We start from the raw sequence: 72,089 nt of genomic DNA on the forward strand, positions 1-72,089 counted from the left end.
TACATGAATGAAATCGCCAAAATTAAATCTAGGCTATATGTTATGTGCGAATGGATATCCCGGACAGTTTTTTGATAAGGTTTTACAACGTTTCAATTCAGGCTCTTCACCGAATACTGACGTCATAAATTTCCAGAACTCTATATCCATACCTTTCCTAGGAAAGGAATCTCTCGTATACGCTAAAAAACTAGGGACAGTAGAATATCGGGACGACTCACTTTGCTGATTTTTCTTGCGACATGGACAGCTGGAGGGTTACTTAGAAGTTCAAAAATTAGAAGAACTGCAAAGCGTTTTCTTTGCTTTTAGGTAAATTCATTCTCATAAAATGAATTGCTCTATTTGGTTAAAAGTTTTGGATGCTAGAAAATCTGCAAAACCATACTGCAGCAGTGTGAGGCTACTTACCGTTACCGGTGTTGCATGAAGTCTACCCCTGCATTATCATAACTTGAATACTATTAAATAAACATGATATCACACATTTGTTTTGTTGATACACACTTTGTACACACTTGGGCAGGTCATATCTGTTCCAGACAATTGTTCACCTAATCAAACGTCATAAAAAAACCGTTCAAGTCTACTGAATATTATGTCATGGAAATTCCTAAAACATGAGCCAAAATTGCACCATCGTTCGTAAGACCTGTGTCAAACCTGTTTAAACCTGTTTCAGTTGAAACCTGTTTAAACATGAAATGTTGCGTCGCGCTAACTGCTGGCGTGCCTTTGAGTTATCACAAATTTTTCTGATTCATTCTCGAAGTTGTTTGTTGGAAGTCGGTCGCACATTTAACTGGTTTATTTGGTGCTTGCTAGCTGGACAAATTCTCCGTCTTTTATCCAAGTAATCTGTATCGTAGTGACAGTTTTAGAGGTGTACGGCTTTGCATCTCGATTTTGATAGCCGCGGGCTAATTTTACAGGAATACACTTATTGAATAGACGTTTCAAGGAGTGTTTATTTTTCGGTCACTACATGCAGACAAACGGATCCGGGAACTTTATGTTACAATTTTCCCACGAAGAGATTATGGTTTACCGCTGTGACCATAAAAAATAAGCGATTTTTGTTAGCTGGTAGGCCAAGAAGCACTTGAAGGTATAAAAATAAACGACGTGTTTGTTGTCAGCTAGTACAGAAGAACTACTTAGAAGTACAAGAAATAATAAAAGAAGATTTGTTGGTTGGTAGTCTACACTCTTACAGAAGCAAAGAAAAGTAAAGACATTTCTTCTCAGTTTGGTACTGAAGAAAAATAACTTTGACATTCATTGGCAAGAAAGAAGATTAAAGACAATCCATCTGTGCTTGTAGATTCAAGTGGAAGAATCCAAGCAAGTTTGTGGACTTTAGGACTTCATACCCGTACAGCTACGGTATCGTGCATTTAAATTCTTTTTTGTATTTTTTCGGTCTTTGCAGTTAAGTTTTTTATAACTACTGTAGCCTAATAATTTTGTGTGTTTGTGTAACTTAATTTTTTTAATTGTTAATTTAGCCCCAACATTTAATATGTCTACACTCGGTGGCGACAAGGACTCGACCGCCGTAGACTCGACTGAGTTTAAGCCTGATGATGTTCTTTGCGGTCGGGCAGGCCATTCTGGGGAGGGACCCAGTAACGATGAGGCTAAGTCAGTTCGAGAGGCCCGGCATCTTAGACGGGATATTTTGACTCAAATTGGGAAACTTTCTGTAGCCCTAAGTTCTTTGAGTGATAAGCAGGAACTGTTAATTTTTAGATCTAAGTTATCTACTTTAGAAGAGGAATTGCGGCATTTCCATGCTCTTTTGACTAAAATCTTTAACTCTGCAATCTTGGCAGAACTTCGTGATAGGGTAGATCCCGAATTTAACTCGTTAAAAAATAACTTTGAACAAAAAGAAAGTGAGTTCTCAGATATGTTGGATGCTGACATACATCCTGAGGATAGCGCCTCAAATGTAAGCACTAGGATGTCTAGGACTTCGTCTCGAATAGTGGCACAAATTAACCTACAGCTAAGACGAGAGAAGCTCCAGATACAAGCTGAGGACAAAGCGAGAGCTGCTGAGGCTGAAGCGAGAGCTGAGGCCATACGAACTGAGGCTGCCGCGAAAGCTGAGGCCGAAGCGAGAGCAGCTGAGGCCGCCGCGAGAGCTGCTGAGTTCGCACTCAAAGACGCCCAGTTGAGGGCTGAACAACGTAAAGAGGTAGTTTTAGCTGAATATCGATCAGAGGTGGGCTCTCGGCGTAGCTCTAAGAAGGGCTCTTCTAGGCATTCCAGAAATGAACATCAATCGCAGTTTAATTTACATAACCTTTTCCAAACGCCCGTTCAACCTGTGAGTGGACCAGGGCAATCCACACGTTTTCCAGCTGTTTCAGGAGGTCTCGGGGCCGCGGCTAAGGGTCTTCCGAATGCTGTAGAGCCAAGGTCTGCGAATTACAACCGAACTCTTCCCCCAGAGCGTACAGGTCACGGGGCCGCCATTAGTAGTAATGCTTTGCCCCCTTCACAGTTTTCTGCGCCGCTAGGTTTTGATCGCCCAGCTACACGTAATTTGGGTGGTTGTGAGAGGCGTATCGCGTCTCCTGATTTTAACGTGTGTGAGGATCGTGATCGGGCTGTGCATGTGACTGAGCCCACTCAGCCCCTTAAGGGATATAGCTTGTCTTCTCCCGCTAAATCGAGTTCTCAACAGCAGGATTGCTTTTTTGAATACCAAAATAGTAGGACGTTTTTCGATAAGGCGGCCTTGATTGGTTACGATGGTAATAATATGCCATTTATCTTCTTTAAAAATCGTGTTACGGCCTTAATGGCAGCTTCGCTCTTTAAGGGGACTTGTTTGACTTTGTTACAAGCAGCTTGTGTTAGAACAGCTGCGCAGACGATTGCTAATTTGGTTTCTGACACCCCTGGCTTGTCAGAAGAAGACAGGATAGAAATGTCGTTAGCTCGCTTGTCCCAGCGTTTTGGGGTTCGTGGAGGTCTTTTTGCAGAACCGGAAATTAGAAAGTATCGCTATGGTAGCAAATTGACTTCGACCTCTTCCAGTGATCTGAAAGAGTTTAAAGATGAATTATCGCAGTGTTTGCTTTACGCGCAAGCTTATGGTCAGCGTGACAAATTGGAAGGACGTTTTGTTTTGGATTTGGCTAAGCGACTCCCGTTTGACGCTAAGCAGCGTTATCTTGACTTTTTAGGTGATCAGTATGGTGGCACTGATGAGCCTACTTTTCAGAGTTTGTTTGAATTTGTAGTACCGGAGGAAACGCGTAAGTCGACTGATTTTAGCATTATGCTAATGGGCGATTCTGGTGAGTCGCAGCAATTTAAAAAGTTTGGCAAAGGAAAATTGCCTTCATGTCCGGTTAGGCAGACGTCCGTAAAACCCCATGATGATGTGATGTCAGGGAGTTCGCAGTACTCGACTGTTGTTGGCGCACCGCGCGGTGGTGAAGCCAGACGTAAAAACCTACCGGCATGCATTTGTTGTTCGTCACGTGGTCAAGTTGAATATCATTTTTTGTCTAATTGTAAAGAATTTTTGCGCTTGACACCTAAAGATCGGAGAGATGTCATTGTGAAAGCTGGCAAATGCTTGAATTGTTTGCGCCAGCATATGGTTAGGGATTGCTTTCATACAAATAACTGTCGTAAGTGTGGGCCTAACAACGATAGGAAACACTATTTTCTTCTGCATGATTTTTATGTGACGTCACGTGATTCTCTGGATTTGGTTGGGAAAGATGATGCTCGTGCCAGAGTTCCTGTGCGTAATGTTAAGATTGGAAATGTTAAAGCAGCTTTTAACCGCGTTACTGCTGCTCGTGTTTTGAATCCAATGACTGGCAAATCGAAGTTGGTGTATTGTCAGCATGATCCTGGTTCGCAGTTGACGTTTGTTTCGAGTGATTTGGTGTGTGAACTTGATCTTAAACCGTACGATAAAGCGTCGTTTAAAATGGATACCCTGGCTGGTCAGAAACCTACTTGTGCTGACCTTGTCAAACTCAACATCCAGTCGTTAGAGACAGATGAACTGTTTTGTAATATAACTTCGGTGGTTAACCTAGGTTGGGCTGACGATGTTAAAACTTTACCGCATAAACAAGATTTGAATGGTTTCCGTCATTTTCATGACGTGAATATGTTTCATTTGAATGATTGTAGTACTGTAGATGTACTGATTGGCAACGACAACGCTTATTTGATGTGTGCAAAAAAAGAGCGTGTTGGTGAAAATCGTAGTGAACCACATGCTTTGCTCACTCCTCTCGGCTGGTTGGCTTGTGGTGGTAAGTCACCCTTAGATGAAAGCGTTGCTAACGTGTGCAGAGTGCAGACGTCTTCAGAGTCGGATGTCATCTCTGGCTTTCAGCGTAAAATTGAGTCTCGTGATATGGAAATAGCAGACCTGAATAAAGTCATTCAGGATTTGACATTGCAAAATGAAACCTGTGAATTGTCTCGCAATGACATTTTGGCTAGAGAACTTGTTGAACCGAATATTGAGTTGAAAGATGGTCGATTTGAGATACCTGTTCCGTTGAAGGAAGATATTGATCTACCTAACAATTTTGTGTTGGCGTCAGATAGAGCTGCTGCTTTAAGGAAGAAGGCTTTAAAACAACCTGAACTTCGTGATTTCCTTACTGACACCACGAAAGATCTTAAATCAAATGGCTATATTGAGCGTACTGGTAAAGCAGGAAATGTCAAGGGATTTGAATGGTATTTACCATACTTTGTTACGTCACAATTAAAAAAGCGCATTGTTTACGATGGCAAGTCTGAACTTCGAGGAACTTGTGTTAATGATGTAATGTTTTCGTGTCCTGACTTGTTAAACCCTCTGGTAGATGTCTTGGCTAGATTTCGGCTTGGTAGATTTGGTCTCATGGCTGATGTGACTAAATGCTTCTTTCAAATAAAGTTACCCGAGTTGATAGAATCAGCTGACTTTCACAACGCCCTGAGACAGAGAGAGATAAACTGGGAATTAATACCTCCGGATGCTCCGGCGCAAGGTGGCGCCTGAGAGGCAATGGTTAAACAATTTAAAATTGCATTTTTTCACATTTTGGACTCTTCAATTCGTAAGCCCAATTTTATTGAACTGCTTACGTACACAGGCAGTGCCGTTCGGATCGTGAACGAACGCCCTTTGGTACCTTTGAGTGACGACCCTAGGGATTTTACTGTCATCACCCCTGCCTCACTTTTGACCCCATACTTAGACCCATACTGTGCTGTTGGGCAACCACATGATCGTGACCAATTAAGAAGGGATTATCGGTTCAAATTGTCACTTTCTCAGCAGTTTTGGAGTAAATGGATCGATTTTTACTTGCCAGGTCTTCAGGGCCGGAAAAAATGGCTAAAAATGGCCGAGAATTTGGAGCCTGGTCAACTTGTAGTGGTAGGTTCTCTCCAGGACATTGGTAAACGTGGGAAGTATCAACTTGGGAGGGTGCATGAGGTAGTTCCACAAATTAGGAAAGGGAAGCCTGTGGTTCGTAGAGCTAAAGTTGCCGTCTGCAACTATGATGAGAGTACGGGGAAAGTGAAAGTAGACTATGTGTTGAGGGATATTTCGTGCCTCGCCCCCGTAAAGAACACCTAAGTGTTAGGGTTTGAGCCTGGTTTTGTCTGCGGTGGCCGACACTTGTCTGAGCCCAGAACAGTCGGTTATTATCGCAACCATTGTATATAGCGTCATTTTTTTTGCGTGTACCTACTACCTATGGTACCAATTTCATGTATCGTCGTGTTTATTCTTATTGCTGTTCATTCTTTGCATGCCCTTTGTATTTACGTATTAACTTAAACGTGAGTGATTCAAACAATTTGTGTATCATGTGTTTTTATTCATTGGCTCACAATTGTCGTCAATTCTTTTTTAGTTATGTCATGTCAGACTGTCATAACTAGGGGCCGCTATGTTCCAGACAATTGTTCACCTAATCAAACGTCATAAAAAAACCGTTCAAGTCTACTGAATATTACGTCATGGAAATTCCTAAAACATGAGCCAAAATTGCACCATCGTTCGTAAGACCTGTGTCAAACCTGTTTAAACCTGTTTCAGTTGAAACCTGTTTAAACATGAAATGTTGCGTCGCGCTAACTGCTGGCGTGCCTTTGAGTTATCACAAATTTTTCTGATTCATTCTCGAAGTTGTTTGTTGGAAGTCGTTCGCACATTTAACTGGTTTATTTGGTGCTTGCTAGCTGGACAAATTCTCCGTCTTTTATCCAAGTAATCTGTATCGTAGTGACAGTTTTAGAGGTGTACGGCTTTGCATCTCGATTTCGATAGCCGCGGGCTAATTTTACAGGAATACACTTATTGAATAGACGTTTCAAGGAGTGTTTATTTTTCGGTCACTACATGCAGACAAATGGATCCGGGAACTTTATGTTACAATTTTCCTACGAAGAGATTATGGTTTACCGCTGTGACCAATATCAACTGCACCTGAGTATGCGACATATGGAAGTAGACCTCAAGCTGCAGTTGCATCAAATTTGGTCATAACATTGTGACCCTCCAGTTGTCCACCTTACTTTTGAGTGAGCAATCCCCTACTTCTACCATCCCTATAAAAAACTATCTAAACTCTTTAAGTGTAAATTTGATATCGATATTGTTCCTCTGTACAAAACCTTTAAAATCAGTAGATATTTTTCGCTGAAATCTCCCGTTCCGCAGTCTCTTCGTTCCAACATTGTCTACAAATTCACTTGTTCGTGCGACACGAACATGACATACATAGGTATGTCCACAAGACACTTGGTAACAAGAGCAACGGAACACCTAAATTTAACAGACATCAATAAACACAGTGCAATCAAAGACTACATTTATGACTGCAGTATTTGTTCCAAGATCAAATTTACATTAGGTTCATTCAAGATTGATTGACTGACTGATTGACTGAATTTTTTATCCTCGGACTGGGAAAGCTTCTTGCAGAGCTTAATCCTGGCAGTTTCGCATACTTGTAGAGGCTTTGAATCACTGACGCAGGCCCGGTCACCGAGATTGACAGAGTGAAGTTTCCGATTGTTGAAGTCTTGTTGCCGGGGAACTATTCCATCCATTAGATGCCGCTGAATGGAGAGCAGTCCTTAACGTGCGTTGCTCAAGCGCACACCCCGAGAGTCGAACCAGCGCCGCTTGATCTTGAAGCCGTTCCAGAAGTGACGCGCTAACCAATTGAGCTATCGGGGCGGACGGTATTGCAAGATAATTCGCAACTGTCAATCAGAGTTTGAAACTAAAATTCATGAGGCACTTCAAATAAAGCAGCACAACCCCAGGCTCAACAAACAATTATTCGCTGGAGGGGCATCTTTTTTGTTGAATTTGTATTAGCTTACGTTTATTTTATGTTATTTTATCCGCTCACTATCTTGTCTCATGACCACACTCCCGCATAATTATGACAGATTGCTACCACCTTTTGTGTTTGTTTGTCAGTTGTTGCTTGTACGCAAGTCAGTGCAGTTTTATTGAATTTCGGTCATTTAATATTAACATTTCACGAATAATCGTTTTGTTTAGATGAATTAAGATATTTTCCTGAAGAGGGCAGAAAGTTTTGCCGAAAACGTTTGAAATTATGTATCTATTTCATTTCTGTATTAATTTTGAATTATGCAATTCAATGTTATTAAGTTGTTATCGATTGTCTGTCTATGATTTTTAAAAAGTACCTCTTTACCAAATCAATCAATCAAGTTTATTTCGGCATAGCTCCACATTCATTTTCAATCTACACATCAGGAGATATAACAGTCGACTTTATAAATATGGAAACTACACCATGGAGGCACCGAAAAAACCATGCGGTTATCTAAGTCAAGGTGCCCCCACTTGGGATGTTTTACTGGGTAGAATATATAATTGGATTAACAGTACGGAGAAAAAAAAGAAAAAAAAAAAACACACAAAGAAAAACAACAACAAAAAAGGTTATCAAACGCACTAAAGCAACAATATAATGAAAGAATGGCATTTAAATGGGTCAGTAAGTGGTAGTCTATATCAGTTCAGAATGTAAACAATGTCAAAAATCAGCTTTAGTAATTCGAGATGAGTTGTTTTTTATACTCCTTTTTAAATGAAGAAAACGACAACGTTGTGGTTTGCTTTGGGATTTTATTCCACAAAGTTGCTCCAGCATATTTGATGCATTTTTTCCCGGAATTGGAGTTTATTTGCTGAATATATATAGACTCTTTCTTAGCACTTCTAGTTGAGTACTTGTGAATGTCTTTAGATTTTGTGAACATGTTTTCAAAATGATTTGGTAATATATTATGGTGAATTTTAAACATAAATTTTCCTAGTTCTAGTTGATGAATATCCTCTATCTTGAGTATGTCAAACTGTTTATATTTGGGGGAAAGTTTTGTATAGTAGTCGCAGTTGGCTAGACATCTCAGTGCATTGTTTTGCAAGGTGTTTAGAATTTTAAGATTGGAAGAGTCAGCTGTGCCCCAGCTTGTGATGCCATATTGGAGATGAGTATATATAAGAGCATAGTATAACATCACCAGTGTTTTTTCATCTACATAATGCTTAATCTTGTACATTAAACCGATAGATTTTCGCAATTGTTTTGTCAGTTTTTCTATGTGATGTGTCCATTTCATTTTGTCGTCAAGTATAACACCTAAGTATTTTACATTATCTGTGCGATCGATTTTGGTTCCATTGATAGATATTGCAAAGTTTTCATTTATATTATTTCCTCCTTTCTTGATTAGCATATACGTAGTTTTACAATAATTTAGAGAAAGCTTGTTGTATCGAAGCCAATTATCAACTTGTAGTAATTCTTTGTTGACATTACTTTGGAGATCACTTAGTGTGTTTGCTGACATGGATAATAAGGTGTCATCTGCAAAGAGGGTGGTTTGAAAAGAAGAAGCCAATGGCATGTCGTTTACGTACAGTAAGAATAGTAAAGGTCCAAGTATTGAGCCTTGTGGGACTCCGCATAATATATCTTCAGGGTTAGTTATAGTATTGTTTATGCATGTATATTGTGAACGGTTATTTAGATAACTACTCAACAAGCATAGAGGAACCCCTCTGATACCATAACAGTTTTCAATTTTTTTTAACAGTAGGGCATGATCAACGGTATCGAAGGCTTTTGACAAATCCAAGAATACACTACATGTGTGAAGTCCCTTATCCTTATTGGATAATATATTACTACAGACATCGGAAACAGCAAGAGATGTAGAGAGGCCATTTCGGAAACCATATTGACACTCTGATAGTAAGTTATATTTTTCTACATATTCATTGATACGTGATGAAATAATTTTTTCAACAACTTTTGATATAGGAGGGAGAAGTGAGATGGGACGGTAATTGCTACAATCAGTCTTTGAACCTTTTTTATAAATTGGTACTACTTGAGCAACTTTTAGGCAGTGTGGAAAAATCCCTTGATTCATGCACTTGTTTATCATTTGGCTTAATATGGGGGAAATTACGCACCTTGCCAACTTGAGGAATTTTATTGGAATATCATCTTTTCTCACAGATTTGTTTGGATTTAATTCACTGATGTATTGTTGGACCTCATTTGGATTTGTTTCCTTTAAGTAGAAGGAATGAAGAGGACTTTTCATTTGCTCAGGTGGTGACATGTTTGGTGGATTGATTTTGGATGCCATGATAGGTCCAACAGTGCTAAAGAACTTGTTAAACATGTGTCCTATTTCATTGTTATCAGTGATAATCTGTTTCTGTTCGTTTTCTAATGAATAATTTGAAATATTGTCTTTCTGTTTCGTTTGTAATATTGTGTTTATAGTCTTCCATAGTTTTGCTGGATTATTTTTGTATGTTTTTACACGGTCTTGATAGTGTTTTTGTTTAGATATTTCAATAAGATGATTTAATTTATTTCTATATTTTTTGTACTTCAAGAAAGAATTTTCAAGTCTGTTCTTAATCCACACTCTGTAAAGTTTATTTTTATTCTTAATGGATTTTAAGATGCCTTTTGAAATCCATGGTTTTTGAATTAACTTTCTGTGTTTTCTTGATATGGTTTTTAAAGGTGCGTGTTTATCTAAAACTGATTTAAATTTGTGCATAAAGATATTGAAATCATGATCAACTGTGTTGTTGTATGTTTCCCAGTCAAGAAATGAGTCATGCAGTTCAGTGAGAAATTGTTCAGAATCAAAATTACTCATATTTCTAGTAGTTATTTTAGTGCCTGAGTTACACTTTACTGAAATTTTTGTTTCTACCATTACAAAGATTGGCAAGTGGTCACTAATGTCATTCATTAAAATTCCAGGTGTTACATTGTCTTTGAAATTATTTGAATACATATGATCAATTAATGTAGCACTGTGGTCAGTGATTCGAGTCGGTCTATCAATGAAATTTTCACATCCATTGCTAATAAGCTCATTAATGTAATTTTTAACTTTATCACATGAATTATACAAAAGTTGGTTAATATTGAAGTCTCCGCATATATAGTAGTTAAGCTTGCTTTTATTTATTTTACTTAAAACATTCATAAAACTGTTCTGAAATTCATCAAATACATTAGTGGGGTGTCTATATATAACACCAATCAAAGCAGGTTTGTCTTTTTGTAGAATTTCAATCCATATAGATTCACAATCAGTGCTGTCTAACTCTAGTTCAGGTCTTAGTTTATAGTTTATCTCATTTTTAATATAGAGTCCTACCCCTCCAGCATTTGTAATAGTATCACAATGCTCAAAAGTGTAACCATTTAGTTTGTTTATAGCTTGAGGGGAAGATTTAAGTATTTTGGTTTCAGTTAGTGCTATAATATCAGGGTATTTGTTTAAATTCAAAAGCAAAAATTCCATTTTTGAAAAGTTTTTTTTTAAACTTCTTATATTAATGTGGAGAATACTTAGGCTATTTTTATGTTTTTCCATGTTTATTAGTTTTCCAAATTCAGATAGATCATAATATTTAGATTTAACTTCTTTTTTGTTGGATGTCTCGTTGGTAGCCAGGTTTCTTATATTATCATTGTTTGGGGTTTTTACATAGTGCTTAGAGTTACAATATTTAGCGAGATCACAAATTACATCGTCATTCACATTGGCAAATGGAAAGGTATCATTCATACAGATGCTGCAAAAATATGGATCACTATTATTGGAGAGATATTTAAACTGAGAAAAAGTTAAACATGTACATTTTAAATGAGACCATTTATTACAGATATCACAACAGATGGAATTTTGATTGCTTTTGCAAAATTTTTTGCAATGTGGGCAAGGAAATTTGACAGCCATTAAGTAGATATTGGTTAATATTACCAGGGGACGATTAACTGGAAAGCAGGCTTTTAACTACATTTTTGCAACATCTGCATCACTGGATACCTTGATACGGGGTGACAACTCATTTTTTCTAACAAAAATATCTCCATTAAAGGTCCATATATACTTGTACTAACGATCTCGTCTGGCCCTCAATGTTTTGAAGTACAGATCTTTTTTTTGTGGAGTCAAGTTCTCGTTTATGTACAGAGATGTCATACCTTCGATTCCAAAGTTGTCAATTTCTGAAAAGCGCTTCCTGTTTGCAAATATTTCGTTTCTGACGTCTCTATTGGAAAATCTAACAATTATGGGTGGTGGTCGTTCTACATTCTTTGTTGGCAAGCGATGAGATGTGGAGATGTGATAGTCATTTATATTCAAATTAATCAATTTTAACAGTTTTTTAATAACTTCATTTGTGCTTTCGTCCGGCTTTTTGGGCACCCCATGGAATTCCAAGTTTTCACGCCGTCCATATTGGTCAAGATCTTCTAATGTTTTTTTATTTTGTTCAAGAACAGCGAGAAGGTCATTCGTTTCCTTTTTTATTTTGTCAACAGTTTTGTTTTTTTCTTCTTTTTCCTCGTCAGATGCTTTTGCTGCTTTTTTAATTTCTTCAAATTCCAAGCTAATAAACTGTTGGCTCTTTCTCAAATCTTCAATATCTCTTTTTTGGCTTTTTTGTTCAGTCACAATTTCTCTAATTTTTTCTTCAAATTTATCCATATACGTTGAGAGTTCCTGTTTTAGCATTATCTTGAATTGCTCTTTTAGATTGGATTCCATTTTGTTAATCATTTTTTTAAATTCTTCCATGTTCGCCATGTTGCAGTCAAAATGGTCAAAAAAAGTTAAATTAAGTTTAAAGAAAGTACAACAAATAGAATTATCAATATCCCTAGAACCTTATTCAAAGTGGTCGTTATCGGCCTAAGTAGCATGAGCTGAGACTCACCAGGTAAGAGCAAAATAAAGAAGAGGAAACAGGACATGAAACATGAAACAGGCCTTGTTGTTATAAATGAGGAAGTTGTCTGTTTTGTGTGCCTCGTTCTCGAGCTATACTATAAATTGAAGCTACCAAATTACCAAAGCTATACTATAAATTGAACTTGTCATGCCCCTTCCATAAAACAAGAACCATCGTCCTCGTGTGAGAATAAAGCATGCTTTTGCGCATGCGCACATGAGCGTAATTACCTTCCTTCAATCATTGGTGTTGTCCGATCTTTTCCAACTGAATGGATTTGTTGGTAGTGTTTAAAAGCCCTCAATATTTCTTTCGACAAATGTTTGCCGGTTTTGCAATTGTGCTGTGTGAAGCAGGAAGATTTGAATGAAAACCACACATGCCGATGGACAAGTATGATGGTCGATACTCGTGGATACAGGCAAGCTAAAAAATGTTTGTTAGCATTGACGTGAAAACACGTGTTGTGCATTTTGAGACTTTAGTATATCTCTTGTTTAAAATAGCAACATTTGGTTTGATGTTGTATTTAGACCTAAGTGTAATTGTAAAAGTAATTAGGCTACAAATTTGACCAAGTTTTTTTTGCATTCACAAGCACAGAACAAAAAGTTCAATTGTATCTGATCCAACCTAGGCTGTGTTAAATTGATTAGGGGCCCACTCATTTTGTGCAATGCTTTTTGATTGTAGTTTCACTACCGATTACATTAAATAACCCTAAATTTTTTTTTTCCAATTTTAAAAGAGTTTTTTTTAGGCACCAGACATTTTTACACCAGACACCAGACATTTTACAAAAATCTGTCATTTTTACATTGATTTAATGTCGGCAGACGTTGAATCAATGTAAAAATGACTGATTTTGCTGCCTGGAACATAGCAAAAATCAACCATTTTGTGTCGATTCAATGTCATCAGATGTTAAATGCACCCAAAAACAACATAATTTGCTACGTCGACGGAGTGTGCGTTTAGCTTTATCTGCTTGCAAACATACTCGATGTCGCTTTCGAGTCGAAACCTCTGCACTCTGCAGTGAAATGTTGCGGCAGTGAATCGCTCGCTGTGAAAATGAACTTGAAGTATTTGGGATCCCAGCAACCTCGGCTCCAGCGGAGCAATCATTTTCAAAAGCTGGCCTGACCGTCAGGAAGCTGAGATCCCGACTGACGCGTGACCATGTCGATCAGCTTGTCTTCATAAACACCAACATGGGCCTGGAGCTGTAGATGTTATTTTGTGTTCTTTTTTCGCAAATTTTCGAGGCTTTTGTTCGCGTTTTCTAGCAAATTTTCATGTTGTTTCTTTCAATAAAATCACATTTTGCAGTTTGGTGAATAGTTGTAATATTTGAAATCGAAATTCAAAAATCGAAAATAAATTGAATTTTGAATGTTCAAATAATCAAAATTGAACACCGCTATCTAGCGCTAACTTAAACTTTACTATTTTGTACCAATTCTCAGCAATTTAATTTTTACAATAAAAATACCAAACCAACACAAATTAAAAGAGTATGTCTTGCTTTATTAGGGCAACACTAAAATGCGGAAACACGGAAATAAAGCCGAAATAACTTTAGAATTAAAACAGTCATAGTATTTAATGATCTCCCAATTGCTTCTAAATAATGTCTTTCAATGATATTTCAACATAAGAAAATGTTCGGTATTGAGTTGTGGCTAAAAATCGCATTTCCGCCTTTTTCCTATTTCAATAAACTCCATTAAATTTTGAAATTTACTCCAATAACTGTAAAATTAAAACAGTCAAAGTATTTAATGACCTCACAATTGCTTCTATACAATATCTTTCAATAATAATAATATTTATTTACATCAGACAAAGCTGTCCATATCCAAAACAACAAAATAATACACAAACTGCACATGCACAAATAACGAATACCAACATTAGATATTTCAACATAAAAGTAGGTTCGGTGGTGAGTTGTTATTAAAAATCGCATTTCCGCCTTTTTCCATGTTGCAACATTTTATTCTTTCATGATGAAGTTATCGCTATGTTAAACAACATGGACGCCAAGATCGTATTTCCGCGTTTGCTACATCGGCATTAATCGCTACTTCTGCGGATAATACGCCATTTCACCCCCGGCTTATTTCCGCCTTTTAGTGTTGCCCGCTTTATTAACCTAACAACTTTCACGTTTATATGTTATCTACACAACGAGAACTTCAAACCTTCAAACCAATCCCAAAAACAAACCAATTTTTGCAAATAAATATCCCTTACTTTCTAAACACACACAAAAACTTGTCATTAGGAACTTCTTCGTTGCTTGTCACACAGTGTAGCCCAGGGCAGGAACTACGGTCGCCTGCAAAAGATAAGTTTTATTTATTGTCTGCAGCCCGGTTTTTAGAAAACCACTGATTAGTGAACTCACCCAACCATGGTTAGAGCTCGACCGATATCACTTTTTCAGGCCGATACCGATATTTATGAAATTTTTAGGCCGATACCGATATATATCGGCCGATATATATCAATTACGAAAAATTTGTTACCAACAAGGTTATTAAGCAACAAACCAGTCCAAGAAAGTTTATGCATTGGTTGCTGTCATAGGCGCCGAGTTTTCAAAATAGCTGGGCGGGCGAACACATACTGTCACGTCACGTCGTGATCACCAATAATAATGTAGAACTCCACTGTTGTTTTCCTGCCACCAAGGTCCAAGATCTAGGCTTCCTAGTTCCTACTACTATAAATTGCAAATATCTAGCGATAAACTGCGCTATTGAACCGAGCTTACATTGAATCTACAATAGAACAGTTAACGAAGGAGCTGAATTGCAACTAATGAGTGACAACCAACGGTTTCATCCGGCCAAACCAACACGTGTGCACTGTTCAGTAGTGCACAGTTTAATATCAGTGACGTAACAGACGCAACTGTGATGGTTGAGACGACAACATAGAGCATTTTAGCAGCAGAGTTAATTGATGACGTCGTTTGAGAGAAAATTACTCCTTTGAAGAACAATGCTACAGTTTTTACACCGATTTAACATCTGGCGATGTTAAAACGATGTAACAGCAGTGGAAATTGCGGTCAGACTTTTGCTGCGAATGAACCCAGACAGCAAAATCTGTCATTTTTACGTTGGTTCAATGTCCGCAGACGTCACAGCAATGTAAAAATGACGGATTTTGCTCTCTGGGAAGTTCCTCACAGGTTTGCACAATTTACTTGATTTATAGCACTGGGCTTACGAGTGGCAGAGTGGAGACAAACGGCGCGGCTGGACACTTTTGCTCGTTTAACGACGAATCAACGTTGTTTAACGTTGCATGAATGTAACATGGCTATAATTGACGAAAACTAATCGCTTAATTAGTAGGTCTAGTAGGGCCTATCATATGGCGACAAAACCTTGCGAATAAGGTAAGTAGGCTAGTATTAGAAGGTGGCAGATGGTTACAGAAATTTTTGGACTTAAAATTGAATTAATTTTTTTTTTAATTCCTGAAATGTCCGGCGGGCGTGGCCCACCCGCCCGGGACTCGGCGCGGGTGGTTGCTTGTTTAATTACGCCGCATAACTTCCACCGAAAGAGGTCGTGTGGCTTCTTGCGTCACAATGCTCTGGGCACGAATCGGAAAACTTCTATAATGACGCTACTATTTTCTTCTGTGCAAAGTTTCACTAGGCTTTTTTCTTTGGGTTTATTTTTGCAACTTCTACAATGACGCTACTATTTTCTTCTGTGCAAAGTTTCACCAGGATTTTTTCTTTATTTTGCAACTTCTACAATGACGCTACTATTTTCTTCTGTGCAAAGTTTCACTAGGATTTTTTCTTCGGGTTTATTTTTGCGTGTCATGTGAACAAAAGTTAATTTTCCCTGGACCTTTTCTTTCTTACTGTAATACCAAAACTTGACAAATTTTGCGGCATCTTGCTGCGATAGCCTACTCGTATGATCTCATTTTGTAATGAATCTTGCCTTATCAATATCACTGAGATCAAAGCCAGGCATTGTGACGTAAGACTTGAAATAAGCTGTGCGTGGTTAGTGTAGAAGTACACCCGCACTCCCAACGATTCTTAGCGAAAAATTCACCTTTGTTACACTGATTCAATGTCATCAATCGTTAAAGCAACGTAAAACTCGAAATTTTTCCTGCTTGAATTGAAGCTAAGGGATACAGTATTAACATTTTCTAGATGCTCGCACTAGAATGGGCGGGAAATTTTACAGCAATTCTCACAGCAATTATTCTCACAGCAATTGTTTGTGCTATGTAAGCACGTTTGAGAAACTTGTGTTTCTTCTAAAGGCATGCATGGATGGTTTTGAGTGTGCTTTTGCTGGCCGATGTTTATCGGCGAAAAATAGCCGATACGATATATCGGCAACACCTGATATCGGCCGATACATATCGGCTGACCGATATATCGATCGAGCTCTAACCATGGTCTAACTAAGGGATGGAGTACTGATTCCCGAATGTCTGACTGTCTACCAAAAAAAAAAAAAGCAAGTTTTACCGTTGGGGTCCATTGGACCCCAAACTTCAAAGAACTTGTATTAGACAAAAAAAATCATCTCCGATGATGACATTAAAGCTCAATAGGAAAGAGCGTAACAGACTACAAATATCATAACTTATAAACACTGTAGAAAAACCAAAAATACTCTAAATTTAACAAAAAAGTCATACAGTAGCCCATGCACAAACCAAACTGATACGGAATTGGTCTGAGCAATGGTCAAACTATTAACACTTTGAGGACCGTTGGTACATATGTGTACCATGAACTTTTTCCACGATTTCTAATCACTTTCTTGTAGTTATCAAAAAGTATTTGTCTCTAAATGTTTCTTAAATAGATAATCTATTTATAAATAAAAAAAATTGGAAATTGTATTTTGTTTTAGCTTTGCTTTAACTGGTTTTGTTTGGTGAATTGGTCAGGGTTTGAACGGTAAACTTTGAAAGCTCAACAAGACAAGTAAAAAATAAAATATAATTTTTATTCTACAGTCGTAGCCAAAAGTTTAAGACCAGACTTGATTTATGACGGTTTTTGCATTACGTCATAATTCTGCATCAGATATTGATTCACTTGCATCATCTTTATTCTTGGTCGAAATCTGATGTAATCAGTCATTATTTACCAAATATCAACTGAACATTAGCCAGTAGAGATTACTTTTTTGTATTATTTGTCTGTCTAAAATGGGTAAAATGTGCTCTCTTTTGGAGGTTCAGCGATGTCAAATTGTTGTTCTCCACAGGGAAGGCTACACAGAATGTCAAATTGTTGAGCAGCTTGGATTTAGTAAAACTTCTGTGCATCAGGCAATTGTGAAATTTAAGTAACCAGGAACTTATGCTGATGCAAATTGCAGTGCTGTTGTCCTTGAAAAACAACTCCTAGAGCTGACATCTCCATGAAAAGGGAAGTGGTGAAGTCTCCAACATGTTCAGCTAAAGAAATCAGGGCTGATTTGAATGAAGCCGGTATTCCAGTCAGCAGGAGGACTGTTAGCCGCTGTTTAATTGTAAAATTTGGTCTGAAGTCACGAAAACCAGCTAGAAAAACGAGGCTTACACCAGTGATGAAGAAGAAGGGCCCCCTGTTTGCGTTGCAGCACAAAGTCTGGACTTCTGCTCGATGGTCTAAAGTTTAATTTTTGGACGAATCAAGTGTCCAACAGTTTGGTGCAAGAAAAATAAATGTCCGTCGACCCTCAGGAACACAATTTGATGAAAAGTATACCTGGCAAACGAGGAAACATCTACCACAGGGGTTCTTAACCTTTTTTGTCTCGTTTAACCCCTTGCCGAATAAAAAAAGTAAAATTTACCTCCACCGTTTTGGTGGCCCCTTGTGATGTCATCGTGTCTAGTCAACCATGCGAAGAAATGCAAAACATCTTTTTTTGTCTGGATTTATCTTAAAGGGGTCCTGTGAAAAATAATGTCTACTCGAATGACTTTTGTGCTTGCTTTTCACGAACACTTTTGGAGATTCTTGGAACAGTCATTGAAAGAGCTACTCGCATGTCGTCTTTGGGAACAAAGCGAGATCGATGTTTTGTTTTAATAGTTAACAATGAAGAAAACCCTGCTTCATACAGATAAGTAGTTGGAAGAGGTATAATAACTTCAAATGCACGATTAGTCAGCGTAAGAAACTCTTTAACTAATCCTCACTAAAACTTGGAAAAGTCCCCATTGCACGATAAGAATTTGGAACAAAGCGTTGTTGAACATTGAAGATCAATCAATTCATCTTTGCAAAGATCATCGTCAGCAATACTTTCTAACTTGGCTTCGAAGGGATGAGTTATCCAAAGAGCAGTAGCCTACTGTTAAAACTTTCACCTTCGAAGTAACCGTCAAACTAAAGTTCTTTTTTAAGGCGGGAAGGTGCTGGCATACTTCGACTTCGAGGTCAGAAATCTCGTTGCGACTTCTACTGACTTTTTGACTTTTTAATCATCAAATGTTGGAGAATTTGTGTAAATTCCTTTTTGAACTCTTCTACTCCACAGATCTAATTTTGTCTGAAAGCCCTGAATTTTATCATGTAGGCCTACATCTATAATGGTAACACTTTTTCCTTGCATTTGCATATTGAGCTGGTTCAAACTTGAAAAAATGCCTGTCAAGCAAGCCAATACACCAAGAAATTTGTTGTCGCCAAAGTGCTTACTCAACGGGATTTGCGTTCTCGGAGAAAAACTTCGATTTCACCATATACTGTAGTTCGAAAACTTGAGACAAAACAAGACCCCTATAGAGAGCCACCGAACTGCGGTGTGATAAAGGAGAACAGAGTGTTCTGACCCCATCTGATTACAAACCACTTTGAAAAGACGATGATTAAGAGCATGTGCCCTGATAAAATTCACACATTCAACCACATGCTTCAATACTGCTGCTTTCAAATATTCTGGAGGGTTTTATATACTTGCCAGTACATGTCGATGAAGGGCACAGTGAGTAGAAATGATGTTCGGTGCGCGTTCTTTCACCACAGTTGTGAAGCCAGACTTAGCACCGAGCATAGATGCGGCACCGTCTGTGCAAAGTGAACCCACATTATTCAAGGATATATTATTTTGTTAAAAGAAATTATCAATTTTTTCCAGTTTGCCAGTATCCATTTTTTCCAAAAATGTAGCACACATAAGCTGCTGAAATGAAACTGGTAGTCTACTTGTGTGGAGATAAAAGAAAAAGACGAAAACTTACATTAAGCATAAATTTTGAATCAAAATCGAGTGCAACACTACCAGTTTTTTAATAACTAAAAAAATAAAGTTTACTTTAATTTATGATTCAGTAAATTTACCCCCTCTGTAGGTGAAATTTACCCCCCAGGGGGTAAATTTACCCCCGGTTAAGAACCCCTGATCTACCAGGTGTGATGATATGGGGAGCCATTTCGACCAAAGGTACAGACTAACTCTTTTTTCTAAAACCAGGAACCACGATGAACGGCCAGAAATACTTGAGATTAATGAAGAAGCTACAACTGCATAATAATGCACATGTCGGTGTACGAGTGCATGATTTTTATGCAATATGGAGCCCTATGCCATCGTTTAGAGATAGTAACAGAGTTTTTTTAGGGCTAAGAAAATTACTCTTCTGATGTGTCCGGGAAAAGGTCCCAATATTAACCCCATCGAAAACTTTTTGACCTTTTTCAAAAATAAAGTTGCTGAAAATCATACCCCGAGTATTCCTTCCCTAATTGAAGCAATCAAATTAGTCTGGATGCACGAAATTCCTGAAGAACTTTGCAAAAATTTAATCAAAATTATGCCCAGAGGAATCAAGGCCGCCATCAAAGCGAAAGGAGGACACACCAAATATTAAAAATTTGAGATTTTGATGCAAAATACAATAAAAATGCTTATTACTTTGTCTTGTATACAGTTTAACAAGAAATAAGTAAAAAAAACGACAAGAAATATGTCGAAGAACGAATTTTCTCGAAATTTGCGGTTTGGTCTTAAACTTTTGGCCACGACTGTACATCAAAGTTTAGTGATTAATCTGACTTATCCCATCAGTAAAAACCATAAAAAAATTAAAAAACATGTTGCTAGACAATGCTGAACTTTTGTGGTACACATATGTACCAAAAGTCCTGAAGGGTAAATTCTATTAGTCTAATGGAGGGATATAGTGATGTGGAAAAAACATAAAAATTAAGACTGTTGTGAAATGTTAATATAAATAACACGTAATATTTTATGAATGTATTTTAGATCTACATGCAAAGGTAAATTTAACTGATAGCATTACTTCCGGTTAAAAAACTTCTATAATTTGGCGCGAATTATGTCAATAGGCCTACTGTACAAGCAATTATGATTTTCGTCGTCGTCGCTGTGTGAGCCTCTGAAAACAGCCCCACCTAACCGAATAACTTTACAGACTTTTTGAAGCTAGTTTTTATTTTGCAGAGTAGCGATGAGCCATGAATGTGGAAGTGTTAGTTGTAGAGTTAGGGTATTCAACAGGTAATAGGAAGTGCTAGTCCAGTCGAGCGCATCTCAAAATCACTTGAACCTTGCATGCAACGGCTAGGCTAGTCAAGACTAAGCTTAATACTAGTAAAGTTTGTCTCCAAAGCAATACTATTAGGTTTTTTAAAATACAGCTTAGGAATATCATATTTTCAAAAAAGTTTGAATGCATTTTTTCAAAGTTTAAGGTAAAAACATGCTCAGAACGCACCAAATTTAATGTGATTTCTCAAATTTTTCTGGAAAGACCCCCAGACCTTCCGCAAAGTCGTTTGCCTACGGCGAACTTAGCGACAGGCTTTGCCCCCCCCCCCCCCAACTATTCATTGAAGCCCCACTGCTCACAAACAGCACCAGCTGCCGTTGTGTAGAACCATACCAAGAATGATACTAAACACATTACCCTGAAGGACCAATGGTACACATATGTACCACAGCGTAACTTCTATTTGAAATTTTTTCATGACGTCACTTAGGGATGGGCAACATAGAATTTCGAATAGTTGCAATCCGAATATCTAATTATTCGAATTGAAATGACATTTCGAATCGAATTTTCCAAACCGAAATTAATAAATCCCCTTTTCCGACTACCAAAATTTTTTATCGATTTTTCGCTGATCAATTACATTCGGCTCAGCGATAGCTTTTCGCTCTAGCGAAAACGGCTAGCCAGCTCTCTACCAGTGCGGTTTGTGGACGTCGGAAGACCCTTGTGCTGTGGATTTGCATTTATTTTTATCGTACGAAGCATGGAGCGCAATTCAACTCTGAATGAGGCTACCGCTACACCTAGTGTCGGAAGTTCCACAACAATGCAGCAATGAAATGGATGATAGCTCCTGTGTTGAAGCGACAAATACTTTAGCATCTAGTAACGACGACAATGAACAGCTTTCAGCTGCCAAGGAAATCCGATCGTACCTTAAGGCAAAAGTGCCAAACAGCGATGCAAGACTGCAAGTGAATGGTGGAACAAAAATAAAGAAAAGTTCCTGCTGTGGTTTGATCTTGCCAGGAAGTATTTACTATTCAGCCACTCCTGCATCGCAACAAAGACTTGCTCTCCTAGGCAGTTACTGTTGTTTTTCGTTTCGTTGCCACTTTTCAATTATGCGTCTTCAATAAAACCACGATAAAAACAAAGCTTTTTGACATTTTCTGAAATTAAAAAAACTTATTCTAGAATAGGTATTCGAAATTCTAAATTCGAAAAATTATTCTAGAATAATTCTAGAATAGTTTATTCTTCTATTTTGCCCATCCCTAAGTCGTCACTATATAGGCACTTTCTTTTTCTCTTTCAAAGCAAAAGACGAGAAAAGTGCCTATATAAGTTGTAAATTCGACAATTATGTTCTACTGATTGGGTGGCATGTAGGATACGTCTTGGGTTGGTGTTCCAGAGGGAATGAGTTTGGTACTACGCGGAAGCATTTTTTTTTCAAATTTTTAACTAAATTTTAACCCGAAGTGACTCAATCGTTAGGCTGCTGCATTTTTGTGGTCAATTTTTAATTTCAGAAACCTGAAGCCCAATTTTTTATGTCTTTTCAACTATAAATAACTCTATTCGTTCATCCCCGACACACGGCCCATCGGTCCAACACTACCAAGACAGGCATGGGTGCGCCACAACGGTCTCTGTACGGGCGTCAGGCTTTTCTGCCCAACCATGCACCAATGGGGAATGGCCTCTTCCTCCTGTAAATGTGGTGCCGAGGAACATACCGCAGACCACATCATCAATGACTGCTCCATCTTCAAGCCACCTAACAGAGTGGAAGGTCTGCACATCATGAATGATGAAACCAAAGACTGGCTGCTCTCTAGTAGCCTTCCAGTGTAGTCCGGGAACATCGTGAATCTGGGGTGGTAAAAGGATAGACCCTTGGCCCCAGACGCTAACACGACGACAACGAACTATGAGTAATAAAATTAGAGTTTTTAATTTTCTGGAATTTGAGAATTTCTTTGGGTAATTTTTTGTTTGTCATAAGAGGATGGTGACCGTGTTTGCCGAACGACGCATTACATTTTTACATTACATAATTGTCGAATTTACAACTCTTCTCGTCTTTTGCTTTGAAAGTGAAAAAGAAAGAAGTGCCTATATAGTGACGTCATGACCGGTCAAATAGTGTTTCAGATTCAAAGACCGGCGCCGGTCAAATAGCCACTGCCTTATTATTACCTTTCAATATCTCACAAATGTTGATCGCAAACGCATTGCTTTAAATGTATTTATATCAAAACTAACCATATCCAATAAAGCAGAGATTTTGATATCTTTTTATGTAGATAAGAATAGAACATCTGCAACATCAACACTAAACAAATAACATATTCGAAAGGGTAAAAAATTAAAAAAAAATACCATCTGGCAACTTTGTGGTTTGCGAGGTTTGCTAAATTTAAAGACGGCCATGCTCTCTAACTCTCGCTGATCGCAGTTTCCACTAACCCTCGAGTTGTTTGTGGAATCTTCGACTTTGTGCTATTACACTACAATCAGTGACTAAGGCTTTTTAATTTTTTCTCTCGATTTTTTCAGGGTACGAACTAGGTTGCACCCTAGTAAAAGCATCCACTTTATCACTGAAGTTGATAAAATTTGTCTGCTTTCCTTGCAGCGATGAATTAAGTTTATTCAGTTGTTCAGAAATGTCAGCAAAGTAAGCCAGAACAGCAACCCAAAATCTATTGGTGGCCTAACAAGAGCTTCTCGGCGGCCAAATCTAAGTGCATGAAGGCCAAAATACAAATAATGATAGCACAAATGAATACAATTGAACTTGCAACAATGCCAAAATGATTATTTTGCAACCTTTAAAACAGCCATCGTGGCCATGGCCGCTAAGCAGTGCTTAAATGACCGCTGGTGATACCTCCTCATTTGGCCAATTTGACGGCTAGTTTCTTTAATTTTAATTATTTAAAACACAAGATTTTAATTTATAAAGCAATGTTTCCTTCTCACTTTGCCAAGAAATATTTGATGTTATTTCTATGGTCATTCAAAAGGAATATAATAATGTGGCTAGTGTATGTTGTAGACAGTTATACGTTTGCATTAGAGCTAGCCATGACATTCTTGCATATTTTAAGTTTTCACAACATTTTTAGTACAAAAATTTAACATTAACATAATTGTGTAAAAATTTTATTCTGTAATTTGAATAAAATATATCTTTGGAAACTTAAATCAAATATAGTTATTACTATCTGAGTTCTTAACAGCCTGTTTCACCTCAAACGGATCATCAGAAGGGTCTTATTCAATAATGTTTTTGTAACCGTCTCAAGAGGTTTTTGAAGCAGTAAAAACTGACAAATATAATGCGAAGTTCTTAACTGTTTATTTACAAAGTCATAGTTTGACTTATACACACATTGGTGTGTACTGGTGTTTGTGACAAGTTTCTTCTTCCCATAGTTCGGAGCTACTTGCACTGCTCTTTTCAGATCCGCTTCCTTGACAAGAGCTGCTCTCTTCATGGCATTCCAACATTGATGGTTCCGGTTGAAGACTGATCAGCTGGAGTTGATTTCTGAGTTTATGCTGATATTTAGCAGTATATAAGGAATTCATCAATCATCATTTTCCTGTCAGTGCACTCATTGTAAAATTCTCTCTCTGGTATTGGTACATCAGTTGTACTTTTAAGAACAGAGAAAATCAAACTTAGATGATCTGTGAAGTCAAGAATTCGTTTGGGATTCTTTTATTAACTTCCTTCCTCATTTTTTCTAGTTCTTGTATTTCGGCTATTATTCTGGTCTTTTTGTTACTGGAATGGATGCAGCTGTGTAGATTTTACAAATGCAGTCATAAACTTTATTGTAGAGCACAGTTTGTCCTACATCTAGCTTAAGCGGAAGCATTGACTGACTCATGGGTTGGTACGTACCAATATCAAGCGGATCTTTTGCAATTTTTCTTCTTTTTCTCTCATCTATATTAAAAATTTGACAAACCTTACTATTAAATGCTGAAATCAAGAGAATAAATACAGTAAACACAAAGGCAGTTGCTTCAGACATTGCTATGCAAAATGAGGCTAATAAGCGTAATAACAGTAATTTTTCAAATAATTACAAAAAATCAAGTTTTTGTAAATCATGCCATATGTATCAAAAACCTTTAGATTCTTGTTCTCCATGAAAAACCAATGAAAATGAGTACTTACATGACATTATTAACATGAATATTGTAAAAGTTACGGCTGTTTTAAAATTCGTCAACTGGCGAGACGGAGATGGAGGCAGGGTCTAGACATGGTTCAAATCCAAAAAAAATTGGGAATCTCATTTTTTTGGGTCAAAACAAAAATTTAACACCCACGCCTAATCAATTTCCAAAATTACCCAAAAAGGGGCTAGCTTAATGTAATGTGAGTGAGCAAAGTGAATTTTCCCGGGGAATATCAAAACTTAACAAATTTTGCTGCATCTTGCTGTAATAGCCTACTCGCATAATCTAATTTTGTAACCAACCTTGCCTTATCAATATTACTGGGAAATCAAGCCACACATTGTGATGTAAAACTTGAACTAAGTTGCGCGTGATTAGGGTTGAAGTACCCGTACTCCCATCGATTCTTAACGAAGAATTTGCCTTTGTTTTGCTGCATCAATCAATCAGTTTGCATCAATCGGTGAAGCAAAGTAAAAATTAAAAGTTTTCCTTCTTGAATGGAAGCTAAGGGATACAGTATTCACATTTTCTAGATGCGCGGGAAGTTGTATTCTCGCAACAATTGTTCATGTTATGCAATGACGATTTCTATCGCTAGTTCCTGTGTTATTTCTCAGCCGACAAATATGACCGATCTAAATGGTACTTCCCGCGGACATCACATGCGGTGACGGCAGACATGTCCGCCGTGAATTTTGAGGCCTGGTCATGTTAAAACTGTAAGTGGTGATAGACTACTGACTAACATTTCTAAGTTAAGCAATAAGCATTGATCAACAATCTGCTGTCTCCAAAAAATTAAGTTGAACATAGCCTTTACTAAAAAAATTAATTCATTTATATAAAACAATGAAAACTATTAATACTACAAAAAGTGCTCAATGCTAAGCAAAAAGGCAAAGCATATATATTTTTTTAGTTAGGAAAGCAAACTCTTTTGAAATTTCAAATGAATTCAGTTCGACACGGTTTGAGAATTACTGCAACACATCAATAAAGTACAACCACTTTTTAAATTTTATCATTTATCAATCATGCTGTGAATTTGAAAAACTTTTACGGACCGCAAGTTAAGAACCACTGCTCTGGATAATGTTTAAGAGGTCTTTGTTCCTTTTACTATTTTATATGTGGTTGGTTAGTGCTTACTGCTGATGTAGTATCCACATGCATAACAAAACCAATCTGGTAAATTTCTTGTTAAATACAAGCACTTTTCAGCTAGATTTTGTACTGTCACATGCCCATTCACTTCCTTAAGTTCTTAAGATGCTCATTAACAACATGATAATGCTGACGGACACAGATCATGGCAACCATAACCTCTTAATAAAACTGCAGTTTATGAGAAATCGTCATGGTAGCAACTCAAAATACAACAAAGTGCTTTCATTTAAGTATGATGCTCACGGCACTATCTGAAAGTAAAATCACCATTGCTAAGTTTAGCCATTTCTTTGTTGCATCAATCTGTTTGTATTTCATCAGTGTGTTTGCTTTATGTGTCCATTTAACACAATCTCTTTTATTGGCAGGTACATTTGTCCGATGTCTGTTGAATTGTTTGCTCGATGGTGATGGAGTGATGTCTTGAAATCAGTAAGCCACAAAGCAGCATATATATGAACGTATAAATAACATTTAATTATAAAACATACACTAGGATGGTCCTTATTCGGGGTTACAATTTTTTTTTACAATTTTTCAGGTCTTACCCCCCAAAACACCCTGTGTGAAAATATTTTGAAAAATATTAACATTATTAGAGGTTTCTCGAGGCCTCTGAAAATTTCACGTTTTTATGCATTTATGTCATACCTCTGTTGGCTTAGTTGATTTGCTGACTTAAAATGCATACGTACACTCGTACAGGCTTGTTTTCATCAGCATGGCATAAATAATAACCCAGTTTGGTGAAGCAAATTTTAGCTGCTTCAAAGTATTGCGCAACAAACAGTGTAAAAAATAGCTATAAATGAGCCTTAAGTTGCAATAAAAATAACAATTGAAATCTAAAATTGATGCGTTCATCAAAAATTGAACACCTTGAAACCAAAATTTCAAAAAGATTTATCTAATATGTTCTCACTTCGCCTACCGTTCCAACCTAAACAAAATTGAAACCTGCGTTAACAAACACTGAGCCACGGCTGGACTTGCTTTGTGGCAGAAAGCAGTCACACTCATCACACTGAATAAATGTGTTTGCTTTTTGGTTTTGTTTACAGTAGGTTACCCAATGCCCATAGGCTTTGTTGTTATGGTCAGAAATAAAAACGAACTGAACTGAGAACGGTAAGTTGTTTTTGGTTTTCGTTAGATTTAAACTTTTCAATAAACATCACAAATGTAACTTATATTTCACACTGTTAGTGGTTTTAATCGTAAGGGGCCTGCAAAACATTTTAGGAGATTAAAGAGGGGGTTGCGAGCAAAAAAGTTTGGGAAGCCCTGTTATAGATGACTTTCGACATCAAACGAGCCTGGGGCCATGAACTAAACTTCGTTGGCAGGTACTCCACCAAGAAAGATCAGGCAATATCAACATTTCGAGGTAATCATCTCTTGCGTGGCTTTTGGCTAGCTGACTCTCAATGAAACTCAGGATATCATCCTTGACGTCAGAAAGGGATTCACTGACATATCCATACGTGGATGCATCTTCAAAGTTTTCTAGATCTAGAAATTCCCAATGAGCCTGGAATTCTTTTAAAGTTAGACCTCTGGTCCAGAAGAGGATCCCATGCAGATGTGACGACAAGCAAGAAGCAGAAGATCAGTACCAAGTTCTTGTTCAATTAGAACATATGCTTTCCCACGTCTACTTGTGTTTGCCCTTGTGTCAAAACACAATGCTTGAACACTTTCATCAACACCCCATTTCTTTGAAGCATTGATCATAACATCTGCTTTGAACACATAAATTATACGTATCAGAAAACATAAAGGGTGATAACTGGCAGACGTAAATGTCGAAGTGGAACACTACCTTTAGCGGACATTTGTACAGTTTGAGTCAGACTTGTCCGCTAGGGTGCATCAGGAGCCCCGACCATGCAATTTTTATTTCTTCTATTGTTTAAATTGTTAGGCTATATGAATTAGAATGTGTGGTAAAATATTATTTAATTTTTCCAACGTTTAGGTATGCCACACAGAACATAAAGATTGATCCAGTACAGGCCATACAGGGTTGCCACTTAGCAGATTTATTGCAAAATTTGAGAAATTTTGCAAATTTTTTAACTGTTTTGATGCGAAATTTTGAGTTGGCAGAATTTTTAAGTTTGGCAGATTCACAAAACTCATAAGATTAGTTGAATTTCATTGAATTTGTGACAAAATTGTGGTTCTATCTTGTTGTTTGTGAAGTAAATGGTGATTATGTTTTGGTTGTTATCATTTGCTTTTAACAAAGTAATTATGAAATCTAAGAATGGAAAGCATATTAGTTCATTTTTGTGGGTTTCATTTCAGTTTATTTTGGGAGTAAACTAAGCATAATTGGTTTGGCAGATTAAAGATGATTTTGGAAGATTTTTGGACACTGTTTGGCAGAACATCAAATTTTTATCTGGCAACGCTGATCCAGTAACTGTGTGCAATTAAATTGCTAGGTGCTCAGATAAACTGTACTAAGGTAATATCGCTGATTTTCGTTGTTATATTATATAGGCTAGTGCAAAATAGGATAGGTTTAGGTATGGTAGATACCAGTTTCAACATCCTTTCAACATCTGTTGAAGACAAGTGGAACAGGTGTGAAATCACCCACCCAAACACTAAAAACTCGACAATGTTCAAACATTTTTGTGTAGGTAAAGGACTGTCTGTTAATGCTGCAGAAATTACAGGGAGCAAACTGCCATCGTCTATGCAAGTATTACGTTGCTGCTGTATCACATTGAAGATGGAGCCAAAACCAATCGAACTAAATTTCAGGCTTCTAAAATTGTTCTATCAAAAATCATTCCATTTTAATATAAAGCCAACATTTCAATGGTCACCGAACTTTATGCCTGTAACAAAATCATTAAACTTTTTGACTGCAATAAGAAACTTCGTGACATTCCAGCTAACTGAAGACAAACTCCATTAGTGATAAAGAAATTAGGAGCCAGTAATTTGAGTTTGTCAAAGAGTTTTCGACTGTGGCCTACAGATGTTGAAAAACTGATAAAAAATGAAGATGACATAAAGTTCCTAAAATCCATGCAAACTGATAGAGTAGCCACTTTTGGGTCGTGTGATAAGAAACAAGCTTATTTGGTTCAGCGCTGCCAAGCACGCAAGGAGGCTGAGACTCGACGTCATGAAAAAGCACTTTCTGATATGAGTGCTAACACCAGCACAGCAGTCTTAGACGATAGTGAAAGTTAAAATACATGTACCTCGTCCGATCAAGCAAAGGCTAGCCGAAGCCACAAAGGTAGCAGGTACACAGACATTTATACCTCATTATATTTTACAGTCCCAAAAGCTAGTACCTCTTGCGACACACATGAAAATGATCCCAGCTCAGCAGGTTGCATTTGAAGTTTTTATAGAAGAAATTGGAGGTGACACATCAAAGGTAGTGACATCATATTCTTCAGCGGATCTCACCAGACGAAAGGTGGGAAAAAAATAGCAAGTTCTGTGAAAGAAAAATGGAATCCACCAAAACTCCATTGGGATTCGAAGCTGCAATGCAAACTAACTTACTGTATATAAATGAGAAAGAGGAGCGAGTAGTTATAGCAGCTGGCACTACAAAGGAAATGAAAATTCTGAGCATCCCTAGTTATGAACCTCAAACAGACCGTAAAATGGGTGAAATAGTTGCAAAAGTTTCAGCTGATTTGATTAAACAATGGAACTGTTCGAAGTGCGTTGTAAATTTAGTGTTTGATACCACTTCAAGTAAGTCTGGACATGTATTGGCAGCATGCATCAGCCTGCAGCAGTTTGTAAGACTACGCAAAAACTGGGGAATGATTCCACATTGCTCGGCTGAAAAACTAGCTAGATTGAACCTATCTAATTTTGATGAAGAAACGAAAGTATTAGTATTACAGCTTAAAGAAGATGTTCTCAGGTTATGCACAGCGCAGGAGAAGTTTAAACGTGATAACTATGTATAAAGAATTTATTCATTTGTGCTTGGGTTACCTTGATCCAAATAAACGAGGCCGGGTGCTTTAAAGGCACATTGGATGGCCAAGATCATATATATTCTTAAACTAAGCATACTGGAACACCAGATTATACAGAGCCTAATTTAGCTACCCAAGACCGCGAATGTTTGTGCATTGCATGATTTTGCATCCTACCCTGCTATACAAGATGGAACCCAATCATTATGATGTTCTAAATATCAATTAGTGTAAAATATTGTTCCGTACACGCATACTATAGTGGCACTAAATTCAGAGTTGTTAACTAGAACGTGACTTTTTGAGTTAAAAGAGGTTAAATTGCACAAGAGTTACTGTTCAATAACATTAGGGTCATGTGGCATACCTAAATGTTCACGAAACTTAATAGCATTTTCACACACTGATTTTCTCACCCAGTCTAACAGTTTAGGCAATAGAAGAAATGCGATGTTAGTATTTTTCAAAAATATGGGGCAGCTGATGCACCCTATTGTCCGCCAGGTATTTCAAGCTCTGCTTATTTTGAAAAAATACACAAAGTTTTTAAAATCGCAATATTCCATAAGTACATATTAAGCTTTGTTTGACTTTACCAATAGTACTCTCCAACCTGATGAAAATGAATCCAAACAGATGTATGTTTGCTTTAAGAGTTTATAAAATACAGCCTATTATAGTTTGACCCATTTTGTCAAATACCCTCAAATTTGGAAAGCCTTGAGCTACCCCTAAACATTAATGTTTTTCAAAAATGTTTTCCACAAGGTGTTTTTGTAGTAAATGGACACTTTTGAAAGAGTGATACTTTGAAATTTCACTTTGTTTGAACCACCATATTACATACAGGGTTTTTTTGGGAAGTTTGCTTACACTTGCAAACTTGGCAGATGATGATGGTAATATTATGGACAAGGGACGTAATTCTGAGCAAATTGATGATATGTCCATCTGATGTCATGATAAAGTGTGTGATTAACGTGCTAGTTCATTATATCCTTTGTTATAGTGAAACTTTTAATTCTGATTGCTAGCATTAAGGAAGAGCACAGTGAAAGTGCAACTTTGATAGTGTGTGTGTTTCATGCTGTCAGTGATGCACTTGGCACAGTGCTACTTCACATGACATGTGAGGTGTATATTCAAAGTCACTGCAAGTCAATTCGTAGGCCTACTTGGAGGCTAAAATTATACAGTGCAGTCATTTTTAAAGGCAGTTCAAACCAGGGCTTTGGAGCCGGAGCTCTACGTAAAATTGAAATGGAGCAGGTTGTTTGCAAAATAGCTCCGGCTCCGATGTATTTCATAAGATGCTATGCTACTAGCCTACTACTATTGGCTGAATTTACATAATTTCACAGCATCCCTTCACAAAATTAAGAATTGTTGCCTCTTTGGTGCCACCTTTTCTAACTAACCACGTTGCTGGAGATATGACAGCAGAGCAGTCAGGTAGGCACTTTAACGCAGTACACTGTCCGAATTCCATAACGCAATCATGCGTGACGTACACGCAAATCAGCTGACTTCAGTCATGTGACTAAACACGTGATTATCTGGTCGTCTTTATCTAAAAATTTTAATACAAAGAAATTTAACTGAATGCATCCCCACAACCTGCGTGGCCGAATGGGTTAGGGGCAAAGGAGTAGTAATTTCGATTGCGTGGGTTCGATGCCCACCTTCTGCTCATACTATTTTTTCTTCTGCAACTGAACTGAGTGCAAGAAGAATCTTATAGACCGCAATCAATGGAGTAAGGAAAATTGGGACTGAAATACCAGTGATGTCATATACTTCATTATGGAATTCGGACAATGTACTACGTTAAAGTGCCTACCGAGCAGTCATGTTCATAGCTGCAACCGATAGTATTGGACTGGCATTCATCCTTAAACCTCAGTTTTTGTGACTTAATGGAGGTGGAGCAGTGGTATCAATGAGCTACGAAGCTGGAGCTAATCTATGATAAAAGAGAGCGCTGGAGCTGGTAACATTTTTGCCTGCTCCAAAGCCCTGGTTCAAACTAATTTTGACCCCTGTTGAGTATTAATAGAATACAGTTTCTTCCAAGTGAAAAAACAAGGATTGTTGAACAATCGTCATCCAACGCGATAGAAAAGTGGATTTTATGTTATAAAAATATCAGCTTCCGCCTCAAAAGTGATTTGGTGTCAGTACATCTCTAATCGTAATTATACTGTTATTGTTGCATTACAGCATAAATTATAGTGTTTTATTGGAGTCATGATTTTTAATTATTTTTTCCCAGGCTTGCTTTTCATTGAAATGTCATAGCGCAGAAGTTGCTGTCAGGAGAGGAGTGTGCAACAAAGGCTCATTATGGTAATCTATGTCTGTAATCTGTATTGATACATAAATGATAGGGTACGTTGCGTTCAAAGCAACGTACTTAACTACTTACATATGCATTGCAAACAATTGTTGACCAAATGAAACTTATGCCTTGAATTTTAAAACCATACTGCAAAAGTGGCATTACTAAGTCTGTCTCCTAACGTGTTAGTACCAATACCATCATATTTCTGTATCGAAAAATCTAGTTGAACATTAGCATAAATTCTGAGTTACACCAAACGTAGCAGTTAAGCCTTCAGTTGAATTTGAAGCTGACATGTGTCGGAATGGCCCGTTTCGGCGAGTCCGATTCGGCGAGTCCGATTCGACTAGTCCGATTCGGCGAGTTCCCTATTCGGCGAGAGCCTTTTTCGGCGAGTGCCCTATTCGGCGAGTTTTTGAAATTTTTAAAAGGAAATTATCGGGTACCGTGGCCTAATTACAATTGCCGTTTTTACATCGTTTTAACGTCGCTAAACGTTGAAATCGTGCAGAAAGGAATAAAAATAAAATGTTTGAACTATTAAATTAAAATTCGTCATATCAGTTCAGTTAGTTTTATTTCTGACCATCATATCAAAAACAATACACGTCAACATAGCAAAGGTCGAGAAAAATGTAGAAGCGACAAAACGCGAAGTTAAAACGTGCTTGTGACCGAAGTAAGTTATTGAGTTGAAAGAAATTTGGCACGGTCGCAACACCTTCAGAAAAATTTAAGATATGAAGGGAAAATAAAACAAAGACAATGTTACAAAAAAAATCATGTTTATGTCTATAAGTTAGTACTTTTGAATAGTTAAAATGATTAGTTTGGATCAACAAATGTGTGACCTACAGCTTAGATTGAAAGGAAATTATCGGGTACCGTAGCCTAGTTATCCCAACCAGCAAAAATTTGTTCCAAGAACCCAGTTAGCCTAACAGTTCATTTTTACATTGTAGTAACAGAATAAAAAGGCTAACCAAATGTGTGGCCTATCGTTTTAACGTCGCTAAACGTTGAAATCGTGTAGACAAGAAAACTTTGCTGACTAGGATACGTTGAAACTGAAAAACATTCACAGAAGCCCTACGATACGTTGCATTTTTAAGATAATGTATTCAGACGTTGAATCAATGTACAAATGAAATGTTATGCTAAATGGGTTCTTGGAACAATTCGAAAGGCTTCTGTGAATGTTTCTCAGCTTCAACGTATCCTAGTCAGCAAAAGCTCCCTTTTCTACTCGATTTCAACGTTTAGCGACGTTAACACGATAGGCCACACATTTGGTTAGCCTTTTCATTCTGTTACTACAATGTAAAAATGAACTGTTAGGCTAACTGGGTTCTTGGAACAAATCGAAAGGCTTCTGTGAATGTTTCTCAGCTTCAACGTATCCTAGTCAGCAAAAGCTCCCTTTTCTACTCGATTTCAACGTTTAGCGACGTTAACACGATAGGCCACACATTTGGTTAGCCTTTTCATTCTGTTACTACAATGTAAAAATGAACTGTTAGGCTAACTGGGTTCTTGGAACAAATCGTAGGGCTTCTGTGAATGTTTCTCAGTTTCAACGTATCCTAGTCAGCAAAAGCTCCCTTTTCTACTCGATTTCAACGTTTAGCGACGTTAACACGATAGGCCACACATTTGGTTAGCCTTTTCATTCTGTTACTACAATGTAAAAATGAACTGTGTTCTTGGAACAAATTTTTGCTGGTCGGGATAACTAGGCTACGGTACCCGATAATTTCCTTTCAATCCAAGCTGTAGGCCACACATTTGTTGATCCAAACTAATCATTTTAACTATTCAAAAGTACTAACTTATAGACATAAACAAAATTTATTTTATTTTTTTTTGTAACATTTTCTTTATTTTATTTTCCCTTCATATCTTAAATTTTTCTGAAGGTGTTGCGACCGTGCCAAATTTCTTTCCATAGGCGCCGACTTTTCAAAAAACCTTGGGGGGCGAGAAAGGTGATGACGTCATAACCATAACGCTATTTTACTCAATTAAAATAGTCTTTGATTAAGCTTAGTGTCTTGTTTATATTAACAAATAGGTCCCAAACTGAATTTATTAGAAGCGCTGCTTGAAAGGAATAGTTTTACGCATGCAGTACGCCTAGTCGTAAAAATTTTGATATTGTTAGCTCATAATTGGAACTGTTGGAAAACAAGCCGATTCATTTCCTTTTCGTGCGAGTGAATAACAACGATCAAGACAGTGAAGTTATCGAAATAAAACGCAAAAAATCATGATCTCAAGCAGAGTGAAAACCCGCTATCAGTTTTATTAACCTCGTTTCGCTAATTACTTTCAAAGCGTTAACAACTGCGAAGTGTTTTCTCTTCTGTTTTTTATCGAAAGTCTTTATAGTCTTTTATTGAATACAGTAGGCTATACTCGAGTAAAGGTCGAGATGTTCGCAAGTGATTTTCACCTCAAAAAGACAAGTTCAACTAACACGGGACAAGCTGTTGTCTCCAGCTCGGCAATTTTCAAAATGAACGCACTAAAAATCATTGTCGACGTAGATTACGTAAGTGTGAAATCGCGTCGGCCTAAGTAAAACTTTTGAATACGTTTATTTGCAGTGATTCAAACTTAATTTTCAAATTCAATGAGTTCTTGTCAATTCTAAACTTTATGCACTTGTTGAGCAATATGCAAAGCCCACGAGACAAAACAGAAAGAGATCATTTTTTTATTTTTGCGTGTAGGATATAATCGTTCTTATTATAACGTAACATTCCATGATCGTTGAAGTCGATGTCAAACCTTAGCGGCCGCATAAAACAATGATGTCAGGTTAGCTAGGTGATAATAGCGGTAAGAGACGTCGTTAATGCAGGCAATATCTGCGACCAAGACGATTAAACACCTTTTCTTTTATCGGTTTTCGATTTAATTCTCACACATTGCGAAGAAAACAATGCGTTCTGTTGAATCATAATTGTCTCACAGCGGGAAGGCCTCGTTGAAAATAGCGCGTCTAATTTAGCTGGTTTACTTAATATTGCAGTGAATAGTTACGTGACTATTCCAGCAGTGCAAGTTACTCTACCATCTACTTTGAAACTTCCATACCGTATGAGAAAGCCATGCGATCAGCTGCTGTTTTGCGGGCAAGAGCAACGTAGGCTTTTCTTGCTTTCGGCATTCTTTAAGACCGTTTAAATTATCTAAATCTCTTTCACGAAGTGTTTTATCTTTGAAACACCACTTGTCATCACCATTTTTGTTGCCCTTCAACCATAAATTTACGGGGGGCGCCGCCCCCCGGAAGTCGGCGCGTATGTTTCTTTCAACTCAATAACTTACTTCGGTCACAAGCACGTTTCAACGTTCGTGTTTTGTCGCTTCTACATTTTTCTACGGCACGCCTTTGCTATGTTGACGTGTATTGTTTTTCATATGATGGTCAGAAATATAAACAACTGAACTGACATGACGAATTGTAATTTAATAGTTTAAACATTTAATTTTTATTCCTTTCTGCACGATTTCAACGTTCAGCGACGTTAAAACGATGTAAAAACGGCAATTGTAATTACGCTACGGTATCCGATAATTTCCTTTCACAAATTTCAAAAACTCGCCGAATAGGGCACTCGCCGAAAAAGGCTCTCGCCGAATAGGGAACTCGCCGAATCGGACTAGCCGAATCGGACTCGCCGAATAGTAGCAGACCCGATCATATGTGTCAGCTTGTCACATGTCAGCTTCAAAGGTGTAGGTCGCTAGGAGTAAATCAACTGTTTCTCTGAAATGATTGTTTTAAAGGAAGTCAACTTATATTGGTTGTCATCTGTCGGAGCAGTCAAAAATAAACATTTATTGCATTGCTTAATTGTACAAGACTATGGTTTTGTAAAAGCAATGCAATGACAGCATACTGGTACGAAGATTCTTATTTATTTTACTATTTGATTATTGTTTAAACTATTTGAATGTTTGCCGTACTATAAGTCGATATAGTAGGACATGACTCTGGAGTAATTAATTATTGCTAGTTATTTTCCACTTCAGCTAACTAAAGACGTCGTTGATTGGCTGACGAAGCACCAGGTTTTGGTGAGATACTTTATATTCTTTAAAAGACTTTGTTGACTGTACAGTTGGGTGGGTAGTATTTTAGTTGTTTATATTAACAATGCATACCTTGGTATCTCCGAGCTATCTGTCATTGGTAGTTCGATCGTTTGTGTGTGCTAAAAAAACTCATATGTTGTCTCCAGCACAGGAGTTTTTATGTGTGCTGTTCCGACTGCTTGTTGACACATGCGAAGTAGTGACTTACCCTTGCAGCACTTATTTTGTCATCTGTATTCTAGTCCAGTGCTATTCAACCGGGTATACTGTATACCGAAGTGCATACCAGATCAAAACTAGGGTATACAGCTGGAGAAGGGTATACAGTTTGAGGACGTTTCTACTGAAGATAACTTATCTGCCCTTATTGTTGGTCATAAAATTACTTGCAGACAACTTGATTAGGTATTTTCCTTAAGATAACGACCAATGTATGAAAGCAAACTCATATCCAACCATTTAATAAAAAACCAACTGAGGAATTATTGGAACTCCGGGCTGATTTAAATCAAAATTACTCATTCCAAGAAGTGGATTACACAGAATGTTGGGTTTCTCTTCTTGAATTTCTCGAACACAAAAATCTCGCACAAAAAGCAATTGATGTTTGGTGCAGATGCCTACCACTTATTTGTGTGAAGAAGGATTTTCCAGTCTTGTTGAGATCAAGTCAAACAAACGAAACTCGATACTTGATATTGATTCTTTAATGCGGGGAGGAATAAAGAAAGAGCTAACACCACGTTATGTCCAACTTGCCGAAACAATGCAACAACAAGCTAGCCATTAAATCAACTTCAATTTTGACGTCTTTTGCACGCGTAGTTTCTTGTGCCCAGTTCAAGACTACTATAATCACTTTAACAAATAATCAATTATTATTTTTTTTTTTACTTCCGGTGCACAATTAAACAGTGACGTTCGGTGGCTTAAACCGTTGGGAAAGCAACTTGGAAATATGCTGCAGCAAGGTAGTAGGCACGAAGGGCGTAACCGTCGGGCGAAGCCCGAAGGTGTGTTGCCGAAGGCAACACTTCCAGCGGGGGGTCTGGGGGGCCTCCCCCAGAAATTTTTGAAAAACACTTTCAATTTGGGGCGCTCTGAGAGCATTTCCAAAACAAATCAAAAAAAAAATCTGTCAAATTGTGCTTCGCCTATGTCGTGATCATACATCCATTTGATGTTTAGAAGTCATAAACAATCTTAATTTTAACGTTGCAGGACCAAAATCCAGTGTTAGACATGGAATAATAGTTGTCTAAATATTTAATTCGTCATGAATGTTCATTCTCAGATATTCAGTTAGGCCTACACTACAAAAACTAACACTTGTGCCTAAACATTACAACCGCAAGCAATTTGTACAAAAAGCTGGATAAGTTTGCCTCCTGCGTATAGAAACTTAACGAACTAAATATAGCATCCGCACCTGAACGTTCATTGGCGAAGTAACGTTATATCAACGCTGTAAAAAGGGCGAAGGCATGACTAATGACTATGAAAGCTAGTAGGCTGAAGTACATGGCGAGGAGACATCAAAAAACAGCAACAATTATTTCGGCATTATGATCGATGCTGTGCTCTGCACCGTGACGAGAGAACTTCTGACGAGTTAGTCTATCCGCTCTAGCAAATGTTCGCATTGACGTCACTGGGAAAGCACAACTAACCTAACCATAACCATAACACATCTGATTGGCTAAGCAGCTGGTGACGTTTTGCAAAACGAGTGATGATTGGATAAAACGAAGGCGTTTTTTGACATTTTTGAATATGGGAAAGCAAGTTTGATAGTTGCTTACCTGGAGCCTCAGTGATTGTTTCTGACAGAAGCGTTTGCGTTAATTGGCATTTATAGGCAAGACATGCGGTTTGGTGAGGACTTAGACTACTCACAAGCGTTACGAGTAATTCTAGTCACGAATACAGTAATTTTCAAGTTAAAATAGACGTGATAAAGATAATAAGAAGTTAAACCTAAAATTCAGTCATTATATTTTGCGTAGTTTTCGCTCAGGTAAGCACTGCTTTCCTTGCTTTCCCTCACCGATCGTCACTGATTAAACATTGCTATTTGTGAGGCATACGAAGTTATTTAAAATTGAAAAAAGTTGTACCACAGGCAAAAAGGTTAAAGATCACTGTTCTAGTCTACCGCCATTAATTCATTCATCGATAAGTTATGAAATAGGCTCCACGCCAGTAGATCATGTTTGGTCGCCGCCTTCTACGAGTCAACACTTCCATTCCGTTGCTGTTTAAAGCTTTTTCTTCAGTCGTGTTCGTACATTACGTAAAATCTTTTTCTCATTTCAATTCGCAATCTTTTTTACAAACTAGGCAGTATCTCACATGCCGACAAGAAGTATTTCCTGATAAAAGTATCACAAAAGTAACAAAAGTGTCGACTTTAAAAAACTTTATGAGCTAAATTCAACTGTAAATATTTTTCAGAGCCTTGCTGGCGTTCTTACCTGAGTGAACGCAAAAGCGATTAATCAGGTTTATACTTTAGCACAGTTTAGAGCAGAATGGCCCGTTTCGGCGAGTGCCCTATTCGGCGAGTTTTTGAAATTTTAAAAGCAAATTATCAAGTACCGTAGCAAATTACAATTGGCGTTTTTACATCGTTTTAACGTCGCTAAACGTTATAATCGTACAGAAAGGAATAAAAATAAAATGTTTGAACTATTAGATTAAATTTCGTCATGTCAGTTCAGTTATTTATATTTTTGACCATCATATCAAAAACAATACACGTCATCATAGCAGAGGTAGAAGCGACAAAACGCGAACGTTAAAACGTGCTTGTGACCGAAGTAAGTTATTGAGTTAAAAGAACTTTGGCGCGGTCCCAACACCTTCAGAAAAATTTAAGGTATGAAGGGAAAGTAAAACAAAGAAAATGTCACAAAAAAAATAAAAATAAATCATGTTTATGTCTATAAGTTAGTACTTTTGAAGTTAAAATGATTAGTTTGGATCAACAAATGTTCACAGAACATTCACAGAAGCCCTACGATACGTTGCATTTTTAAGATAATGTATTCAGACGTTGAATCAATGTACAAATGAAATGTTATGCTAAATGGGTTCTTAAAACAAATCGCAGTGCTTCTATGAATGTTTCTCAGTTTCAACGTATTCTAGTCAGCAAAGTTCTCTTTTCTACACGATTTCAACACGTAGCGACGTTAAAACGATGTAAAAACGGCAATTTTGCTGGTAGGGATAACTAGGCTACGGTACCCGATAATTTCCTTTCAATCTAAGCTGTAGGCCACACATTTGTTGATCCAAACTAATCATTTTAACTTCAAAAGTACTAACTTATAGACATAAACATGATTTATTTTTCTTTTTTTTTGTAACATTTTCTTTGTTTTACTTTCCCTTCATATCTTAAATTTTTCTGTAGGTGTTGCGACCGCGCCAAAGTTTTAACTCAATAACTTACTTCGATCACAAGCACGTTTTAACGTTCACGTTTTGTCACTTCTGCCTTTTTCTACACCTTTGCTATGTTGACGCGTATTGTTTTTGATATCATGATCAGATATAAAAACAACTCAACTGACATGACGAATTCAAGCACGTTTAACGTTCGCGTTTTGTCGCTTCTACCTTTGCTATGTTGACGTGTATTGTTTTTGATATGATGGTCAGAAATAAAAACAACTGTACTGACATGACGAATTTTGATTTAATAGTTCAAACATTTTATTTTTATTCCCTTCTGCACGATTTCAACGTTTAGCGACGTTAAAACGATGTAAAAACGGCAATTTCGCTGGTAGGGATAACTAGGCTACAGTACCCGATAATTTCCTTTCAAAAATTTCAAAAACTCGCCGAATAGTAGCAGACCCATTTTAGAGGCCGAGTTATTTGCATCCTTTTTGTTCAACGTCATATTATAATAAGTTGTAGATGGGTAAGCAATATTTGGAAGATGCTTTTACGATAAAACGTGGCTTGACCGTTGTACTGATTTGTGCTTATATTTTTTCAGGACGTGGAACCAAGACTCACAGTTTAAACATTCTGAAGACTTTGATGTCAATAGTTCAGGTTTTGGAAACTAATACTAAACTAATAGCAGTAGTCAACGACAAATTTTAATCAGAGATGGTTTTATGTGTCCTTAAACGTATTTATGACGCTGATTTTAAAAATGTCTTTACTTTTTTCTAGTATATCACATTTTTGAGATATTTACATTTTTGTGAAAGTGAAGCTTGATCTATACCGTTCTATATTTATATCACTTTGACAACATTGGTAAGCTTAATAAAACCATCTGTTCGTGTGGCACACTTCTGTGCATTTAGGAATCTACGAAAAATATTGAAATCCTCCGATTCAGTTCAGTGAATACAGTAGTAACATATGGGGTCGGTTTGGTTTTTAATCTTTGTTCTTGTACTGACAAAGCCTTCGATAAGTTTTAGTAGTTTTTGTTTTGGTTTGTAGGTAACCAGACGAATGAACCATTGCAATTGCACAGTGCACACTACATGTAACATGTAAGTATCCTGGTGACATTTTAGTATTTTGCACTGGTGTTGCTTATGTGATGAGACAATTCCTGTCTGATATTTTTGTTGAGAAATAGACACTCGAATCCTGATGCAACAATCCTGTTTGACTTTCAGCTTGTTGGATGCATAAGACATGTGACAATTGTATTCTCGTTAATCTGTCTGCAGGTAACAATCTTGTGATTTCTTCAACGATGCGTTGAAATAATATTCTGCAGAAGGAGAAGAGATAACCGAGGCTTGCAAGGTTTGGTTCGTCTACATCTGTTAAACATTGCCCACCTTGTTGAGGCATCGACGAAACGATTGTTTTGAACCCTGTGAAGCAGACACACACACGTAGCGCTGTGTAGCGTACCGTGTTATACAACAGGGATATTGAATGTGCAGATCAGTATCTACATGTTGTATGTGTGCATGCTAGATCCCGTCCTGTACGAACAACCGGCATAAATGGTCTGGTAGGCTACAAGCTTGAATGTATAGTTGGTTAAGTGGTCCGTGGGGTACCTAGTTACATAACCTTTGACTCTTTTTTTTCCTACAGACGTTTTTAACTACGGACAGTGGCCAATTTTTCGATCTTGTGGATTTCTTCAGCATCGTGAAATGTAAGTAGGGTTGTCTTGAAGTTTCAGATTAGATGAAGGTTTCCAAAAGTGAATTATGTCCAACAAAAATTAGTTTAATTTTTAATTTCGGATTTTAGCGAAACGTAGTTTTTCCTCAAATTAGAAGGTGTAATTTTTTTCAGAACGGTTATGCCAAGAATGAATAATAGCCAATGCATCAACAATTGATTATTCACCGATTTAGCAAATCTGGTGATTGGATTTGTGTATTGATTTACAAATCAACTTCATGCAGACTGAAACTAATATTTTTTATTGTTTACACGCAATACATGGTGTAAGCGTTGGTTTGGAAATTTATCAACTAATTTGTGTTGCATGACAACAAGTGTGTGACATCACTGGTACACATGTTGTAACCATGATTTAAGATTTAGTTCAATGTTGTAATAGTATATGACCATGATGATCTGATTCAATGGCGTAGTTCATCTGAGCTGTGTGATGTGCAAATGAATCAATAATTCTGATGGGTCACGCATTTGCTGCATTTGAAAAGTTTTCAGTTAATAAACTTGTACAACACTGAAACATATTAATACTTCATTCTCATTTATTTTGCACTCATTATTCCACAAATAAAAGAAATGTCGCATAGTTTTAAAGCCGAATGTACTTATGTTTTTAGTGTAAGAAATCATGAACGGTGCGTTGAAATAGTATTCTGCAGAAGGAGAAGAGAACCGAGGCTTGCAAGGTTTGGTTCGTATCTGTTAAACATTGTCCACCTTGTTGAGACATCGACGAAACGATTGTTTTGAACCCTGTGAAGCAGACACACACACGTAGCGCTGTGTAGCGTACCGTGTTATACAACAGGGATATTGAATGTGCAGATCAGTATCTACATGTTGTATGTGTGCATGCTAGATCCCGTCCTGTACGAACAACCGGCATAAATGGTCTGGTAGGCTACAAGCTTGAATGTATAGTTGGTTAAGTGGTCCGTGGGGTACCTAGTTACATAACCTTTGACTCTTTTTTTTCCTACAGACGTTTTTAACTACGGACAGTGGCCAATTTTTCGATCTTGTGGATTTTTTCAGCATCGTGAAATGTAAGTAGGGTTGTCTTGAAGTTTCAGATTAGATGAAGGTTTCCAAAAGTGAATTATGTCCAACAAAAATTAGTTGAATTTTTAATTTCGGATTTTAGCGAAACGTAATTTTTCCTCAAATTAGAAGGTGTAATTTTTTTCAGAACGGTTATGCCAAGAATGAATAATAGCCAATGCATCAACAATTGATTATTCACCGATTTAGCAAATCTGGTGATTGGATTTGTGTATTGATTTACAAATTAACTTCATGCAGACTGAAACTAATATTTTTTATTGTTTACACGCAATACATGGTGTAAGCGTTGGTTTGGAAATTTATCAACTAATTTGTGTTGCATGACAACAAGTGTGTGACATCACTGGTACACATGTTGTAACCATGATTTAAGATTTAGTTCAATGTTGTAATAGTATATGACCATGATGATCTGATTCAATGGCGTAGTTCATCTGAGCTGTGTGATGTGCAAATGAATCAATAATTCTGATGGGTCACGCATTTGCTGCATTTGAAAAGTTTTCAGTTAATAAACTTGTACAACACTGAAACATATTAATACTTCATTCTCATTTATTTTGCACTCATTATTCCACAAATAAAAGAAATGTCGCATAGTTTTAAAGCCGAATGTACTTATGTTTTTAGTGTAAGAAATCATGAACGGTGCGTTGAAATAGTATTCTGCAGAAGGAGAAGAGAACCGAGGCTTGCAAGGTTTGGTTCGTCTACATCTGTTAAACATTGCAGTTGATGAATCTAACTTCAATTTTAGTGGGTGCCGCAACTGTTTGGGTCACGCCGTAGGGACCAGTGATAATTTTCCATTGTCTTTTAACTTCCTTCAAAATGTAATTCTCCCATTTTATTTGTGTTTCTTAAAAAAACTCAGTTGTTGTAAACAAATAATGGACAAATCGTTTTCTGCACAACAACACAATCGCAGCTTTCAACAGTGATCCTGTTCTATAGCGATTGATAGTTCAATTTTCTCTGTTGTAGCAAAACGTTGCATTATAAGGTAAATTCGTGTGATTTCATCAACAATAACTTAAAGAAATAGCTTCAGTTTCAAGTTGCTGTGAAATAACAAGTTAACAACCGTTTAATATCCGCAATTCACCTCCATGACGAGATTTTAACGTGATTTCACCGTCGCTGTTCTACAATCGCAAACATATTGTTGTAATTTTCCAATTGTAAATTACGTAATACAGTAGCTTGCTTTTTTATTTTGAAAGTGCTTTATATACCTCCGCATAAACAAGTTTTACATATAGTATAGTATAATAATTACGGTAATTCTTACTTTTCAAATTTAAAACTCTATTCATTCTGAAAAACGCTAGTTCAAAAAATTGGTGTTATAAATCCTGCAATTCGAACTCACGAATAAAAACAATTCTTTGAGACTCATTGTGTTACCTCTGTGCCATCGAAGCTTTGTTCGCCGGCAGCGTATCTGCTGTCTTCAGGGGCTAATAAACATTTACAAATCTAATAAAAACGTAAACCCCTGCATTGGTGCCCGAGTGTTTCCTTGAAAGAAAGAAGCGGTTAGAAGAAAAGAACAAGTTAATTCAACCAAAAAGGAGTACCGTACTACAGTATCATCAACTTCAAGCCGAAGACCAAACATTAAAAACATTCCATCGAAGAATCAACTAACGGCGAGTTCTAACTTGTCCTCTTCGTGATCACACGGGGAAATCTGTCCATTGTTTGATTGCTAAGAGCTGTATCTAACGATGTTACAACAATGGTAAACAAGTTTTGATTGACTGAAGTTATCACAGCTTGTTGAACCAGTTGATATGACACAGTTTTGTTGCTGTCATTTCTCAAAAACTCGGACCTGTTGAGAGGAAGACGAGTATTACTTGTGACAGCCACGTAACATCCAGACCCTGTTTCTTGCAGAAGATAAGCCTCAAATAGCTACCGCCATCGCAGAACATGCCAGCAGTGTGATGTCAGGCGATTATGAAGTAGTGAAAGAATCTGCCGTGAAAACCGATCGTTCTTGATGTAGGGTTCTTGTTGCGCGAACGAGCGTATTTTCAGGTCTAAATTGTGATAAAAGTTTAAGATAAAACTGGCTTATTTAAGAGTTTCGCAAATGTGTAATATTTTGAAGGGGACGACCAACAAACAAATGTGAATAACACGTTTTAGCTATTGTGCTGTCACAGCATCTTGAGCAGGACAGGGTAATGTTACTCACTTGGTAAAACAATGTTAGTAATAGTAAATATTCATATCAGTAGCCCAACAGGCGGCAGGCCTGACTGGTCAGTCATAAACAACAGCTGCAAAGCTTAAAACTAAGCAAGTGGTTAGTCATGTGAACAACGCTTAAAAGGCCAAATTAAAAACTGCCAAATTTTGAAAAAAAGCCAAACGTTTTTTTCATGCCAAACAACATAAAAATGGCAATCCTGAATGTGCTGCTTGTAACACAGTACAAGTGTTAGCTATCGTTTGTATAGGCAACTCAAGAATACACGCGGCTCGTTGACGTCACGAACGAGTGTTTGTTTTATTGTAACCTTGCGCAAAATATTTCACAGCACGCAGAGTTGCCAAATATAATTTACACAATTCTGTGAACAGAAAACAAACTACATTTTGGGCAGAAAAAACGCTAAGATTTTGAGAAACTTCTCGTGAAAACTTTTGCGGGAGTGCTGCAGCACACACTATAGTCCAGTCAAATTAACCAAATACCCGAAAAAAAAAATAGTAGAAAGCTAAAATTTTGCCACAAGCATTAGTGCATGGTCTGAAACAAAATATCAAAAATCCACCTTGTGCAAACAAAATTATGGGATTTTTGAAAAAACAATCTTTATAAAAAAAATTATCAAAAATGATAATTATAAAAAAGATATATCAAAAAATAGGCAAGTGATATATGAAATTGAAACTAATGAGGCAAATACAATTAGGATAAATTTAGGTCAAAATGAAGTTATTTCAACGAGGTATGGTCCTTTCAACACAAAAAGCCTATACATTAAACTAATAGGACAGCAAATATTTTCGTCTTACACATTAAAGATATCAAATACTGTATATTTCTGTGTATTTCAACAGGAGTAGTAGTGTTTTCGCGTTCTTCTGATTCAAGTGAAAGAGGCTCAATATTTTTACACATTCCTGTGCAAAAGATACAAGCTGAAATACACTTCAGTCCATTGCTCTTGCAGGAACGTGCTGCATTGCACCCTTTCTTGCATTTACACCTAATAATGTTCAACAAATCTGGAGGTGCGGGTTCCATGTCCGTCATGATAGGAAAGTATTTTCCACATACAATCTTTCATCCCCAGTTCTCAGGATTGATGACCGTAGCAGGAATGAAGTTTCGTTGAAGCTGCGTATCCATCAAAGACAACAGTAGAACCACCTCCATAATTACTTTTCATATATCCCACATACTGACTTACAACTTCCTTGTATGAAGAAGCTGCTTTCCAATAGACACGATGTAATAATGCGCTTCCATCTATAACAAATTTGGCATCTGTTAACTCGGAAAGCTCTACTGGTGGCACACCCTTTTTTAGAACGGAGGCAAGTGATGATTTCTTTCCTTTTCTCATCATGTCATCCTTGAACGGAGAAGTTGGTATAGGAGCTAACTCATAAGCAAAAAGGGACTTAATATTGTCACTCCTTTCAACTTGAATCAACAATCTGGAAACAGCAGCATCGGATCTATGTGTATGGTGTTATCTGCAATTTTTATTCCTTTTCGAAGATTCTCCAGAGTCCTTACTTGGTCAGCTCGCTTAAAGGACATTTTCGTGTAAGACTTGTCCATTTTCTTCTGCATCATGATTCCAACGTCTTCCACAATGTCGCAATTAATGCCGTCTTTCTCATCTGGTGCTTGTGCAGATGACAAGGATCGTAGAGCCGGGTCAGTGTCATCGAATGGGTTGTGATTCTGTAACCACGTGATCATTTTGCTAATGTCTTCAGAATCACATTTAATTCTGCTGACTCCCATTTCAGCGTGTTGTTCACTGATGGCCACGTGCAGTTCAGTAAAATCACTCATGGAATGATGGATTCCAGCACACCGGTGCATACTATAGATCAACGGTGTTCAACCTGCGGCCGTCAATGAATAATTATGCCGCCGTTAACACGTAATTTAATAAGCATGTGTTGGCGGCCGTGCCCTGTTTATGAAATAAAAAAATATTTCATTAAAAAAATAAAATGTATTTTAAACATTATATATAGGCTACAGGCAGAGATGGGCAAGATCACATAGTTTGGTGATCTTGAAGATCAAGATCACCAAGAATAGGTGATCTTGAAGATCAAGATCACCAAACTATGTGATCTTGAAGATCGTGATCTTGAAGATCAAGATCACTTTTTGTGTACTTGAATAAAAATGCAGTTTTTGATCAATGATGTTGCAAAAAATAATTACTAGGCTACAGTATAAGCAACCTGGGTAAAGGTATATTGTTGGTATTGCAAACTTTTACTTTTAACTACCGTACTCGATCACTGGCCTAAGAATTGTAGTAAGTTAGTGACTGTTGCTATTAGGCCTATCAATTGCTGACGTAGTTTGCGTAGAACCGCAACGTCACACCCAAGGCAGAGGTTAATTACAGTAGTAGGCTACTGAAAAAGTCGCAAAATTTGCAATTAGTTTTATACTTTTTATTTATAATAAATAAATAAAAATAAACTTTGAACTGCATCATTTTTTACCACATTTTTGTCTGGTTCATGGAGTTTTTATACGTGTTACTAACATAGGCGTAGCCAGGGGGGGGCGAAAGGGGCCATGGCCCCCCCCAAATTTTCCAACTTTGGATTCCGAAATTGAGCTCTTTGTTGAAAATGTAATAAAATTTGTCGAAATTTATAACGTTTTCCAAGACATCTGGTTATTAACACCCCCCAGGACTTGTTTTAGACACACAGATAGACATCAATAAATTTTGCAAATCGTAAATCTCGCAAAATTTACGTTTCTTAGAACTAATTTGTGGAAGCAATTTTAGAATCGTTTACTCTGTTGGGTTTTTATGTACTGTAGTTATTGAGTTTTTGTGTAGCTGAGTTTTTGGTGTTTACTAATTTTAGCCGCAGTTTTTGCCGTTCGTGTGTAAGAGCTACCTTTAATAAGTTAATAGCTGTTTATCTGCTTATAAGCTTCATACAAATATTACCTTAAGTGTTTCCAGAAAGCGCTACAATCCATTATTTAAGTGTAAATTTTCCGGGGGAACATGCCCCGGACCCCCCTAGAAAACGCGTGACTTCGGCACGCTCTAACCCCCCACCACTTTCATTGTTTCCCTTGCTCAACCCACCAGGATACGCCACTGCACATCAACTGGCGATGGCTTAAATCAAACACTTTGTTAATCTCTTCAATTCATCAAATATTTGGCCCCCCCAAATTTTTTTTCTGGCTACGCCACTGGTTACTAAGAAGTTTTAACTTTCACTGTATTATGTCAATGTTGATTGCACCATTTACCCATCTGGCAACCTTGATACTGTGGTCTGCTACTCTGCTATCAAAAAAGTTCAGAGGTTTGCGGTCAGACAAACTGCTCCATACTCAGACCTTAAACAAGTCTTGGTCTGGTTGATTTGCTGCAATAAACCACTTTACATGAGCAAAGTCGACTAGAGTCCAGATTTTTAACACCGCCATTCTAGACTTTTGAAACATCTGAAATTGAGTCAAAGAAAGCAAACATTTCTTTAAAATTCACACATGGAAATTGTGAACAAAGTTAAATCATTTTTTATTATACGTCAACATAAAGTACACGGAAGTAGACTTCTTTATTATGACCAACACAGAAAACTTTTGCAGTTTTGAAATGGCAACACTGACCAGTTTAAATGGAGACTTTAAATCGTCTTTTATTGGACTCATATCATATTAAAAGTGGCTTAATGTTAGTAGTTGCCACTAACTGCTTACCAGTTCTAATATAAAAAAATGCCTCTATCTAGTAAGTAAACTTCAATTTTAAAGTGATCTTGATCTTATTGTTTTAAGATCAAGATCACACAAAAAAAAGTGATCTTAAATCAAAATCACCAAAAAAAAGTGATCTTCAAGATCAAGATCACGCCCTGTTCCAGCCAATTGTTCACCAAATCAAACGTCGTATAAAAACCGTTATGGTCTACTTAACCTAGCTGGCATCTTACGTCATGGAAATTGCTAGAAAATGTCCAAATGTTGCACCATCGTTCGTAACACCTGATGAAAAATTGCATCATCGACTTTCAACACCTGTTTGAATTGCGTGACAATGTCTTTCATTATTGCGTCACAGTTACTGTCTACGTGCTTTGAGATATCGCAAATTATTCTAGTCATTCGTAAAATTGTATGTTGGAAGTCAGTCGCATATTTAACTGTTTGCTTGGTGCTTGCTAGCTGGACAAATTTTCCGTCTTTTATCTAAGTAATCTGTTTTGTAGTGACAAGTTTTAGAGGTGTACGGCGTTGCATCCCATTTTCGACAGCTTTGAGGCTATTTTTACAGAAATACAATTCTCGAATAGAGGTTTCCTGAAGAGTGTTTCTTTTCGGTCATTACATACAGACGAACGGATCCGGGAACTTTATGTTACAATTTTCCCACGAAGAGATTATGGTTTACCGCTGTGACCACGCCCATCTCTGGCTACAGGGATATCTAGAACCACTGGATACCGGTACCCATTGTAACTATATATAATATTTTAAAACTTGAAATACATTCTCATCATAAGTTTTGTAGGCTAGGGTCCTATCCCTGGGTTTAACCCTATTCGGACTAACGAGTGGACGGGTTCCGTCCATACCTAAAACTTTCATCGATTACATAAAAGCTACTGGCTCAAATTAGGCTAACTGAAGTTTTATAGCTTTTCCTAAAAATTGTTCATCTTTGATTTAGTAATAAAATGACATTTTTGTGTAGTAGCCTATTAGTTCAGGCTCTTAGGGGAATCTTTAGGCTAAACGTGTTACACGTTGTTTTTTTGCATAGTTTTGCAGTTGGTCAACCCAAGTTTGATTTTAGTGGGTGCCGCAACTTTTTGGGTTACATGATCACCCCCAAATCGGGGATTTCCCCAGAAATCACATTTCAGCTCTTTTTACGGCATTTTTGTGCAATTACATATTTGATTTTTGCATATTTTTACTTAAAAAGCACACACAAATAAGTGAGACAAAACAAACACAAAATAATTTGACTGATGACGTCATTGTGGCGTCATCAATTTTTTTTTTGATTTTTTAGCCGATTTTGGTCGTTTGCTGTTGGTTTTAGTTGGAGTACCGGTGTAGCAGTCCAAGAGTTACTGCATGCCAAAAGTTACAAGAGTTGCCAAATATTTCATTTAAATTTTATTTAATTTTGTTTTAAAAAATAATTAAATTTTTAACCTCTCAAAAGATCAGATTAATAATTATAAGTATTTTGTAATGTTAACTGAAAAGCTTGCATTAGTTTGAGAGCAATGAATTCATTACACTTAGTTAAAACAATTTTCGCTTTTCTATCGATTGTGAAAACGCCTGGCACCGCTGGTAACTTTTGGACTGACAGTAACTTCCAGACTGCAACGCCGCAGAAGCAGTCCAAAAGTTACTGCTATTGTAAGTGGGTGTGCTTTTTCGAAATTCTTTTGGGAAAACTTGTAAATGGACTGAAACTTCACTTGGTCAGTAGATTAAACCCTCTGCAAGTGTGCGAAAGATAAATCCCAAGGATAAATATGCTCACCACGAAACCATAATTCTAGAATTTTAAGTTTCGTGCCACGTGTTTTCGATGGGAGTCCAACGGAAATTCATTGTTTTCATCACTTTCGTAAAAGCTAAAGCCTTCCCCACGTGTGAGACTGTGATAGCCTACTCACTGAAAGTTGATGGCGTTTTGACTACCGGTTGGCCTACATGTAGCCTGAGTTACTTTATATTTCTTCAAAACGGTAGTTATGAAAAACCAGACCAAAAATAGGCTCAGTGCTTCATTTACTAGAAAACTTTGCTTTTAACTTTCATGAAATAGGCCTACATAAAATATAGTCAAAGACTATGTTCGTCAACTACAACTCAAGACCAGCGGCTAACAAGTCAGCCTTCAAATGCAAACTTTGCACGATATATTAAGGCCTGTTGCTGTACAGCTTATTAAATGCCACCGATTCACGCATAGCCCGATTCAAACTTTGAAATGTTTGGAGCGATGATCAATTAAATTATTTGTTTCAACAGAGCCATATAGCCTACAATGAGTCAATAAAACACTCATAATACTACATTGTGAATCGTAGATTGCATTAGGCCAGTGGTTCTCAAACTTTTTACAGTCTAAGCGCACTTACAATACTACAAATAATTCTGGGCACACTTTATATAAAAACCGTTTTACCGACCTGCGACCGACCGTACAAGTTTTACCGAATGTCTGCGACCGTGCCTGAAATTATCGTAATAATGATGTTAAACGGAAGGAGCAGATAAGAAAATTGATCTAATATGGTAACTATTCTTTTTATTTTTCTTATTAGAATACTTTTTTAGGAATTCTGTTGGGCACACCTAGATAACCTCTGGGGCGCACCAGTGCGCCCGGGCACACCGTTTGAGAACCACTGCATTAGGCTATAGCACAATTGTTTGTTTGTTTGTTTATCTTTATCCTGCATTGCGGGAAAGCGGACTTGAGCGCTATGCATCGGTGTACGCCTTCCGACGTACACCTGACCTACGCTGCAGCTGACGGCAATGACTGTTTCCGGTTGTCTACTCTACTTATGACTTAAATTTGGTACTACCCATTACTCGAAATCGATCACTGGGTAGAGGCAATTATCGTAAAGTTTCTTGCCCAGAGAAACAACAGAAAGTGCGGGTGGCTGGAGTCGAACATGCAGGCTCTCGACTGCGAGCCCAACGCGCAAACCACTCGGCCATTGCTGCCAATCAGGATGACAGCAAAAAACTATAGGCTAAGTGGTCATCTAGTCAATCACCTCCCCATGCAAATTTATTTGCCACCGCACGTAAGGCACGGACACAACTTCAAATGGTATAATACAAACAAATCAGTTTAAAATGATAGCCTACGTAAATTGTTAGGTTACAAATTCAAATTTCATTCCAAAACAGCAACAATTTCTGGTACAAAACTCATCTTTTAACTTTCATCTTATTTTCGCTTCATTCCCAATTACGTTTCTGCTGTAAATCATGTTGTTAAGATGCAATGGTGGATAATTCTTCAAGTTCAACATGTTTTCAATGTTGAAATCATTGATACAAATCTGCTGCAAGCGTCAAATCTGAAAACCCTGTTTTAGTAACTTCTGGACTGGCAGTAACTTTCAGACCGCGTATACGCGGTCCAGAAGTTACGGTAACTTTCAGACCGCAGTAACTCCTGGACCGTTACACCGGTTACTAGAACCATTTTACAATTCCCAAAAGTAGTTTCGTGATGATTGCACCGTTTATTACGTCATTATTACGACTAGACAACTTGAAATTCAGAAACCAAATGTAAGTTTATTCCGAAAAAAGCGATCAACTACTATCATTATAGGTTTTGCAAATGCTTAAAATTTTGAAATTGCAAGCAATAACAATAATACCAGTACAGTATGACGCAATAATGACGTCATCAAGGGTATAACCAGAAAAGCAACAACCAGGGGTGAATTTCTCTTTTAGCCATGCCACTTCAAAATTTAAAATAATATGTAATTATGATCTACAAATCAAATGAATAGGCAGGCCTACACGACACCAGATTATGCAATGTCTGAATCTTAACACTGTCAATTCAAGATGAAAAAATTAGCGGTTTTCTTCCTCTTTCGTGATCACACAAGGAAATCTCAGACATGTCCAATGTTTGATTGCTAAGAGCTGTATCTAACGATGTAACAACAATCGTAGACAAGTTTGGATCGACTGAAATTATCACAGCTTGTTGAACCAGTTGATATAACGCAGTTTTGTTGCTGTCATTTTTCAAAAACTCAGACTAGTTGAGAGGAAGACGAGTATTACTTGTGACAGCCACGTAACATCCAGATCGTTGCTTGTTTCTTGCAGAAGATTTGATGTTATTTTTCAGATATACATCGTAGACAATGCCGACACGATTGTACTTTGCTGCCTTGTCAGTAATGTAACGGATTACGATTTAAAAAATGCATTCTTCAAATGTTTTCACATTACCTCTGGGTTTTATTATTTGCATGAGTGCTGAACCGTCTATAACATAGACGCTGCAACTTGGTACAGTACATTGTGGACATCCAAAACGTTCTAAAACTGTGAGAAGAGCCGATTTTGTTGTAGATCTCAAAGAACCGTTCGCAGATAATGCTGTAGGGTACAATGCTACTTCGTGCTTGAAGAACAACTTTGAAAAACAGCACAGCAAAAACAAGGACAGCCACGAACATAGTTTGAAACAAACACTCTATGAAGAAGGGATGATTTATATTTGACTATGGGTTGTGTGTTCTTCTTTGGTGTTCGCGTTTTGCCGAACAAGTCTAACGATACTTTGGTTATTGGTTCTCCAAAATTTGTATCTTCAAGAAAACTAGAAGATCCAAACGATTCAAATTTTGTTTTCCCAAAGTTATGAAGGTTTAGAAGCTGTTGCACACCTTCATCATTGGAGGCTTGCCTTGAGCACATTGTCAAAAGTTTTCCGGACGAGTCGGTGAAAGGGTTGCCAAGCTCTTCAAACGTTTGTACCAAACAAATCAATTCTTCACGAAACCTCTTGTGATAACCTTTACTTTCTTTGTGATGTAGCCATTGGAGTTTTTTGTCACTAAAGCCAATTTCTTCATGAAATTTTGTCACCGTTTCTACAATCATTGGTTGAGAAATCATTCATCGTTTAACAACGGCATTGCACTGCTCATGATTCTGGTCAAGTGCCATTGCAGAAAACATCTTACCGGATTTTGTAACCACAAACTTCCCTTCAGCAAAATGTGTCTTCAAAGTGAATCAGTTTGCTAAAATGCTTCAATATCACGAATGTGAACTGATGTCCAACGAGCATAAAGGTGATGATTTAATGCAAAAAACCTAGGGCAAATGCTTTTCAGATACTTGCAGTACATTTTCCAATTTTGCGTTTTTTCCAATTTTGTACGTGATGACCCCGATAATTGCTGACCGAACAGACGTGTGCTAGACAGGTTCCCCCAGTCCCAACACTGACCCTCGCTCATCACGGCTCCAACGCTCACAATGCCTGTCCCGAGCAAGCCTGTTAAGCGATGGAACTTCAGAATGGCTAACTGGGAGTACTACAGCCTCCTCAGCAACGAAGCCACACAGTATATTCCATCCCCACACAACAACAACGTGGAAGAAGCCTACCAGGACTTTTGTCATGCAATAGCATCAGCGGAAAAACACTCCATCCCCGCGGCCGACAAAAGAACGACATGCCGTGCTGGGATAAGGAGTGCGAAAGCCTCTACTCCGACTTCCTCCACGCCCCCCAAGACAACGATACCAACCGCTCAGCCACAGCCCTGTTGGCCACAGCTACAGCCCAAAGAGGAAGGATTGCTGGACAGAAGCTGTTAAATCAATCGAATTCACGCACTCCATCCGCATAGCATGGAGTACATTGAAAACCTAACTGGTAGATCACGTGCCTCTCGGCAAAAACTACTTAAGAGCACAGAAGAACTTGGTTTAAATGCGGAACACTGGACGAACCACATGTGGAACACGGAGTTGCAAAACCACACCTCCACGCTCCGTGACTTCATACCCGACGCCGATCTCCGTCCACCGGGGATGTCCCTCACAAGGCTTGCGTGGGTCAAGCTTAACCGCCTGCGAACTGACGTCGGCCGTTTTTGTTCGGACATGCACAAGTGGGGCCTGGCTCCTTCACCAGAATGCGAGTGTGGTGCCACTGAACAGACCGCAGACCATGTCATCCACCACTGCCTAACCCACCGGCCTCCACACGGTGCACATGGTCTGAGGGTCCTGGACGACGAGACTGTTGAGTGGTTGATGATTTCCTGCCCTCCAATCTAGCCTGGAAAGATCTGCTCATACGCCAATGATGAGTAGTTTTTTTAGTAGTTACATTCGTGATAGGCCTATCACTAATCAACCTGTATAAAATACTGGTTATTGCCTATCTACTATACTAACCTGTACAAAAAACATCTGAAAAAAAAAATCACAAAACAAAATTATGACGTCATTCATGGTGCAATATTTGAATGACGTCATATTTGAAGAGAGAATTATTTTAGCATCGGTAACTTATTGTAACCAAAAAAGTAACACCAACAACACACAAGCGACTACAATAAAAAAAAAAGCAAAAAGTTAATGTTATGACGTCACAATGACGTCATTAATAACATCATTTTGGGTGATTTTTATCTCGTGTATTTTGTAGTGGCAGTCAGTCCAAATATAAAAAATAATGTATCTAATTGCATAAAAATGCTGTGAAAAGAGCTCAAAATTGATTTGGGGGGAATCCCCGATTTGGGGGTGATCACGTGGCCCAAAAAGTTGCGGCACCCACTAAAATTGAAGTTAGATTCATCAACTACAAAAAAATGCAAAAAACCAACGTGTAACACGTTTAGCCTAAAGATGCTCATTTTTGCCCCTAAGGGCCTGCACTATATATATAGTTTTTTAGTTATTAGCAGTTTTTGACACCCTACTCCCAAAATTATCTGTAAAACTAGTAAAAAATTAATCAGCGTGAAATTGGAGAGGGATTAGCTCAACCGCTAGCTCAATTGCGTCAGCAGTTGTCGGAAGAAAATAGGTCACGACGTCAAATCTTCGCTCTGCTTGATATCAGATGTGTTGCAATGTATTGTTCAGTAAAATCAGTGAACCATAACAAGTAGACTGGCTTATGAACAAATGCAGTTGATCTCGTGGGAATTGTGTTTGCGCAAACAAAAGTGCATGAAGTTTAAAACTTAACTTTGTCACAATTTTGTAATCGGCTTCTAGCAACAATTTCCCTATGTAAAAAATTAGGCTACTGAACAAAAAATCCCTCCAAATTTTATGATAAACAAAATGGTTGATAAATAATATAAAAATGTAAAAAAATATAACGTTGGTATAATAAATAAATACAAAGATTAAATGTAACCATAATTTTACTGCATGCTTTTCATCTATTTTTATGGCTTTACGGAGGTCAAGAAGAAGACTTTTATATCATGTCAAACTTGTCATTTTTGTGACTTGTCTTCAAGTAGCCTAAGCATTATCTGAAAGTTGAAATATTACTTGTAAATGCAGTACTTAATTAATGTTTTACACTAAACAACAAATGTTTTTCGAAGCATAATATTGGTTGGTGAGAAGTTTTGTGCTGGTTATCTGGAAAACTTTATCTTCTTGTACAAGCAAGTTAGCAAACATTTCTGTTGTTTTGTGCGTTCCAAGATTTACTGCGTGACCTATACAGTATACATGACCACTGACCAGTAACCACTGATCATTTCGGATTACATGCATAACTGGACCGTGCGTGCCTTTAACGACGAGATTAGAGATTTCAAGGAGATTATGGCGGAGACAACAGACAAATTAAAAAAAAATTGACTACTTTTAGCAAAAAAGCAATACCGGTAGCAAAAACTGGTAGAGCATGTGTGTCCACTTTAAATTTTAACCTGTTTGTCAATAATTTTGCTCTAACTTTGCGAAAAAAGCAACCTCGTAACGTTTTTATATCAAAAGTTATTAGAAAATGAAAGTGTGGATGGAATAAGTCCACACGTCAGGCCATTACCTCACAAAAATAGCTTGGTTCGAATACAGTTAAGGTGGTAAGAAAATCATTAAAACAAATGAAATTAACTCACTAGTTTAATGGAAAGACTTATATGAAACCGGAGATATAGTCACGTGACCTCGCGAGAGCACTTCTGCGCACAGTAGTGTCACTGTTTGGCAAGTATTCAAAGTTTAAACAGGGCTGTTTTTGGTTGGGCTGCACGTTGAAGACTAGTTAGTACGGTAATGAAGTTTAGTTGTGTAATAGGGACAGAAAGGCTAATGAACGTCTTGGAACAAATTACCGGAACAGCTAAGAAAAATTCAAACAATTAGTATGTTTTCTAAAAAATTAAAACTGCACTTAATGTCTGGGTATAAATTAAGTAACTGATATAGTGCCATCAAACTGTTTTTACTTATTCTCACCGTATCTCGCTAATTACTGTATATTCGCTTTTTCCTTACCAGTAGCCTATGCTGTGTTGTATGTATAGCCTATGCCATTTTGTATTTCTGCATCGCTTCTTGTATTCCTGTTTTATATTGTACTGTTAAATTTCGTGTGTGTATTGTTTTTTATTTTGTAATGTATACAATATATATTTGCGTTCAACTCCGACACCGTTCCATGTCAAATAAGCTATGACACCACACGGGTGTGGCAGACTTGATGACCAGTTCGGTCCTTCTGCCACTCCCATCATCGTCAGCAAACATTAAAACAACCTAGTTCACATTGTAATCTTGTATTGTTTTTTCCACATGTGCTGTTGATGCAAATAAAAGAACTTCTCTTACATGCTGGTTTTCTGTAGGCTATCTGCAAATACACATTTAAATACTTTAGGGGAAGGTGGGGATGGTTCGGACACTTTTTTGAAGCTTAAATTTTATGTCAACTTATAGCTATGTCTTTCTTGAAAAAAGGGTGCACAGCATGGATTTCTCAAAATTTGTTTTCTTATTAATTTTCCTAAAATGCTGACATCACTGAATTGTCCGAACCTACCCCGATGAGGGGGTAGGTTTGGACAAGGTATGGGGCTATGTCGGACAAACCAAAATATTGTTGAAAATAACCTTGAATAACATGTATTGTATCAATAATATTTACAAAGAAATCCTGCAATTGTTTCATGTTGAAGGGAATAACAAAATATCAAAATATCAAAAAAATTACAGAAGGTCTATAGCCTAGGGCAGGGGTTCTTAACCGGGGGTAAATTTACCCCCTGGGGGTAAATTTCACCTACAGAGGGGGTAAATTTACTGAATCATAAATTAAAGTAAACTTCATTTTTTTAGTTATTAAAAAACTGGTAGTGTTGCACTCGATTTTGATTCAAAATTTATGCTTAATGTAAGTTTTCGTCTTTTTCTTTTATCTCCACACAAGTAGACTACCAGTTTCATTTCAGCAGCTTATGTGTGCTACATTTTTGGAAAAAATGGATAGGCTACTGGCAAACTGGAAAAAATTGATAATTTTTTTCAACAAAATAATATATCCTTGAATAATGTGGGTTCACTTTGCACAGACGGTGCCCCATTTATGCTCGGTGCTAAGTCTGGCTTCACAACTGTGGTGAAAGAACGCGCACCGAACACCATTTCTACTCACTGTGCCCTTCATCGACATATACTGGCAAGTATATAAAACCCTCCAGAATATTTGAAAGCAGCAGTATTGAAGCATGTGGTTGAATGTGTGAATTTTATCAGGGCACATGCTCTTAATCATCGTCTTTTCAAAGTGGTTTGTAATCAGATGGGGTCAGAACACTCTGTTCTCCTTTATCACACCGCAGTTCGGTGGCTCTCTATAGGGGTCTTGTTTTGTCTCAAGTTTTCGAACTATATGGTGAAATCGAAGTTTTTCTTCGAGAACGCAAATCCCGTTGAGTAAGCACTTTGGCGACAACAAATTTCTTGGTGTATTGGCTTACTTGACAGGCATTTTTTCAAGTTTGAACCAGCTCAATATGCAAATGCAAGGAAAAAGTGTTACCATTATAGATGTAGGCCTACAATACATGATAAAATTCAGGGCTTTCAGACAAAATTAGATCTGTGGAGTAGAAGAGTTCAAAAAGGAATTTACACAAATTCTCCAACATTTGATGATTAAAAAGTCAAAAAGTCAGTAGAAGTCGCAACGAGATTTCTGACCTCGAAGTCGAAGTATGCCAGCACCTTCCCGCCTTAAAAAAGAACTTTAGTTTGACGGTTACTTCGAAGGTGAAAGTTTTAACAGTAGGCTACTGCTCTTTGGATAACTCATCCCTTCGAAGCCAAGTTAGAAAGTATTGCTGACGATGATCTTTGCAAAGATGAATTGATTGATCTTCAATGTTCAACAACGCTTTGTTCCAAATTCTTATCGTGCAATGGGGACTTTTCCAAGTTTTGGTGAGGATTAGTTGAAGAGTTTCCTACGCTGACTAATCGTGCATTTGAAGTTATTATACCTTTTCCAACTACTTATCTGTGTGAAGCAGGGTTCTCTTCATTGTTAACTATTAAAACAAAACATCGATCTCGCTTTGTTCCCAAAGACGACATGCGAGTAGCTCTTTCAACGACTGTTCCAAGAATCTCCAAAAGTGTTCGTGGAAAGCAAGCACAAAAGTCATTCGAGTAGACATTATTTTTCACAGGACCCCGTCAAGATAAATCCAGACAAAAAAAGATGTTTTGCATTTCTTCGCATGGTTGACTGGACACACTGACATCACAAGGGGCCACCAAAACGGTGGGGTAAATTTTACTTTTTTTATTCGGCAAGGGGTAAACGAGACAAAAAAGGTTAAGAACCCCTGGCCTAGGGGATACCCCGGACACTTAGATATATTATGTCCGCGGTATCCCCATGGTCACGTGTAGCAAACAATGGCGGATTTCTATTAGTACAAAATGCTCTGCAAAAAACTCTTTTGCTGTAAAGAACCTGCTATCTACAACGTATATACTACACTAAAGTTTAAAAGCTTGACTGCACAAACTTTTTTATAAAAGCTTACGACGTTCACTGAAAATATTACCTCTTTGAGAAAAAAATCTAAACTTCTAAATTTGAACAACTGAAGTTCTTAAAGCAGTCCTAACGCAGCTGGCAACTTTCACCAATGGTGAGAGTTGGCGTGCAAACTGCGTGGCGATGTGAAAATTAAACGGAAGTTGCCTGTCCGGGATATCCCCTTGTCCGAACCATCCCCACCTTCCCCTACAAGTGGATTAGACTAGGTTTATAAAACATTACGGTATTTTGTATCAAGAAAATAAAGTATCTGCTGACAGGTGTCAAACCCACAACAATGCTTGATATGAACGACTCTATTTGAATAAGCTTAGCTTAACTGAAGATGATCTAGCTTCTAGCTTCTAGCTCGATTTTTAGCAATAGCCTATATGATTGAACCGACTCGTGTGAGAATAAATTTCTTTGCATTACGGTATTGTCCAATGTTCATTGAAGCAAATTTGTGTGATCAGTGTTGTTTTCTGTGCAAAGTGGAATAATAAGAAACAAAACAGGCAGTTCTGAGATTATTAAGGTTTATTTTTTCTATTAAAAGCATGACTGAGGTCTGAGGATACTTTTTATATAAATGATTAGTTTGTGGGCCTACATTGGATATGTAGCCTTGTCATTGTAGTGAGAGCTTTCAAGAGTTAATTTTTCAGAACAAGAGCTAGTAGTAAGAGTATGGGTTAATTTCAATACATCACACCATCCATACACTGACTAGTATCATTGACTAATCCAATGTAGCTTTGTGAATATAGTAAATTGTGCTAGGCCATAGGCAGGTGAAGCAGTTGCCCAGGGCTCTATCATCAACAAAATCACTAATTTTGGCAAAAATGTATGTAACTTAATTAAGCAATGTTTGGGAAACTACAAAACTAGCACAATCTGATAAAGTAGGCTACGGTATGTTAATTTGTTGTTTGTAGGCTACAACTCCATAACAGGATAGCAATATTTGTACCCACAGACACCGTATAATAATGAATACCGAATAATAGAATGTTTACAAACCTGCAATAAATTTATATTTTCAACTACAATAGTCATGTATGCTTTTTGCGCATTAAAATGCAGTGGAACGGTTACGAGCAACCTATTTGTGCAAAAATAGTTTGCTACAATCGCCCTTCTCCCAACAACGCTTGAAATCGCCTTCGCGTCCCGATACTCACTATGTCCCCGTATGAAACAAAACCAATAGTGAAACACTGGCAGTACAAGAATCAAACACCACTTAGTTATTTACATTCAGTCGCTTAATAAGTCCTGGTCATTATCTTCGTCCAGTAATGACTGATTGTAGGCTACGTATTGTCACAGGCATCAAGTTGCACTGTCCACATGTTGAGGTACAGAGTAGATTATTCTGCCTTCACCTGGCAGTGCTACAGGCAGTTGTGCAGTTGCAGTAGATAATCTATAAGAGGGAATCTGGGGCCGCATTCATGTTCGACTCTGTTGTCACAAACTGACTGTCTTCCAGTTTCCAACCCCACCCGCAAGTTTCCATATCACACTCCTGTCCTAACCAGACCATTATTTGGTAGTAAACCCTTAGGGCGGAATTCAGAAACCAGACTTAAGCTGTATATCGATTGGGTTGGTGTAACGTTTACGACAGTCTATGCCAGCTGTCGCAACAATGTTGTCCCCTCTGTTAGTACTGACAGCATTAATCTTATCAGCACCCTTTTGACGCAGTATACTGGAGACTTCAGAAGCTTGAATTTTCTTGTCACAGATCGTAATTTCTTTGCAGGCATTTTCTCTGAACCTTTTTTCCGTGTATAAGGAAACTTCCTCAGGCAATCACGGCGGACCAAAACTTTGCCAATGCGAAATAATTGCAGTATGAAATTTACTTTTAAATGAGCACCAACACCGTAAGTGTAATAATTTCACCAAAAATTGAATAATTCAGTATTTGTACATCCGCCATTTTGAAAAAAATGGCGGAATTTCGAAAATAGCGGATAACTTTTTTTCCACAAGAAATTTTCACGGGGATTTTTTTTGGTCATTGTACACAATGAACAGAACCAATGTGCAAAATTTCAGCTTTACACCAAGTAAGTCAAAGTAAAACCCTTCAACGACTGGACTAATCGTCAAGACGGCAGATGGACTGCTCTCATCGACAATCGACATAGCACGATTTTAATTGGTGAAGACACAGACCTTTTAATATTGTTAGGCTACTATACACTATGCTGGAACTGACCCAGACATTAAAGACCTTTACTTCCGCTCCGACAAAGCTTACGCAACCAAGATACACGACATCAACAAACTTAACGCAATCATCGAACCAGACATACAGTATGCTCACAGCTCCTCCTCTTCATTCATGCATTCACCGGTTGTGATTCAACGTCAAGGATATTTGGTATCGGGAAGAAGACGCTGTCAAGAAACTGGTGAAAGGTCAACCAATAATCAAAGAATGTGAAAATTGCTTTATTCTCCCAAATCAAACAGACCACATCATTAAGGATCTTGGAAACAAAGCTATGACCGTTATGCTTGGCAACGATGGCAGTAGTAACCTAGAAACACAGCGATACAATACATTGGTCAAGAAAATTAAAACAGCCAAATCCTTTGTTCACCCTGAACGTTTGCCACCTACATCATCCTTTACAAAATTCCACTGCCTCAGAGTTTACTACCAGATTATGGTCAGGATGGATAGGCTGCTGACGATGGTATGGACGCTCTAGACTGGGGATGGAAAGTAGACAATAATCAGATGGTTCCAATCATGACGGACATGAAAGCTGCCCCGGACAACTTACTAAAAATGATACACTGCAATTGCGAATCGTGTTCACCTCACTACAGTTGCCGGAGATATGTGCTACCATACCATGCTGGATGTGGACCATACCAAACTGGTTCATGTGTCCATACAGCGATTGCATAATTACAGACGATGACATCGAGAGTGACAGCGATGAGCTTTGGTAATACTTGATCCATGTGCTTTCTTTACACTGATTATGTTAAGAGTCTACATGACCACATCGTATGAGCTCTTTATGCCTGCTCAGTTAACCCAAATATATATAGAAATTTACCGGGTTTTTTTAATAAACAATACATTGCTATTGTACATTTTTAATTGTTTTAGCAGCCATCTTGCATTTCCATAATGAATTTATAGGTTATCAGATAATTTAACAATTCTGAGAATGGTCTCATTGACTTTACAGGGTATAAAAACCTAGATATAGACACCAAAACTACATGTTTTGGTCATATGATGACCGAGTTATGGTCAATTTACTGTTATTTTAATGGTTTGGCGGCCATCTTGGATTGCAATATTGAATTTATAGGCTATCAGATAATTTAACAATTCTGAGAATAGTCTCATTTAGGCAAGTAAGAAGTGACATTGGACCCGGACATTTTTGATAACAACCATTTTTTGGTTGCAGGAAGCTTGTCTGGTAGTCAGACCGACGATTCCAAAATTCGGCAAAACTCGGACTTGGGGAACTGCCCCAAAACCGCATTTTAAAACTTCATAGCGCGCCATCTAGCGGTTGTAAACATTTGCTCTAAATACAATGCAATTTAGGAAGCATATACACGTAATTTACACTCACAAAAAGATAAACGTAATAATATTTTTTTAAAAAGGTTGTGATCATGGGTGTCGGAAGGGAAGGGGCACTTACCCCCTCCCCCAAGATTATGATTTAGCCTACCTGTAATTTGCTCGAGAGTGCAATTTTCAAAAATTGTATTCGCTTTCCACGCTAACACTTTCTCATCAGGTTTTCAACCAATTCTACTTCAGTTTTTTAATTTCTCTAAATAGTTTTGCGCCGTAGGCGCAACACCACTTACATCATACGTTAATAGTAGCCTAATTTATTTTTTTTACAATTTTCGCACCTCACCACTCAAATGTTACTTTAAGTTTAGAACTTTTCTTACCTATGTGGCAGCTTACAAGATGAATTTGGCTTCAAAAATTGTGCCCTCCCAACCCCCGCTTCTCCCCCACCCCTGCATTTTTTCTGCCGACGCCCATATTTGTGACGTATTTGGTCATTTATTACAGTTTCATTATTATCAAGCAATTATAATTGCCTACGTTAAAGTGTAATGCAATGTATAGGCTGTATGGTACTTCAACAACATTAGCAACTGAAACAAATGGCGATACAACGTTGGCAGATGTACAATCAACTTATATAATAAAAAGATAAACATCAGCAATTTGAGCGATTAATGTTTATCTGAAGACAATCTAATGTCGTTTATTCAGTACGGTACTATTGCTTTGCTTCAACAGAAAAGGCAGCGTACATATAATATATGGGTTCACTTTCATTTACAAATTATTCATTGCAAAAATATTTTACTTGCAAAAACTACCACAGTAACAATTTGAGGTCCCGTTCTGGGGATGCAACTATTTTTATTAAAGTAAATATACTTCTACACTTACAGCTCTTGGGTATCTAACACTCTAAAAGTGATGAATTTTTACACTGAGCTTCACAAGCACAGTGAATACTGCGTTTAAAGCCTTTCTTGGAGCAACCACAAGATGTGCATAACGCTTAGCGCTCCTGCAATTGCACCTAATTTCTTTCAAAAAGGTTTTAGGTGCACATTCATTATCTGTCATTATAGGGACCAGACCAGAAGCTGTTTCCTTGTATCCATAGAAAGTAGGATTCAGAACAATTTTCAAACGACGCCACGTTGACACTTGATGATGCACACGAAGACTGTAAAAGTAGCATGCTTTACTTGTTGGAGGCATTCTTTCAACTGATATATATTTTGGGGATACAGCGTAATGGTAGCGCAATAAATTCAAAGTATTCATGGAAAACGCTTGCTTGTACAGAATTTGGGAGAATTCTTCTCCAATTCTAGAAACATCTTTTCTTTTAAGCTTCCTTGTTTCCGAAGGCGGCACATTACATTGCACTTTGTCCAGACCTTTCAAGATTTTAAAAACTTTTACTTTTCCCGTTTCGTAAAAGCAGGATGTTGTATCGCATCCAGAGAACGCGTGGCAAAATAGCAAAGATGGGCACATATTTTCTCCGAGTGCAAGCTGAGCTCGATGAATGGAAATTTTCGCGTTAGACGTTTTCATTTAACCTAAATGCTGTTTCCGCATGGTGCGAGATAAAGCAAAAGGATGAGTAGGCCTACATCAGTATCGTCAGCCATCACAATTAGCCTATATATTTGACCAATTGACCATATAGGTTTCATGTTCTTCCAGAATCTTACGGACGATAGCAACATCAGCGTCTCTTTCTCCTTGACAGATAGAGCCGGGATGACTTGTAGAGTCCATTACCTCATTCGTATTATCACCATTCGCTTGGCTTACAGTAGCTGATCGTTTAAACGCTATCACGTGACCATAACTTGAGCACAGACCAAGGGATGATAGTACAACCAAGAGAATACTCGATCTTGTGACCTGATGTATAAAAATGCCAATTGACAATAAAAGTCTAGCGACATTGCATCGACGTTAGAATGACTACCTATGTAACGACCTATTTCTTCAGGTAAGTATTTTTGTGCAGCTTTGGCGATGATGCAATGGATTTAATGGCTTGGCTGGTATGATGTTATATTTGTTATCCAACTCCTTAATTATGCTTTTTCTGAAATCTTTTCGTTGTGAAAGTTGAAAATATAAATCATTACCAAATTTTATGTGTCCGTAATTTTCATGTTCGTCAAATACGTTGTAACAGACGAAATTGCATTTTCCGAAATCCATCTTGGTTAATTAGCATTTTGTAGAATTTTATAACCACTACACTGTGGGTTGGCACTTGGCACAACGGGTAAGGCGTTGGCTTTCCAATTATGCAAACCTGGTTCCAAGCTTCAGTTGGTTGTTGAAAACATCGCTCATCTCTACCGAGGGTGTAATAAATTGGGTGGGCATAACTGCTGCAGGAAAGGCGGCCGAGAGACAGGAACTGGCCACGATACTCTCCTTAGTGCCTGTTCTGTTACAATAACCAGATATTTCACTTACTGAAGTTTTAATTAACTTAAAAGTATGGTATCTAAATACAGAACATTAATACATACGTAAACAGAAAAGAACACCATTACTCTGTAAACACAGAAACCTAACACCAGCTAACAAACTAAAGACTGCAACGAGTTGAAAACACAAAACACCGCGTGTACCAATAAAGAAAGAATGCCTGCGTCCGAAACAAAATAATAATGACGTCACACACGCGAATCAGAAGAGCGCAATTTCATTACAATCTCCTCCACCAAAATAGTGAGGATATTAATAGCGAATACATGGCAAATATAATACCACGGTAGCTTAAAGAGAACACATTTAGTAAGATAGTCTATCAGGAGGTTTACGTTCTCTTGATGATCGCCAACCCACTTCAGTTTGTGCTTTCACAACCTTTTTGGGCGAGTCGTCAACTTCGGCGAGCGGTAAGTCGGTAGGCCTATTATCTGCTGGGCTAACTCCCATGCTATCAGGTTCAAGCACGCCATCTTGTGACGGAGGTGAAGACGAATGTCCTGTGGGGGCAAGATCTCTGGCAGATACAGTGGCTTCATGACCATTTTCGAAACGTACACGGGCATAATTCGGATTACTTTCGAGAATCTCGGCACTGTCAACAAGAGGTTCATATTTACTGTTACGCACATGCCGTCTAACATACACAGGACCATCTTCGAGCCAAGTCGGGACAGAAGTGCCAAACGATGATCGTCGTGAAAACTTAAACAAGCGATCGCGAGGATCGTGAATAAAAACTAAACATCGAAATCGCCTGGACGTTGAAGATGACATGCGTGTTACAACTGTTACATTGTCAAAAACTCAACCACAGTTCAGTCGTTTAGTTCAGGAAAGACAACAACAGCCCTCTCATTACTGTAAATATGCTTAGGCCTACGTTGAAAAGTTTCGGCATGGCACTTTGAGTCACTTTAATATTCAAATACTGCTGACATTTCTTGAACAATTCATTCATTTTCTTATTTGAGCAACTGTTTAACCTGATATTTGCCGCAGGAGTCATAGCGGCAATGCAGTATGACACAGTACAGTAATTGAGTAGCATAATTACTGCAATAGTCAATGGTATGTTAATTGAGTTTCAGGCAAAATTTAGGTAGGGGTCCGCAGAATTAATAATTTGTCTAAAGGGGTCCGTGACAACAAAAAGGTTGCGAACCACTGGTCTATACAGTTCACAATCTCGTAAATGTTCATTAGTCTAAACTGTGGTTCAGAACCTGCAAATAAAATATAGTAAAAAAGATACATGATTCAAAATTATGCTGTTGTTTCATGCAGTATGGAAAGCAATGTTTCGTAGGCATATGCAATGCATGCGTGTCCAAAATAGGTTAGTGCAAGTCCTTGAGCCGAAAAGGTCAACATTTTGGAGAAGGTGTAGTGCACATACGATCACAGGATCAGCTGAAACCTTCCAGATGGTTTGGGTAAGAGGTTTCTGGAAGATTGTACGTACAATAGTAAAGTCGTAAACTTTGCTCATTGCTGCGTCATAATGCCTTGTGTTGCGCTACCGGTATATCGATAATGAATGAAATAATTCCCTGGCAACAAAACTTCAACAATTATCGGAAACCTCACTCTGTCAATCTCGGTGACCGGACCTGCATCAGTGATTCAAAGCCTCTACAAGTATGCGAAACTGCCAGGATTAAGCTCTTCAAGAAGCTTTCCCAGTCCGAGGATAAAGATTCAGTCAATCAATAATGCTGGGCAATTCGTTAATCGTTTTCCCCCTATTGGCCATATAAATCGAAATGTAAGACAGATGAATTTAAATGAATGAAATATATTCATATAGCTTATTTTAACAAGAAGAAACAAAAAAGATAAATTTTACGTTCATAGCGTCACAATCTGCTGCAAAGTATAAAATGTGTCCACGGGATAATTTGTAGGCCTATGCGGTACTGCATATTGACAAATATCAAACCAATCCAAAGTACATTTTACGAGCGTCGGTTGCTCGAATGAACTCATTTTCAACAGCTTCTAAGTCAGCGATGTCCAACCTTTTATTATAGTGGTCCGCATTGTCACTTGAAATAATTCAATGAGCCGTAGAACCTATTAAATTTCAAGAAAAATGGGTAGCCTACATTAAGAAGTAGGCTAACTAAAAACCATTAATTTCATCTTTAAAAATAGGAAAAAATAACACACACATAGAAAGAAACAAAAATTTATTTCTACAATACAAACTCCATGAGATTTTTGGCATTGTTTTCCAGCTAAGATGTCATCAACATTTGCATTAAAGGACGTTGTCTTGATTCTTAGGATGTCGGTCAGTCTGTTTTTTTTTTGTTTTTTTTCGTGGATGAAAATAGCTGCTCACAACAATATGTGCTGCCCCACATGCACAATAATTTTCTGGACAAATTAACCAATTTATTAAATTCATTACATGAATGTAATTCTTTATAACATAAAGGAAGAATGTGTGTTCTCTGTGGTGTTATGGACAATCGTTCCCCAAATGAAACGTCACATAAAACCGTTAAGTTCTCTTACGTAATGGAATATTACTAACAAATGAGGAGAGTTTGCACAATCTTTTGTAACACCTGTAAAACATTGCACAAACCGTTTCAACACCTGTGGGGATTGCTTCACAATGTTTATCGCAGTTCTAACATAACGAGACCCAGATTACATCAGACAACGGGGTTGTGCTGAGTTTTTAAAGAAACTTTTAGACTCCGGTTGAAGCGTTCATTGACGCCGTTGGACGCAGGGTGGTATGCCGTGGTGTGCACAATCTTACTTTCCAAGAATGTGGCCCTCTCGTGCCATAGGACAGAGGTGAACTGCCTACCACGATCCGATAATATTACGCGGGGGCTCCGAACCTGGAGACCCAATGCAGTATGAATGCCTCGGCACAGATCTTCGCGCTGACCTCTGGCAGGGGTATGGCTTCCGGCCAGCCAGTGAATCTATCGATGACGGTTAAGATGTAGCAATATCCACCTGAATTCGGAAGAGGTCCTACCAAATCGACGTGCACATGTGAGAAACGAGCATCAGGAGCGTTAAAGTGCTGCAGTGGGGCAACGTTATGGCGTCCTATTTTGGTCTGCTGACAGGGCAAGCATTCTCTACACCATTGCCTTAAATCGGACCTCATTTTCGGCCAGACGAACCGCGCGGCTACAAGATTACGGGTTGCTTTAATTCCCGGATGGGCCGAGTTGTGCAACGTTTGAAACACGAGGGGTCTGTACAACTTGGGTACTAGAAATCGGTACCTCCCGTACTGATGTTGCAAATTAAAAAGACCCCGTGGTCGGGTAAAGCTTTTCTTTCTAACTCCAAGGAATGTTATGTTATCTTCTCCCTTTATGTACTGTAGATCAGACGTGAACTCCGAAATATAGGAGAAATGTCGAGACTGCCTACCTGTAGCATGGGCTAGCGTACCCTTGAAGGCAGTGATGAGAGGTTTGTGATCCGTGAATATGGCGAACTTGCGACCTTCCAGGAAGTACTTAAATTGCCTTAAGGCGAGGTATATTGCTAACAACTTATGGTCGAATGTAGAGTAGGGTCGCTGAGTATTATCCAGAAATTTGGAGAAGAAGGCGATGGGCTTCTGTTTGCCATCAATTTTTTGTTGGACGACAACCCCGACGTCGGCGGAGGATGCATCTACGACGAGAGAGGTCGCGGCGTCGGGGCATGGATACGCTAACAGTGAAATGCTTTTTAAACCTTCCTTAGACCTATCGAAGGCTAAAATTGCATCGTCGGTCCAGGGTATCAGTTTCTGACCGGATAGCTTTGGAGTTAAGATGCCGTGTAGCGGCTGCAAGAGCCGTGCACAGTCGGGAATGAATTTACGATAGAAGTTTACCATGCCAAGATACCTCCTGAGCTGTCCCGCCTGGAGTGGGCGTTGAAACTTCTGGATTGGTTCCACCTTTCCGGAAACGGGTTGAATGCCTTCAGAGTTGACCTCGTGGCCTAAAAATTTTACCTTCGGAACACCAAACACACATTTTCCCTTATTCAGAATGAGCCCGTAGTGAGTCAGGCGTCGAAAAACTGCCCTCAGGTGGATCACATGCTCTTCCTTATTTTGGGAAAGATTAACACATCGTCGACATAGCAAAACACGAAGTCCAATCCACGCAAAACCTCGTTCATGAAGCGTTGAAACGTTTGGCTAGCATTACCCAGACCCATGCTTAATTTACAGAATTCGAAGCCGCCAATGGGCGTAACGATGGCAGTCTTTGGAATGTCCCGTTCGGCAACACGAATTTGATGGTAAGACTTGAACAAATCCAGACTAGAGAAGATGGTAGAACCATGCAGCGCGTCGACGAAATCGTGCAGGAAGGGTAGTGGATAAGTGTCGCGCCGGGTCTGACGGTTGAGATTTCTATAGTCCCCCGTGATGCGGTAGCGACCTATGTCCCCTTTTGGGACCATGTGAACAGGAGAGGCCCAGGGATAGTTGGAAGGGCGAATGACACCGAGATCTAAGAGGTGCTGTATCTCCTCGCGTAGATGTATTAACTTTTCTGGCGATAACCTGCGCACGCGCGACGCTGTGGGAGGACCAGAAGTGAGAATGTGATGACACGTTTCGTGTTTAGACGGACGATGATACTTTCCCAGAGCAAAAACCTTCGGGAACTCGACGTTTAAGAATGCGAAGGCGCCCAGCTCGGCAGCATTGGAATCTTCGCCTTTTAATCCGCTAGAGGGTGCTGTGTGTCGCACGCGATTAACATGGTTATCACGATTCGGCATGATCAGACGCCTATTAGGGATATCAATGGACAGGCCAAAATGTAACAAAAAGACTATGCCTATTATGGGTACAGGTAGATCAGCGAGCTTAAAAGTCCATTCAAATTCGACGGGTAGACCGAGTGAGAGCCGCTTGCGCACGCTACCGAACACCTGAATGGGCGAGGCGTTCACAGCGGTGAGAACACTAGAGGGTTTAGCACGATTAAAGGAACGGCAAGGAAGTATGCTTAGACTACTACCAGTGTCAATAAGAAAAGTTAGATTCGTGTAAGGGTCGTAGAGCCGAAGCATCGCGGCGGAGTTTAAGCTGATGGTCCCCACTTCGCCCGCTCTGCTGAAGTGGGACTTGACACGTTTTTTGCTCCTTCCCAATTGCAAGGAGGGGCGCAGCGACGAGCATTAGGACCAAACCTATTGTGATAGAAACAGAATGAGGGGCGATCTCGAAGATCGTCACGTAGGTGCGTGTGCCTCCGAGCGGCGAGAGAGGGGGACGCCCGAAAGCCAAGCGTCCTAAAACTACCACAGGTCTCGCTACCGGAAGAGTTCATCCTGGGGTCAAATGATTGTACAGACTCAAACAATGCGGCGACACGCCTATCCAAAGATTGATTAATGTCTGCCTGCGTGGACCCTGTACGACGGCATCGTCGCCGCTTGAAATTTTAACAATTTTATCCGCTCGGCACGCTAACGTCTCCAAATTATCCCCCGCATGTGCGGCTAGAATGCGCCTAACGTCGGTCGGCAACTTGCCCAAACACAATTCACGCAACAAAGATGTATTTTCTCTAGCAGCATTACCCAAAAGTCGTCTTATTTTAGCTAAAAGAGTCGAAGGCCTTTCAGCTCCGAGAGGAGTCCTGTGGAACAGGGCACTCACACGGCCCCCTCGGTGAGACCAAACTCGCGCAGGAGGGCCCGTTTGAGCATAGCATTGGGGTCGTCACAACCGTCATAGTCGACTACGGCGTCGGCGACCCTATGCAACTGTTGCTCGTTGAGTGCTTGTATAACTAAGTCATATCGTTCGTCAGTATCATCAATGGTCCTATTTTTAAAAGAAGCTTTCGACTAACTCGATCCAAAGGGGTACCCGGTCATTTGGTCGACAGGACGTTTGGTCGACAAGACATTTGGTCGACAGGATGTTAGGTCGACAGAACGATTCATTTTAGGCTTAGGGTTAGTTAACTAACCTTAACCTAACCTAACCCTAACCCTAAAATGAATCGTTCTGTCGACCTAACGTCCTGTCGACCAAATGTCCTGTCGACCAAATGTCCTGTCGACCAAACGTCCTGTCGACCAAACGTCCTGTTGACCAAACGACCGTACACCATTTTATACACCCCCTTACAGACATCTACAAAAAAAATTAATCGAAAATATTGTCACCAATAGGCGAGTAAGAAGTGACATTGGACCCGGACATTTTTGATAACAACCATTTTTTGGTTGTAGGAAGCTTGTCTGGTAGTCAGACAGACGATTCCAAAATTCGGCAAACCTAAGAAAACCTAAGGAAACTAAGAATCTGCCCAAAAATTTCGGC

General features: G+C 38.2%; 1 long non-coding RNA gene across 7 annotated transcripts; it reads left to right on the plus strand.

Annotated features, from left to right (window-relative positions):
* Positions 1-12,571: 12,571 nt before the first annotated feature.
* On the plus strand, positions 12,572-44,268 carry LOC145784504 (uncharacterized). Of its 7 annotated transcripts, XR_014291013.1 has the most exons (10): positions 12,572-12,743; positions 26,581-26,644; positions 32,453-32,526; positions 36,563-36,607; positions 40,638-40,696; positions 41,099-41,151; positions 41,335-41,413; positions 41,714-41,777; positions 42,427-42,855; positions 43,505-44,268. It is a non-coding gene; the product is annotated as an uncharacterized LOC145784504 (long non-coding RNA). The 7 variants fall into 7 exon arrangements; XR_014291014.1 differs by lacking the exon at positions 41,335-41,413; XR_014291015.1 differs by lacking the exons at positions 42,427-42,855; positions 43,505-44,268 and adding an exon at positions 41,921-41,992.
* Positions 44,269-72,089: the final 27,821 nt, after the last annotated feature.

This window comes from Aplidium turbinatum, chromosome 15 (assembly GCF_918807975.1).
Source record: "Aplidium turbinatum chromosome 15, kaAplTurb1.1, whole genome shotgun sequence".
In the NCBI taxonomy this organism is placed as follows: Eukaryota; Metazoa; Chordata; class Ascidiacea; order Aplousobranchia; family Polyclinidae; genus Aplidium; species Aplidium turbinatum.